This window comes from Bombina bombina, unplaced genomic scaffold (assembly GCF_027579735.1).
Source record: "Bombina bombina isolate aBomBom1 unplaced genomic scaffold, aBomBom1.pri scaffold_1163, whole genome shotgun sequence".
NCBI lineage: Eukaryota > Metazoa > Chordata > Amphibia > Anura > Bombinatoridae > Bombina > Bombina bombina.
Genome location: NW_026512731.1, coordinates 25,874 through 87,550, shown reverse-complemented (window position 1 = coordinate 87,550; position 61,677 = coordinate 25,874). Strand labels below are relative to the sequence as shown.

General features: G+C 41.9%; 1 protein-coding gene across 2 annotated transcripts; it reads left to right on the top strand.

Moving 5' to 3' along the window:
• Nucleotides 1-3,779: 3,779 nt before the first annotated feature.
• On the top strand, nt 3,780-49,026 carry LOC128644516 (lysine-specific demethylase 2A). 2 transcript variants are annotated; one of them, XM_053697099.1, is made up of 6 exons: nt 3,780-4,831; nt 5,005-5,274; nt 5,381-5,512; nt 6,007-6,087; nt 6,207-6,242; nt 48,904-49,026. In XM_053697099.1, the coding sequence occupies exons 2-6, from the start codon at nt 5,053-5,055 to the stop codon at nt 49,009-49,011; spliced, it is 579 nt and encodes a 192-aa protein (XP_053553074.1). In that variant the 5' UTR covers nt 3,780-4,831; nt 5,005-5,052; the 3' UTR covers nt 49,012-49,026. The 2 variants fall into 2 exon arrangements, with proteins under 2 accessions (XP_053553074.1, XP_053553075.1); XM_053697100.1 differs by lacking the exon at nt 48,904-49,026 and adding an exon at nt 31,734-31,840.
• The last annotated feature ends 12,651 nt before the right edge of the window (nt 49,027-61,677 follow it).

Below are 61,677 nucleotides of genomic sequence, written 5' to 3'. Positions count from 1 at the left end.
GCATTGCGCCTGTCACGGCCGCGGCGGCATTCTGGTTTGAGGCCCTGGAAGAGGCCAACCATACAGCTCCATTGACTGAAATTATTGACAAGCTTAGAACACTTAAGCTAGCTAACTCATTTGTTTCTGATGCCATTGTTCATTTGACTAAACTAACGGCTAAGAATTCCGGATTCGCCATCCAAGCGCGTAGGGCGCTATGGCTTAAATCCTGGTCAGCTGACGTGACTTCGAAGTCTAAATTACTCAACATTCCTTTCAAGGGGCAGACCTTATTCGGGCCTGGTTTGAAGGAAATTATTGCTGACATTACTGGAGGTAAGGGAACTTTTGCTCAATCTAAGCAGGCCTGGAAACCTAACAGGTCCTGGAACAAAGGCAAGCAGGCCAGAAAGCCTGCTGCTGCCTCTAAGACAGCATGAAGGAATGGCCCCCTATCCGGCGACGGATCTAGTAGGGGGCAGACTTTCTCTCTTCGCCCAGGCGTGGGCAAGAGATGTTCAGGATCCCTGGGCGTTGGAGATCATATCTCAGGGATATCTTCTGGACTTCAAAGCTTCCCCTCCACAAGGGAGATTTCATCTTTCAAGGTTATCTGCAAATCAGATAAAGAAAGAGGCATTCCTACGCTGTATGCAAGACCTCCTAGTGATCCATCCAGTTCCGCGGATGGAACAAGGACAGGGTTTTTATTCGAATCTGTTTGTGGTTCCCAAAAAAGAGGGAACCTTCAGACCAATTTTGGATCTAAAGATCTTAAACAAATTCCTCAGAGTTCCATCTTTCAAAATGGAAACTATTCGGACCATCCTACCCATGATCCAAGAAGGTCAGTACATGACCACAGTGGACTTAAAGGATGCCTACCTTCACATACCGATTCACAAAGATCATCATCGGTTTCTAAGGTTTGCCTTTCTAGACAGGCATTACCAATTTGTAGCTCTTCCCTTCGGGTTGGCTACAGCCCCGAGAATCTTTACAAAGGTTCTGGGCTCACTTCTGGCGGTTCTAAGACCGCGAGGCATAGCGGTAGCTCCGTATCTAGACGACATCCTGATACAGGCGTCAAGCTTTCAAGTTGCCAAGTCTCATACAGAGATAGTCCTGGCATGTCTGAGGTCGCACGGGTGGAAAGTGAACGAGGAAAAGAGTTCTCTATCCCCACTCACAAGAGTCTCCTTCTTAGGGACTCTTATAGATTCTGTAGAAATGAAAATTTACCTGACGGAGTCCAGGTTATCAAAACTTCTAAATGCTTGCCGTGTTCTTCGCTCCATTCCGCGCCTTTCGGTAGCTCAGTGTATGGAGGTAATCGGCTTAATGATAGCGGCAATGGACATAGTGCCATTTGCGCGCCTTTATCTCAGACCGCTGCAATTATGCATGCTGAGTCAGTGGAATGGGGATTACACAGATTTGTCCCCTCTGCTAAATCTGGATCGAGAGACCAGAGATTCTCTTCTCTGGTGGTTGTCTCGGGTACACCTGTCCAAGATTATGACCTTTCGCAGGCCAGATTGGACAATTGTAACAACAGATGCCAGCCTTCTAGGTTGGGGTGCAGTCTGGAATTCCCTGAAGGCACAGGGATCGTGGACTCAGGAGGAGAAACTCCTTCCAATAAATATTCTGGAGTTAAGAGCGATATTCAATGCTCTTCTGGCTTGGCCTCAGTTAGCAACACTGAGGTTCATCAGATTTCAGTCGGACAACATCACGACTGTGGCTTACATCAACCATCAAGGGGGAACCAGGAGTTCCCTAGCGATGTTAAAAGTCTCAAAAATAATTCGCTGGGCAGAGTACCACTCTTGCCACCTGTCAGCAATCCATATCCCAGGCGTGGAGAACTGGGAGGCGGATTTTCTAAGTCGTCAGACTTTCCATTCAGGGGAGTGGGAACTCCATCCAGAGGTGTTTGCTCAGTTGATTCATAGTTGGGGCAAACCAGAGTTGGATCTCATGGTGTCTCGCCAGAACGCCAAGCTTCCTTGTTACGGATCCAGGTCCAGGGACCCAGAAGCGACACTGATAGATGCTCTAGCAGCGCCTTGGTTCTTCAACCTGGCTTATGTGTTTCCACCGTTTCCTCTGCTCCCTTGACTGATTGCCAAAATCAAACAGGAGAGAGCATCAGTGATTCTGATAGCACCTGCGTGGCCACGCAGGACTTGGTATGCAGACCTAGTGGACATGTCATCCTTTCCACCATGGACTCTGCCTCTAAGACAGGACCTTCTGATACAAGGTCCTTTCAATCATCCAAATCTAATTTCTCTGAGACTGACTGCATGGAGATTGAACGCTTGATTCTATCAAAGCGTGGCTTCTCCGAGTCAGTCATTGATACTTTAATACAGGCACGAAAGCCTGTTACCAGGAAAATCTACCACAAGATATGGAGTAAATATCTTTATTGGTGTGAATCCAAGTATTACTCATGGAGTAAGGTTAGGATTCCTAGAATATTGTCTTTTCTCCAAGAGGGCTTGGACAAAGGATTATCAGCTAGTTCCTTAAAGGGACAGATTTCTGCTCTGTCTATTCTTTTGCACAAGCGTCTGGCAGAGGTTCCAGACGTCCAGGCATTTTGCCAGGCTTTGGTTAGAATTAAGCCTGTGTTTAAACCTGTTGCTCCCCTGTGGAGCTTAAACTTGGTTCTTAAAGTTCTTCAAGGAGTTCCGTTTGAACCCCTTCATTCCATTGATATTAAACTTTTATCTTAAAGTTCTGTTTTTGATGACTATTTCCTCGGCTCGGAGAGTCTCTGAGCTATCTGCCTTACAATGTGATTCTCCTTATCTGATTTTTCATGCAGATAAGGTAGTACCTGCGTACCAAACCTGGGTTTTTACCTAAGGTGGTTTCTAACAAGAATATCAATCAAGAGATTGTTGTTCCATCATTGTGTCCTAATCCTTCTTCAAAGAAGGAACGTCTTTTACATAATCTGGACGTAGTCCGTGCCTTGAAGTTTTACTTACAAGCTACTAAAGATTTTCGTCAAACATCTACCCTGTTTGTTGTTTACTCTGGACAGAGGAGAGGTCAAAAAGCTTCGGCAACCTCTCTTTCCTTTTGGCTTCGGAGCATAATACGCCTAGCCTATGAGACTGCTGGACAGCAGCCCCCTGAAAGGATTACAGCTCATTCTACTAGAGCTGTGGCTTCCACCTGGGCCTTTAAAAATGAGGCCTCTGTTGAACAGATTTGCAAGGCCGCGACTTGGTCTTCGCTTCACACTTTTTCCAAATTTTACAAATTTGATACCTTTGCTTCTTCGGAGGCTGTTTTTGGGAGAAAGGTTCTTCAGGCAGTGGTTCCTTCCACTTAATCCTGCCTTGTCCCTCCCATCATCCGTGTACTTTAGCTTTGGTATTGGTATCCCATAAGTAATGGATGATCCGTGGACTGGATACACTTAACAAGAGAAAACATAATTTATGCTTACCTGATAAATTTATTTCTCTTGTAGTGTATCCAGTCCACGGCCCGCCCTGTCCTTTTAAGGCAGGTCTAAATTTTAATTAAACTACAGTCACCACTGCACCCTATGGTTTCTCCTTTCTCTGTTTGTTTTCGGTCGAATGACTGGATATGACAGTTAGGGGAGGAGCTATGTAGCAGCTCTGCTGTGGGTGATCCTCTTGCAACTTCCTGTTGGGAAGGAGAATATCCCATAAGTAATGGATGATCCGTGGACTGGATACACTACAAGAGAAATAAATTTATCAGGTAAGCATAAATTATGTTTTTTGTTTTGTTTTTTTACTAAAACCTCAGGCACCTCTACACCTTGTGTTGCTTCTTTTCTCCATTTACCTTCGGTCGAATGACTGGGGGTTGTGGGTAGGGAAAGTGATACTTAACAGCTTTGCTGTGGTGCTCTTTGCCTCCTCCTGCTGGCCAGGAGTGATATTCCCATCAGTAATTGATGAAGTCGTGGACTCACCATATCCGGAAAGAGAGAAATTTATCAGGTAAGCATAAATTTAGTTTTTCCCAGGTCTGCTATGACCTCACATTAATGTCAACACTCTGTTTAACAAAAAAAATTCTGTCCGTCTGTTGTCTTCATTAAATCCAAAAATGGAAAACAGCACACTTAAATGTATTAGGCATAAAAAAGACTTGCTAGGTCTTGATAGAAGAACAATATTGACACAATTTCCATCCTCCAAAGAGATTTTTATAAATTGGGTCCATAGGCATAATTAGGTTTCAGGCCTGCAATAGGCTCTTAGTCATATTAGCTGTTTTCTCCAGTTGATGTTGCTAATTGCTATGCACTTATTTTTGTTCATTTATTACTGTATGTAGCAATATTTAATTTATACAGGGGTGGAACAATATCACTATGGTTTACTAGTCAGGGGTTAAAAGCTAATATATATATATATATTGTTTTTTTCAAATTAGCTTATATCACATCATTGAATACACTTTTTAAATTATGCAAACTTTTTAAATTATTACACTACCTTCACCCGGCCACTTTATAATGCTACCCAGCTACTTTATAATGCCACCTGGCAAAATGTTCTGCGGAGAACACTGGGTATAGTGATATAAGATATAGATATAGTGTGCCTATGAAAATGATAGGAATCTTATTGTTCTGCTGCAGTTTCTATGATAGTCTAATATTAGCAACATTAATTGCCTTTTGAAGCTTACCTTCTAACTCTACCCCTCCTGTCTGTCTGTTTTTTTTTTATTTTTTTTCCCAAACGGAGGGTTTCAGAAACTGCTGGAAGAACATGCACATGACCCACCTGAGCTTGCACTAACTGGACTTCCTATTGTTAAGTGGCCGAAGAGAGAACAGGTATATATATATATATATATATATATATATGTCTGTGTGTATACTCCCCCACCCCATTTTAAATGGTATCACTCAATGCATTACTTGACCATCTTCTCAATTTCTGTTGAATATACATACACTTTAATTTTTTTCTACCACTTATTTCACTAATTTAATACTTTTCCTGCCAGTACAAAGTTAACCTGCGGCCCAAAATACAGTTTACCAAACCTCACACCATGAGGCCAGCTTCCCGTCATGTCACAGCCCCTTCTCGGCCTTCTGGAACCCCGTCTGGGCCTTCCGCCTCTTCTGGTGCTCGAAGACGCCGTGTTAGGTGTCGCAAGTGTCAGTCATGTGTTCAACGAGAGTGTGGAACATGCCATTATTGTAAGGATATGAAGAAGTTTGGTGGACCTGGTCGAATGAAGCAGTCCTGTGTGCAGAGGCAGTGTATTGCAGTAAGTATTCTAATATATGTGTAAGCCAAAGGACTAGATCTTCACCATTCATCCTTTCATGTTTCCTCTGCTCCAAGCCCAATTGACTGTTTCCTCTCTTTTTTAGCCCAGATTGCCTCATTCTGTTACTTGTAACATCTGTGGGGAGGTGGATCAAACAAATGACTCCCAAGATTTTGAAAGAAAGTTGATGGAATGTTCGATCTGTAATGAGATTGTGCACCCAGGATGCTTAGAGGTACACAGGAGTTTTCACAATGCTTCTAATATTCTTGCTGCATCCAAACTTTTCATAATCAGCCTTTAGTGCTTAAAGGGGTACTAAACCCAATTTGCAATTTTAAGCAACTTTCTAATTTACTCCTTATATAAAATGTTATTTGTTCTCTATCTTTATTTAAAAAGCAGGAATGTAAAGCTTGCTGGCCCATTTTTGGTTCAGAACCTGGGTTATGCTTGCTTATTGGTGGCTATATGTAGCCACTAATAAGAAAGCACTAACCAGGGTGCTTAACCTAAAATGGGCTGGCTCCTAAGCTTTACATTCCTGCATTTTAAATAAAGATTGAAAGAGAACAAAGAAAAATCGATAATAGGAGTAAATTAAAAAGTTGTTAAAATCGCATGCGCTATCTGAATCATTAAAGAAAAAAATGTGGGTTTAATATCCCTTAAACAATGAGTGAATGCAAGGGGAAATATATTTCTATTTTTTTTCTTCTTGTTTTACAGATGGACGGTGAAGGGTTGATTAGTGATGAGCTTCCCAACTACTGGGAGTGCCCTAAATGTTATGAGGAACAGAAGTACTCGGTGAGAGTGATGTGGTTGTTGGTTTAGAGGCTGTCAAATTGGATTTTAGAATTGTCTAATGGGGGTTATTCAAGAAACCAGTGGTGAATTCATTTTTAATTATATCTGTGTTTTTACAGGTGGGTGCTGAACAGGAACGAGTCTTGCTGCACAATGTGAGTTGGTTGCTCTTAGTTTTTTTAGCAAAGACTCATGATGTGCATGGGGGGGGGGTATTTTTGGAAATTCTACACTTGAAAGTGCAATCAACTGTTCAGATAAATGTATTTCAAAATAAGTTTTAGTTTTTTCATGTATAATTAATTTCTTGGAGAGGAGAAATAGATGGAAAGTATTATGACTAACTTGTAAATATGATTTGATCACAGCCTCCACTTATTTAAGGGACATCTACACCTTAGTCATCTTAAAGTCTTACTTTAGATTAAGCTGCAAATATCCTCCTGCACCCTTTCTATATCATGCAGCAGTAACAGTGAAAAAGTTATTTTAAAATGGCTATTGTTTCTGGTCATTTTTAAATGTCTGCAAAGCTCTGCCCCTGATCACGATCTGGGCTGCATCTATGCTCCCTGTTGAATAGCATTGACAGACTGTTAAATCAAATTAGTGAGTCTTTTGTAACTAGGGAAGCCGTTAATGCAGCCCAGATTGTGATGTCATCAGTGTGCAGAGCTTGGTAGCCATTTTAAAGTGGCTAGAAACAATATTAATTTTAAAATGACCTTAGATGACTAAGGTGTATACTGTCTCTTTAAATAATCTCAGTCTTTAATCGTGTGCACAGTCAGTGCTATAATACAAGGTCTGTAAAGAGCTTATGTGTAGCAAATGTGTCTGCCACCTCCATATTAAATACAAATGGAAAAACTTACTTGCTGCAGATGCTACACACTAGTTTGTGGATCACCTCTGTACATATCTGTTCCCAAACAAAAGATTGCACTCAGAGGTGGAGATTCACAGATAGGTGGCTGTAACTATAGTGGTTGGATCTAAGTATCGGGTATCTAGTATGTAATATACAACACCAACAGTTGGTGCATTATACCATATTCTCCCACTTCCTCTTATCTTATGCAGTCAGCATCTAAACTCTCTCTAGTACAGAGTACCTTTAGGAGTGTGAAAAATCTTTCAGGCCTAACCAGAACCTGTTCAATTAAAGGGATATGAAAACCATTTTCTTACCTAAGATATGGTGAGTCCTCTGAATCGTCAATTACTAGTGGGAATATCACTCCTGTCCAGCAGGAGGAGGCAAATAGCACTACAGCAAAGCTTCTTTATATGTCACTTCCCTTACGCATAACACCCAGTCATTATCTTTGTCTGCGGTGCAAGGCAGAGGTGAAGTTTTGGTGTCTGATCTACAATCAAGATTTTTTTATTTTAAAGCAGAGTAGGTTTTCGCTGATCTTTCTAAAGGGTCTAGCCTTAGCCCATGTCAGTCTCTTCAGTAGGGCAGTGGTTGCTTTTAAGCAATTGGGAACTTGTGGGGTACAATCCTTACTGCGTTTTCCCAAAACATTTTACTGCCCTATTTAGATAGCCTGAGTAAGTTTACTCAGTCTTTCTGTATTTCCACAGGTCCATGTGAGGGATGGCATCCTCTCAAGCCAGGTGAGCTGTCCTACTGCCGGACAGATAAATACTGAGGTAAGTGCCAGTTTTATTTTTCTATGTAGCAGGGAAAAACGTGGCACTTATTAAACTGAAACGCTGCAGGGGGGCGGTTTTTATTATTCCTGTCAGGGTGCAGGTTTTTATGGCAGTTTTTGCAGGCACTGTTAGTGTGAGGAGTTATTTTATTTATGGCTCAGTGAGGATCCGTTTTTAGTAACAGATAATGTACTTTTTGGGGGTTTTTGTTTGTTTTTAAGCCTGTTTTTCAGAAAGTTGCAGGACAGGTAGGGCACCTCAGTAATTCTGCTGAGGTGTAGTGTTGCCTGGTGTATGCCTTCTTGAATTTAAAGAGAACATTTATTTAAGAACGTTTTTTGGTTCTGTAGTATATCCTTTGATAAAAGATTGTTAAATTTTTTATTTGCTTCTTTTTTTTTGTATTATGGATCAGGAGACTGTGCAGAATGTTACCTGTAGCTTATGTTTTGATGCCCAGGTGGAAACCCCAGTACCTTTTTGTTCTTCATGTATTGAAAGAACTTTAGCTTATAGAAATAGACTTTTTTGAGCCATCATTAGCTAAGGCGGATGCTGTTCAGGAGCCTCCTGTTTCAGATGTGATGCAGCTTTCTCCTCAAGCGTCCCAATTCTATTCATCTGCGCATGCAGTGCCCTGTGTTTCCTCTCATGCTCTGTCTGGAGTTACTTTGCAAGATATTGCTGCCCAGGTATATTCTGAGGTGCTGTCTGTTTTTCCCATGCTGCAGGGAAAACGCAAAAGGAAATTTAAAGAAACAGTAAGGTTTCTGATCGTGAGGTGGCTAATCAAAGTATTTCCTCTCAGAAGTCTGAGGATGAAGATTCTTCTGGTGCATCTGAGGGTGAAATTTCGGATTCAGGCAGTATAGTTCCTTCTACTGATGCTGAAGTTGTGTCCTTCAGATTTAAAGTGAAGGTAAATTTTCACTAATTAAGCAATCGATTATTAATCATCAAGTACTTATTACATAAATTGCCAACTTTATTTGTTAATTATGTTATTCCTATATCTAATAAATTTGTATTTTACTTACAGAGCGTTACCGCTTCTTGCTCCTCCCCCGCCATTACTTCCTGTTATTATTCTCATCCCGGCAAGAGAGCTGAACCTCTCCTCTCCACGTCAGAGCATTGGCATGTCAATCACACATGTCAATGACAATTCAATGCTATAGCACTCTCAAGCAAGGATACAAGAGGTAGGGCATGCGCATATGTCTTGAAGGGCGTGTTTGATTAGAGGAGTGTCACTGACTGGCCTGGTCTGTCACTGGTTTAAAAAAAAAAAAGTGACCGGACAAAATCAATGGCGGCCGATGTACGGTAGGGCGATGGTAGTTATAATTTCTGAGATATAATATAAAATATTTTAACAAATATAGCGAATAGGAGAATTTCATGAATTAAACTCAAATTATTTTTTGATTTTATATTACATCGCTAGTTCGCAGTATGCGTAGTTTACCATCTCTTTAAGCTGGAACACCTCCGCTTGTTACTTAAGGAGATTTCTCCTACATTGGTGTGTCCGGTCCACGGCTTCATCCTTACTTGTGGGAATATTCTCTTCCCTAACAGGAAATGGCAAAGAGAGCACAGCAAAAGCTGCCCATATAGCTCCCCCTCTGGCTCCGCCCCCCAGTCATTCTCTTTGCCGCTCTGAACAAGTAGCATCTCCACGGGGATGGTAAAGAGTATGTGGTGTTAGTTGTAGTTTTTTATTTCTTCTATCAAGAGTTTATTTTAAAATAGTGCCGGTTTGTACTATTTACTCTACAACAGAAAGTGATGAAGAGTTCTGTTTAAAGAGGAGTATGATTTTAGCAGCAGTAACTAAAATCCATTGCTGTTCCCACGCAGGACTGTTGAAACCAGAGAACTTCAGTTGGGGGGAACAGTTTGCAGACTTTTCTGCTCCAGGTATGACTAGTCTCTTTTCTAACAAGACATAGTAATGCTAGAAGACTGTCATTTTCCCTTATGGGATCGGTAAGCCATTTTCTTAGACTCATAACAGAATGAAGGCTTATAAATGGGCTATATACTGGTTGACACTATTGTGGGCTAAATCGATTGATTTATATAATTTTTATATGACTTTCTCCAACATAGGTGTGTCCGGTCCACGGCGTCATCCTTACTTGTGGGATATTCTCTTCCCCAACAGGAAATGGCAAAGAGCCCAGCAAAGCTGGTCACATGATCCCTCCTAGGCTCCGCCTACCCCAGTCATTCTCTTTGCCGTTGTACAGGCAACATCTCCACGGAGATGGCTTAGAGTTTTTTAGTGTTTAACTGTAGTTTTTCATTATTCAATCAAGAGTTTGTTATTTTCAAATAGTGCTGGTACGTACTATTTACTCAGAAACAGAAAAGAGATGAAGAATTCTGTTTGTATGAGGAAAATGATTTTAGCAACCGTAACTAAAATCCATGGCTGTTCCACACAGGACTGTTGAGAGCAATTAACTTCAGTTGGGGGAACAGTCTGCAGTCCTTTGCTGCTTGAGGTATGACACATTCTAACAAGACGATGTAATGCTGGAAGCTGTCATTTTCCCTATGGGATCCGGTAAGCCATGTTTATTACGATTGTAAATAAGGGCTTCACAAGGGCTTATTTAGACTGTAGACCTTTTTTTGGGCTAAATCGATTGATATTAACACTTATTTAGCCTTGAGGAATCATTTATTCTGGGTATTTTGATATAATAATATCGGCAGGCACTGTTTTAGACACCTTATTCTTTAGGGGCTTTCCCAAAGCATAGGCAGAGTCTCATTTTCGCGCCGGTGTTGCGCACTTGTTTTTGAGAGGCATGGCATGCAGTCGCATGTGAGAGGAGCTCTGATACTTATAAAAGACTTCTGAAGGCGTCATTTGGTATCGTATTCCCCTTTGGGTTTGGTTGGGTCTCAGCAAAGCAGATACCAGGGACTGTAAAGGGGTTAAAGCTTAAAACGGCTCCGGTTCCGTTATTTTAAGGGTTAAAGCTTCCAAAATTGGTGTGCAATATTTTCAAGGCTTTAAGACACTGTGGTGAAAGTTTGGTGAATTTTGAACAATTCCTTCATGTTTTTTCGCAATTGCAGTAATAAAGTGTGTTCAGTTTAAAATTTAAAGTGACAGTAACGGTTTTATTTCAAAACGTTTTTTGTACTTTCTTATCAAGTTTATGCCTGTTTAACATGTCTGAACTACCAGATAGACTGTGTTCTGAATGTGGGGAAGCCAGAATTCCTATTCATTTAAATAAATGTGATTTATGTGATAATGACAATGATGCCCAAGATGATTCCTCAAGTGAGGGGAGTAAGCATGGTACTGCATCATTCCCTCCTTCGTCTACACGAGTCTTGCCCACTCAGGAGGCCCCTAGTACATCTAGCGTGCCAATACTCCTTACTATGCAACAATTAACGGCTGTAATGGATAATTCTGTCAAAAACATTTTAGCCAAAATGAACCCTTGTCAGCGTAAGCGTGGATGCTCTGTTTTAGTTACTGAAGAGCATGACGACGCTGATATTAATATCTCTGAAGGGCCCCTAACCCAATCTGAGGGGGCCAGGGAGGTTTTGTCTGAGGGAGAAATTACTGATTTAGGGAACATTTCTCAGCAGGCTGAATCTGATGTGATTACTTTTAAATTTAAATTGGAACATCTCCGCATTTTGCTTAAGGAGGTATTATCCACTCTGGATGATTGTGAAAATTTGGTCATCCCAGAGAAACTATGTAAAATGGACAAGTTCCTAGAGGTGCCGGGGCTCCCAGAAGCTTTTCCTATACCCAAGCGGGTGGCGGACATTGTTAATAAAGAATGGGAAAGGCCCGGTATTCCTTTCGTCCCTCCCCCCATATTTAAAAAATTGTTTCCTATGGTCGACCCCAGAAAGGACTTATGGCAGTCAGTCCCCAAGGTCGAGGGAGCGGTTTCTACTTTAAACAAACGCACCACTATTCCCATAGAGGATAGTTGTGCTTTCAAAGATCCTATGGATAAAAAATTAGAAGGTTTGCTTAAAAAGATGTTTGTTCAGCAGGGTTACCTTCTACAACCCATTTCATGCATTGTCCCTGTCACTACAGCCGCATATTTCTGGTTTGATGAACTGATTAAGGTGCTCGATAGTGACTCTCCTCCTTATGAGGAGATTATGGACAGAGTCAATGCTCTCAAATTGGCTAATTCTTTCACTCTAGACGCCTCTTTGCAATTGGCTAAGTTAGCGGCTAAGAATTCTGGGTTTGCTATTGTGGCGCGCAGAGCGCTTTGGTTGAAATCTTGGTCGGCTGATGCGTCTTCCAAGAACAAGCTACTAAACATTCCTTTCAAGGGGAAAACGCTGTTTGGTCCTGACTTGAAAGAGATTATCTCTGATATCACTGGGGGTAAGGGCCATGCCCTTCCTCAGGATCGGCCTTTCAAGGCAAAAAATAGACCTAATTTTCGTCCCTTTCGTAAAAACGGACCAGCCCAAGGTGCTACGTCCTCTAAGCAAGAGGGTAATACTTCTCAGGCCAAGCCAGCTTGGAGACCAATGCAAGGCTGGAACAAGGGAAAGCAGGCCAAGAAACCTGCCACTGCTACCAAGACAGCATGAAATATCGGCCCCCGATCCGGGACCGGATCTGGTGGGGGGCAGACTCTCTCTCTTCGCTCAGGCTTGGGCAAGAGATGTTCTGGATCCTTGGGCGCTAGAAATAGTCTCCCAGGGTTATCTTCTGGAATTCAAGGGACTTCCCCCAAGGGGGAGGTTCCACAGGTCTCAGTTGTCTTCAGACCACATAAAAAGACAGGCGTTCTTACATTGTGTAGAAGACCTGTTAAAAATGGGAGTGATTCATTCTGTTCCATTGAGAGAACAAGGGATGGGGTTCTACTCCAATCTGTTCATAGTTCCCAAAAAAAGAGGGAACGTTCAGACCAATCCTAGATCTCAAGATCTTAAACAAATTTCTCAAGGTCCCATCGTTCAAGATGGAAACCATTCGAACTATCCTTCCTTCCATCCAGGAAGGTCAATTCATGACCACGGTGGATTTAAAGGATGCGTATCTACATATTCCTATCCACAAGGAACATCATCGGTTCCTAAGGTTTGCATTCCTGGACAAACATTACCAGTTCGTGGCGCTTCCTTTCGGATTCGCCACTGCTCCAAGGATTTTCACAAAGGTACTAGGGTCCCTTCTAGCGGTGCTAAGACCAAGGGGCATTGCAGTAGTACCTTACCTGGACGACATTCTGATTCAAGCGTCGTCCCTCCCTCGAGCAAAGGCTCACACAGACATCGTCCTGGCCTTTCTCAGATCGCACGGCTGGAAAGTGAACGTGGAAAAGAGTTCTCTATCCCCGTCAACAAGGGTTCCCTTCTTGGGAACAATTATAGACTCCTCAGAAATGAGGATTTTTCTAACAGAGGCCAGAAAGACAAAACTTCTGGACTCTTGTCGAATACTTCATTCCGTTCCTCTTCCTTCCGTAGCTCAGTGCATGGAAGTGATCGGGTTGATGGTAGCGGCAATGGACATAGTTCCTTTTGCGCGCATTCATCTAAGACCATTACAACTGTGCATGCTCAGTCAGTGGAATGGGGACTATACAGACTTGTCTCCAAAGATACAAGTAAATCAGAGGACCAGAGACTCACTCCGTTGGTGGCTGTCCCTGGACAACCTGTCACGAGGGATGACATTCCGCAGACCAGAGTGGGTCATTGTCACGACCGACGCCAGTCTGATGGGCTGGGGCGCGGTCTGGGGATCCCTGAAAGCTCAGGGTCTTTGGTCTCGGGAAGAATCTCTTCTACCGATAAATATTCTGGAACTGAGAGCGATATTCAATGCTCTCAAGGCTTGGCCTCAGCTAGCGAGGACCAAGTTCATACGGTTTCAATCAGACAACATGACGACTGTTGCGTACATCAACCATCAGGGGGGAACAAGGAGTTCCCTAGCGATGGAAGAAGTGACCAAGATTATTCTATGGGCGGAGTCTCACTCCTGCCACCTGTCTGCTATCCACATCCCGGGAGTGGAAAATTGGGAAGCGGATTTTCTGAGTCGTCAGACATTGCATCCGGGGGAGTGGGAACTCCATCCGGAAATCTTTGCCCAAGTCACTCAACTATGGGGCATTCCAGACATGGATCTGATGGCCTCTCGTCAGAACTTCAAAGTTCCTTGCTACGGGTCCAGATCCAGGGATCCCAAGGCGGCTCTAGTGGATGCACTAGTAGCACCTTGGACCTTCAAACTAGCTTATGTGTTCCCGCCGTTTCCTCTCATCCCCAGGCTGGTAGCCAGGATCAATCAGGAGAGGGCGTCGGTGATCTTGATAGCTCCTGCGTGGCCACGCAGGACTTGGTATGCAGATCTGGTGAATATGTCATCGGCTCCACCTTGGAAGCTACCTTTGAGACGAGACCTTCTTGTTCAGGGTCCGTTCGAACATCCGAATCTGGTTTCACTCCAGCTGACTGCTTGGAGATTGAACGCTTGATTTTATCGAAGCGAGGTTTCTCAGATTCTGTTATCGATACTCTTGTTCAGGCCAGAAAGCCTGTAACTAGAAAGATTTACCACAAAATTTGGAAAAAATATATCTGTTGGTGTGAATCTAAAGGATTCCCTTGGGACAAGGTTAAGATTCCTAGGATTCTATCCTTCCTTCAAGAAGGATTGGGAAAAGGATTATCGGCAAGTTCCCTGAAGGGACAGATTTCTGCCTTGTCGGTGTTACTTCACAAAAAACTGGCAGCTGTGCCAGATGTTCAGGCCTTTGTTCAGGCTCTGGTTAGAATCAAGCCTGTTTACAAACCTTTGACTCCTCCTTGGAGTCTCAATTTAGTTCTTTCAGTTCTTCAGGGGGTTCCGTTTGAACCCTTACATTCCGTTGATATTAAGTTATTATCTTGGAAAGTTTTGTTTTTAGTTGCAATTTCTTCTGCTAGAAGAGTTTCAGAATTATCTGCTCTGCAGTGTTCTCCTCCTTATCTGGTGTTCCATGCAGATAAGGTGGTTTTACGTACTAAACCTGGTTTTCTTCCAAAAGTTGTTTCTAACAAAAACATTAACCAGGAGATTATCGTACCTTCTCTGTGTCCGAAACCAGTTTCAAAGAAGGAACGCTTGTTGCACAATTTGGATGTTGTTCGCGCTCTAAAATTCTATTTAGATGCTACAAAGGATTTTAGACAAACATCTTCCTTGTTTGTTGTTTATTCAGGTAAAAGGAGAGGTCAAAAAGCAACTTCTACCTCTCTCTCTTTTTGGATTAAAAGCATCATCAGATTGGCTTACGAGACTGCCGGACGGCAGCCTCCCGAAAGAATCACAGCTCATTCCACTAGGGCTGTGGCTTCCACATGGGCCTTCAAGAACGAGGCTTCTGTTGATCAGATATGTAGGGCAGCGACTTGGTCTTCACTGCACACTTTTACCAAATTTTACAAGTTTGATACTTTTGCTTCTTCTGAGGCTATTTTTGGGAGAAAGGTTTTGCAAGCCGTGGTGCCTTCCATTTAGGTGACCTGATTTGCTCCCTCCCTTCATCCGTGTCCTAAAGCTTTGGTATTGGTTCCCACAAGTAAGGATGACGCCGTGGACCGGACACACCTATGTTGGAGAAAACAGAATTTATGTTTACCTGATAAATTTCTTTCTCCAACGGTGTGTCCGGTCCACGGCCCGCCCTGGTTTTTTAATCAGGTCTGATAATTTATTTTCTTTAACTACAGTCACCACGGTACCATATGGTTTCTCCTATGCTATTATTCCTCCTTAACGTCGGTCGAATGACTGGGGTAGGCGGAGCCTAGGAGGGATCATGTGACCAGCTTTGCTGGGCTCTTTGCCATTTCCTGTTGGGGAAGAGAATATCCCACAAGTAAGGATGACGCCGTGGACCGGACACACCGTTGGAGAAAGAAATTTATCAGGTAAACATAAATTCTGTTTTTGGAGTGTTTTGGAACTTGGAAACACTTTTGGGAACGTTTTTATTTCGCCTGGCAGTTGTTTAGACACCTAATCTAGTCAGGAAGGCCCCTTCACTCTGGTATGCAGAGGGAGGAGGCCTCATTTTCGCGCCTTAGTTGCGCAGTTACTTCTGGAAGCAGTGCATGCAGCTTCATGTGAGAGGGTCCTGTGGCCATAAAAACGATTCTAGAAGGCTTATTTCTGTGGTGAATATCCCCCAAGGAAAGGTAAAGCCGCAGCAAAGGCTGTGGCAGGGACTGTAGTGGGTTTAAACTGGTAAATTGAACAATTAGCTCTGGTTTGCTCATTTAAGGGGTTACAGACTTGAATTTGGTGTGCAATACTTTCAAAGCATTAAGACACTAGGGTGCAAATTTTGTAAAGATCGGATATTTCCTTCATAGTTTTTAAAACATTCAGAAATAAAGTGTACTCTTTTTATTATTTAAAGAGACAGTAACGGTTTTGTTTAAAAACGGTTTTATTGCATTAATAGCCTGCCTAAGTCTGTCTAACATGTCTGTACCTTCAGATAGAATATGTTCTGTGTGTATGGAGGCCAAGGTGGTTCCCCCTTTAAATGTATGTGCAAATTGTGCCATGGCGTCCAAACAAAGTAAGGACAGTACTGTCACATTTAATAAGGTTGCCCAAGATGATTCTTCAAATGAAGGTAGTGGGGATAGTTCATCATCCTCTCCTTCTGTGTCAACACCAGTTATTCCCACGCAGGCGACACCTAGTACATCTAGCGCACCAATGCTTGTTACTATGCAGCAATTAACGGCAGTAATGAATAATTCTATAGCTAACCTTTTATCCAAACTGCCAGCATTTCCCAGAAAGCGTGATTGCTCAGTTTTAAATACAGAGGATGAGCAAGTGTGCGCTGACGATAATTTATCTGTTATACCCTCACACCAGTCTGAATTGGCAGTGAGGGAGGGTCTGTCTGAGGGAGAAATTTCTGATTCAGGAAAAGTTTCTCAGCAGGCAGAACCTGATATCGTGACGTTTAAATTTAAGTTAGAACATCTCCGCGCCCTGCTTAAAGGGACATTATACACTCATTTTTTCTTTGCATAAATGTTTTGTAGATGATCTATTTATATAGCCCATAAAGTTTTTTTTTTTTTAAATTAATGTATAGTTTTGCTTATTTTTAAATAACATTGCTCTGATTTTCAGACTCCTAACCAAGCCCCAAAGTTTTATGTGAATACGCTCGACTACCTACTCCAGCTTGCTCCTGTTTGTGTAAAGGGTCTTTTCATATGCAAAAGAAGGGGGAGGGGGGGGGGAGTGTCTTATTTGCCACTTGCAGTGGGCTTTCCAGCTACCTTTTCAACAGAGCCAAACTGACAGCTTCTAAGTAAGTTTTTAAACAGTTTTATACTGGATTTTTATATCAGTATCTGTGCATATTATTCTTTATAGTAGTGTCTATTACATGCAGTTATATGAAAATGAGTGTATACTGTCCCTTTAATGAGGTGCTAACTACTCTTGACGATTGCGACCCTTTGGTGATTCCAGAGAAATTGTGCAAAATGGACAAATTCCTTGAGGTCCCTGTGCACGCTGATGCCTTTCCGATACCCAAGAGGGTGGCAGACATAGTGAACAAGGAGTGGGAGAAGCCAGGTATACCTTTTGTCCCACCTCCTATATTTAAGAAAATGTTCCCCATTGTCGACCCCAGAAGGGACGCATGGCAAACAGTCCCTAAGGTTGAGGGGGCAGTTTCTACGTTGGCCAAGCGCACGATTATTCACATTGAGGACAGTTCTGCTTTCAAAGATCCTATGGATAAAAAATTGGAAGGATTGCTTAAAAAGATATTTGTTCAGCAAGGTTTCCTTCTCCAGCCAATTTCGTGCATTATTCCTGTCACAACGGCGGCGTCTTTTTGGTTCGAGGAACTAGAAAATTCGCTCAATAAGGAGACTCCATATGAGGAAGTCATGGACAGAATTCACGCACTAAAGTTGGCTAATTCCTTTATTTTAGATGCCGCTTTGCAATTGGCAAAATTAGCGGCGAAAAATTCAGGTTTTGCAATTGTAGCGCGCAGAGCGCTTTGGCTAAAATCTTGGTCGGCGGATGTGTTGTCCAAGACAAAACTGCTTAATATTCCTTTCAAAGGTAAGACCCTTTTTGGGCCAGAATTGAAGGAGATTATTTCAGACATCACTGGGGGAAAGGGCCATGCCCTCCCACAGGATAGGCCTTTCAAGGCTAAGAACAAATCTAATTTTCGTTCCTTTTGCAATTTCAGGAACGGACCGTCTCCTAACTCTGCAGCCTCTAGACAAGAGGGTAACGCTTCCCAGCCTAAACCAGCATGGAAACCAATGCAAGGCTGGAACAAGGGTAAACAGGCCAAGAAGCCTGCTGCTGCTACCAAGACAGCATGAAGGGGTAGCCCCCGATCCGGGACCAGATCTAGTAGGGGGCAGACTTTCTCTCTTTGCTCAGGCTTGGGCAAGAGATGTTCAGGATCCCTGGGCACTAGAAATAGTCTCTCAGGGTTATCTTCTAGAGTTCAAGGAACTTCCTCCAAGGGGAAGGTTCCACATGTCTCGCTTATCTTCAGACCAGATAAAGAGACAGGCATTCTTACATTGCGTAGGAGACCTATTAAAGATGGGAGTGATACACCCAGTTTCAACAGTGGAACAAGGTCGGGGGTTTTACTCAAACCTGTTCGTAGTTCCCAAAAAAGAAGGAACTTTCAGGCCAATTCTGGATTTAAAAATTCTAAACAAATTCCTCAGAGTTCCATCATTCAAAATGGAAACCATTCGAACGATTTTACCAACAATCCAGGAGGGTCAATACATGACTACCGTGGACTTAAAGGATGCGTACCTACATATTCCTATCCACAAAGATCATCATCAGTTCCTAAGGTTTGCCTTTCTGGACAAACATTACTAGTTTGTGGCTCTTCCATTCGGTTTAGCCACTGCTCCCAGAATTTTCACAAAGGTGCTAGGGTCCCTACTAGCGGTTCTAAGACCGAGGGGCATTGCAGTGACACCTTACTTAGACGACATCCTAATCCAAGCGTCTTCCCTTTCCAGATCAAGGGCTCATACAGACATTGTATTAGCTTTTCTCAGGTCTCACGGGTGGAAGGTGAACGTAGAAAAGAGTTCCCTGTCCCCGTCTACAAGGGTTCGCTTTCTGGGAACACTAATAGATTCTGTAGAAATGAAGATTTTTCTGACAGAGGTCAGAAAATTAAAGCTTCTAAATGCTTGTCAAGTTCTTCAATCTATTCCTCAGCCTTCCATAGCTCAGTGCATGGAGGTAATAGGACTAATGGTTGCAGCAATGGATGTGGTTCCCTTTGCTCGAATTCATCTAAGACCATTGCAACTGCGCATGCTCAAACAGTGGAATGGGGATTATGCAGACTTGTCTCCCCAGATTCAAGTAGACCAGGTAACCAGAGACTCACTCCGCTGGTGGTTGACTCAGAATCACCTGTCTCAGGGAATGAGTTTCCGCAGACCAGAGTGGGTCATCGTCACGACCGACGTCAGTCTCTTAGGCTGGGGCGCGGTCTGGGACTCCCTGAAAGCTCAGGGTCTATGGTCTCGGGAAGAGTCCCTTCTCCCGATAAACATTTTGGAACTGAGAGCGATATTCAATGCGCTCCTGGCCTGGCCTCACTTAGCAAAGGCCAGATTCATAAGATTTCAGTCGGACAACATGACGACTGTAGCGTACATCAATCATCAGGGGGGAACAAAGAGTTCCTTGGCGATGACAGAGGTATCCAAGATCATCAAATGGGCGGAGGATCACTCCTGCCACCTATCTGCAATCCACATCCCAGGGGTAGACAACTGGGAGGCGGATTATTTGAGTCGTCAGACTTTCCATCCGGGGGAGTGGGAACGCCACCTGGAGGTCTTTGCCCAGTTAACTCAACTATGGGGCACTCCGGATATGGATCTGATGGCGTCTCGTCAGAAATTCAAAGTTCCTCGATACAGGTCCAGATCCAAGGATCCCAGGGCGACACTAGTGGATGCATTAGTGGCGCCCTGGTCGTTCAATCTAGCTTATGTGTTTCCACCGTTCCCTCTCCTTCCCAGGCTGGTAGCCAGGATCAAACAGGAGAAGGCTTCGGTGATCCTAATAGCTCCTGCGTTGCCTCGCAGGACTTGGTATGCAGACCTGGTGAATATGTCATCGGCTCCACCATGGAAGCTACCTTTGAGACAGGATCTTCTAGTACAAGGTCCATTCGAACATCCAAATCTAGTCTCTCTGCAACTGACTGCTTGGAAATTGAACGCTTGATTCTATCTAACCGTGGGTGTTCAGATTCAGTTATAGATACTCTGGTTCAAGCCAGAAAGCCTGTGACTAGGAAGATTTACCATAAGATATGGCACAAATATATCCGTTGGTGCGAATCCAAGGGTTTTTCTTGGAGTAAAATCAAAATTCCTAGAATTCTTTCCTTTCTCCAAGAGGGTTTGGAGAAAGGTCTGTCAGCTAGTTCTCTAAAGGGACAGATATCTGCTCTGTCTGTTTTGTTGCACAAACGTCTGGCAGCCGTGCCAGATGTACAAGCGTTTGTACAGGCGTTAGTCAGAATCAAGCCTGTTTACAGACCTATGACTCCTCCATGGAGTCTAAACTTAGTTCTTTCTGTTCTTCAAGGGGTTCCGTTTGAACCTTTGCATTCCATAGATATTAAGTTACTATCTTGGAAAGTTCTGTTTTTAGTTGTGATTTCTTCTGCTAGAAGAGTTTCTGAATTATCTGCTTTGCAGTGTACTTCTCCTTATCTGGTATTTCATGCAGATAAGGTAGTTTTACGTACCAAACCTGGTTTTCTTCCAAAAGTAGTTTCCAACAGGAATATTAACCAGGAAATAGTTGTTCCTTCCCTATGTCCGAATCCAGTTTCAAAGAAGGAACGTTTGTTACACAACCTAGATGTGGTCCGTGCTTTAAAATTCTATTTAGAAGCAACAAAGAATTTCAGACAAACATCATCTTTGTTTGTCGTTTATTCTGGTAAGAGGAGAGGGCAGAAAGCTACTGCTACCTCTTTCTTTTTGGCTGAAAAGCATCATCCGATTGGCTTATGAGACTGCCGGACGGCAGCCTCCTGAACGAATCACAGCTCACTCTACTAGAGCTGTGGCTTCCACATGGGCCTTCAAGAACAAGGCTTCTGTTGATCAGATCTGTAAGGCAGCGACTTGGTCTTCTCTGCATACTTTTGCCAAATTTTACAAATTCGATACTTATGCTTCTTCGGAGGCTGTTTTTGGGAGAAAGGTTTTGCAAGCCGTGGTGCCTTCCGTTTAGGTAACCTGACTTGCTCCCTCCCTTCATCCGTGTCCTAAAGCTTTGGTATTGTTTCCCACAAGTAAGGATGAAGCCGTGGACCGGACACACCAATGTAGGAGAAAACAGAATTTATGTTTACCTGATAAATTTCTTTCTCCTACGGTGTGTCCGGTCCACGGCCCGCCCTGGCTTTTAGTCAGGTTTAAAAAAAATGTATTCCATACACTACAGTCACCACGGCACCCTATAGTTTCTCCTTTTTCTCCTGTCGGTCGAATGACTGGGGGGCGGAGCCAGAGGGGGAGCTATATGGGGGAGCCAGAGGGGGAGCTATATGGGCAGCTTTTGCTGTGCTCTCTTTGCCATTTCCTGTTAGGGAAGAGAATATTCCCACAAGTAAGGATGAAGCCGTGGACTGGACACACCGTAGGAGAAAGAAATTTATCAGGTAAACATAAATTCTGTTTTTCCCTGGGAGTTATAGTTCCAGTTCCTCTGCAGGAACAAGGTCTGGCATTTCATTCAAATCTGTTTGGGGTTCCCAAGAAAGAGGGGACTTTCAGACCTATTTTAGACCTAAAGTGTTTAAATAAGTTCCTCAGTGTACCGTCCTTCAAGATGGAGACTATACGTTCCATTCTTCCTTTGGTTCAAGAGGGTCAGTTTATGACAACCATAGACTTAAAGGATGCTTACCTTCATGTTCCCATTCACCGGGATCATCACAAGTTTCTAAGGTTTGCTTTCTTAGACAATCATTTCCAGTTTGTGGCTCTTCCTTTTGGCCTTGCCACAGCTCCCAGAATTTTCTCAAAGGTCCTGGGGGCTCTTTTGGCAGTGATCCGGTCTGGAGGCATTGCTGTTGCGCCTTATCTGGGCGACATTCTGCTTCAGGCGCCGTCTTTTCAACAAGCAAACTCTCATACAGAGATCTTGTCTTTTCTTCGCTCCCACGGTTGGAAGGTAAATCTGGGAATGAGTTCTCTGATTCCAGCCACAAGAGTAGTGTTTTTAGGGACCATAATAGACTCCCTACTAATGAAGATATTTCTGACAGAGGTCAGAAAAACAAAGATCTTCGACTTTTGTCTTGTCCTTCAGTCCTCTCCTCGGCCGTCAGTGGCTCTATGTATGGAGGTAATTGGTCTGATGGTAGATTCCATGAACATCATTCCATTTGCTCGGTTCCATCTCAGACCTCTGCAGTTATGCATGTTAAGGCAATGGAACGGGTACTATGCTTATCTGTCTCCACAAATAGTTCTGGATCAAGCGACAAGGGACTCTCTTCTGTGGTGGTTGTCTCAGGAACACCTCTCCCAGGGAACTTCCTTTCTCAGACCTTCCTGGGTGATCATCGTGACCACGGATGCCAGCCTTCTAGGTTGGGGAGCAACTTTGGGGTCATTGAAGACTTTAGGGTCTTTGGACTCGGGAGGAGTCAGTTCTCCCTATAAACATTCTAGAACTGAGAGCGATTTGCTCTACTGGCCTGGCCTCAGTTAGCCTTAGGCCAGTTTATCAGGTTTCAGTCGGACAACTTAACTTCGGTGCCGTACATCAACCACCAGGGGGGTTCCTTGACCATGTCAGAGGTGGCCTGGATAATCCAGTAGGCGGAGTCTCACAACTGTTGTCTTTCTGCAATCCACATCCCAGGAGTGGACAATTGGGAGGCGGATTTTCTGAGCCGACAGACCTTTCATCCGGGGAAGTAGGAACTCCATCCGGAAGTATTTTCCAGTTTAATCCTCAATTGGGGGCAGCCAGAACTGGATCTCATGGCTTCTCAGCAGAATGCCAAGATTCTGAGGTGCGGCTCGAGGTCAAGGGATCCACAGGCTTTCTTGATAGATGCTCTGGTGGTTGCTTGGAATTTCAGTCTAGCATACTTATTTCCTCCGTTCACTCTCCTGCCAAGAGTCATTGCGAGAGGGTGTCAGTGATTCTCATAGCGCCGGCGTGGCCTCGCAGGATCTGGTGTGCAGATCTAGTGGAAATGTTTTCCCTACCTCTCTGGAGACTCCCTCTGAGAAAGGACTTTCTACTTCAGGGTCCTTTTCTTCATCCAAATCTTGTTTCTCTGAAGCTGACTGCTTGGAGATTGAACGCTTGATTTTATCTAAGCGTGGGTTTCAGAGTCGGTCATTGAGACCATGATTCATGCTCGTAAGCCTGTGACAAGAAAGATTTACTATAAGATATGGCGTAAATATTTGTATTGGTGTGAATCCGGAGGCTTCTCTTGGAGTAGAGTCAGAATTCCTAGGATTTTGTCTTTTCTCCAGGAGGGTCTGGTGAAGGATTTGTCAGCTAGTACTCCTGAAAGGTCAGATTTTTGCGTTGTCTATTTTGTTGCATAAGAGTTTGGCGGATGCGGCAGACGTGCAATCTTTCTCCTGTTAAGTGTAGTCAGTCCACGGGTCATCATTACTTCTGGGATATTAACTCCTCCCCAACAGGAAGTGCAAGAGGATCACCCAAGCAGAGCTGCTATATAGCTCCTCCCCTCTACGTCACACCCAGTCATTCTCTTGCACCCAACTAATAGATAGGATGTGTGAGAGGACTGTGGTGATTATACTTAGTTTTTATATCTTCAATCAAAAGTTTGTTATTTTAAAACAGCACCGGAGTGTGTTGTTCCTTCTCAGGTAGAATTTGAAGAAGAATCTACCTGAGTTTTTGGATGATTTTAGCCGGCGTAGCTAAGATTCATTTTGCTGTTCTCGGCCATTCTGAGGAGTGAGGTAAACTTCAGATCAGGGGACAGCGGGCAGGTTCACCTGCAAAGAGGTATGTTGCAGTATATTATTTTCTGAAGAATGGAATTGACTGAGAAAATACTGCCAATACCGATATAATGTAAGTTCAGCCTTAAATGCAGTAGTAGCAACTGGTATCAGGCTGTTATGTATATATGTTTACACTTCAGTATTCTGGGGAATGGCACTTCACTGGGATAATACTATATGCATATAACTTTTAGCCTAACTTGCAGTGGGAGCGTCTAGCAACAGGCTGTTTAATGACATTTCATGCTATTTGATTTTAAACGTTTTGCTGGCATGTTAAATCGTTTAATTATCTGAGGTACTGGGTGAAAAATTGTTTTGGGCACTGTTTTTCCACTTGGCTGTCGTTTATTTTAATTTAAGACAGTTTACTGAACTTCCCTCACTGCTGTGTGTGAGGGGGAGGGGCCTATTTTGGCCCTTTTGCTACGCATCAGAAATTCAGTCAAAAGTCTGTTTCTCTCCCTGCATGATCCGGATCGTCTCTACAGAGCTCAAGGGTCTTCAAAAATTATTTTGAGGGAGGTAATCACTCACAGCAGACCTGTGAGATTGTGCTTTGACTGTGATAAAATTTGGTTTTTATAATTTCTCCGGTTCATTGTTATTCAACTGTCATAGTTTTTTTCTGTGCTTCTTAAAGGCACAGTGCGTTTTTCATATTACTTGTAAATTGAGTTGAAAAGTATTTCCAGGCTTGCTAGTTTAATTGCTAGTTTGTTAAACATGTCTGACTCAGAGGAATATCTCTGTGCTATATGTGCAAAAGCCAAGGTGGAGCCCAATAGAAATTTATGTACTAATTGCATTGATGCTACTTTAAATAAAAGTCAATCTGTACAAATTGAACATCATTCACCAAACAACGAGGGGGAAGTTATGCCGACTAACTTGCCTCACGTGTCAGTACCTACATCTCCCGCTCGGGAGGTGCGTGATATTGTAACGCCGAGTACTTCAGGGCGGCCATTACAAATCACACTACAGGACATGGCTAATGTTATGACTGAAGTTTTGTCTAAATTACCAGAACTTAGAGGTAAGCGAGATCACTCTGGGGTGAGAACAGAGTGCGCTGATAATATTAGGGCCATGTCAGATACTGCGTCACAATTTGCAGAACATGAGGACGGAGAGCTTCAATCTGCAGGTGACGGATCTGATCCAAATAGAGTGGATTCAGACATTTCAAACTTTAAGTTTAAACTAGAAAACCTCCGTGTACTGCTAGGGGAGGTATTAGCGGCTCTGAATGATTGTAACACCGTTGCAATCCCAGAGAAATTATGTAGGCTGGATAGATACTATGCAGTACCAGCGAGTACTGACGTATTTCCTATACCTAAGAGGCTTACAGAGATAATTACTAAGGAGTGGGATAGGCCCGGTGTACCCTTTTCCCCCCCTCCTGTATTTAGAAAAATGTTTCCAATAGACGCCACCACACGGGACTTATGGCAGATGGTCCCTAAGGTGGAGGGAGCGGTTTCTACTCTGTCTAAGCGTACCACTATCCCGGTGGAAGATAGCTGTGCCTTTTCAGATCCAATGGATAAAAAATTAGAGGGTTACCTTAAGAAAATGTTTGTTCAACAAGGTTTTATATTGCAACCCCTTGCATGTATTGCGTATGTCACGGCTGCGGCCGCATTTTGGTCCGAGTCTCTGGAAGAGACTCTTGACTCAATAACTATAGATGAGATTTCAAATAAGCTTAAAACCCTTAAGCTAGCTAATTCATTTATTTCAGATGCCGTAGTACATTTAACTAAACTTACGGCTTAGAATTCCGGATTCGCCATTCAGGCACGTAGAGCACTGTGGCTAAAATCCTGGTCAGCTGATGTTACTTCTAAATCTAAATTACTTAACATACCTTTCAAAGGGCAGACCTTATTCGGGCCCGGTTTGAAAGAAATTATCGCTGACATTACAGGAGGTAAAGGCCATGCCCTGCCTCAAGACAGAGCCAAACCTAGGGCTAGACAGTCTAATTTTTGTGCCTTTCGTAACTTCAAGGCAGGAGCAGCATCAACTTCCTCTGCACCAAAACAGGAAGGAGCTGTTGCTCGCTACAGACAAGGCTGGAAACCTAACCAGTCCTGGAACAAGGGCAAGCAGGCCAGAAAACCTGCTGCTGCCCCTAAGACAGCATGAATTGAGGGCCCCCGATCCGGGAACGGATCTAGTGGGGGGCAGACTTTCTCTCTTCGCCCAGGCTTGGGCAAGAGATGTCCAGGATCCCTGGGCGTTAGAGATCATATCTCAGGGATATCTTCTGGACTTCAAAATCTCTCCCCCAAAAGGGAGATTTCATCTTTCAAGGTTGTCAACAAACCAAATAAAGAAAGAGGCGTTTCTACGCTGTGTACAAGATCTGTTGCTAATGGGAGTGATCCACCCGGTTCCGCGGTCGGAGCACGGACAGGGGTTTTACTCAAATCTGTTTGTGGTTCCCAAGAAAGAAGGAACCTTCAGACCAATCTTGGATTTAAAGATCTTAAACAAATTCCTAAGAGTTCCATCGTTCAAAATGGAAACTATTCGGACAATCTTACCCATGATCCAAAAGGGTCAGTACATGACCACAGTGGATTTAAAGGACGCTTACCTTCACATACCGATTCACAAAGATCATTACCGGTATCTAAGGTTTGCCTTCCTAGACAGGCATTACCAGTTTGTAGCTCTTCCATTCGGATTGGCTACGGCTCCAAGAATCTTCACAAAGATTCTGGGCGCTCTTCTGGCGGTACTAAGACCGCGAGGAATTTCGGTGGCTCCGTACCTAGACGACATTCTGACACAAGCGTCAAGCTTTCAAACTGCCAAGTCTCATACAGAGTTAGTACTGGCATTTCTAAGGTCGCATGGGTGGAAGGTGAACGAAGAGAAAAGTTCTCTCTTTCCACTCACAAGAGTTCCCTTCTTGGGGACTCTTATAGATTCTGTAGAAATGAAGATCTACCTGACAGAAGGCAGGTTAACAAAGCTTCAAAATGCTTGCCGTGTCCTTCATTCCATTCAACACCCGTCAGTGGCTCAATGCATGGAGGTAATCGGCTTAATGGTAGCGGCAATGGACATAGTACCCTTTGCACGCCTACATCTCAGACCACTGCAATTGTGCATGCTAAGTCAGTGGAATGGGGATTACTCAGATTTGTCCCCTACTCTGAATCTGGATCAAGAGACCAGAAATTCTCTTCTATGGTGGCTTTCTCGGCCACATCTGTCCAGGGGGATGCCATTCAGCAGACCAGATTGGACAATTGTAACAACAGACGCCAGCATACTAGGTTGGGGCGCTGTCTGGAATTCCCTGAAGGCTCAGGGATCATGGACTCAGGAGGAGAGTCTCCTTCCAATAAACATTCTGGAATTGAGAGCTGTTCTCAATGCCCTTCTGGCTTGGCCTCAGTTAACAATTCGGGGGTTCATCAGGTTTCAGTCGGACAACATCACGACTGTAGCTTACATCAACCATCAAGGAGGGACAAGAAGCTCCCTAGCGATGATGGAAGTATCAAAGATAATTCGCTGGGCAGAGTCTCACTCTTGCCACCTGTCAGCGATCCACATTCCTGGAGTGGAGAACTGGGAGGCGGATTTCCTAAGTCGTCAGACTTTTCATCCGGGGGAGTGGGAACTTCATCCGGAGGTCTTTGCCCAAATACTTCGACTTTGGGGCAAACCAGAGATAGATCTCATGGCGTCTCGCCAGAACGCCAAGCTTCCTTGTTACGGGTCCAGGGACCCGGGAGCGGTCCTGGTAGATGCTTTGACAGCACCTTGGACCTTCGGGATGGCCTATGTGTTTCCACCCTTCCCGATGCTTCCTCGATTGATTGCCAGGATCAAACAGGAGAGAGCATCAGTGATTCTAACAGCGCCTGCGTGGCCACGCAGGACCTGGTATGCAGATCTAGTGGACATGTCATCCTGTCCACCTTGGTCTCTGCCTCTGAGACAGGACCTTCTAATTCAGGGTCCTTTCAAACATCAAAATCTGATTTCTCTGAAGCTGACTGCTTGGAAATTGAACGCTTGATTTTATCAAAGCGTGGATTTTCGGAGTCAGTAATTGATACCTTAATACAGGCTAGGAAACCTGTTACCAGAAAGATTTACCATAAAATATGGCGTAAATACTTACATTGGTGCGAATCCAAGAGTTACTCATGGAGTAAGGTTAGGATTCCTAGGATATTGTCTTTTCTACAAGAGGGTTTAGAAAAGGGTTTATCTGCTAGTTCCTTAAAGGGACAGATCTCAGCTCTGTCCATTCTTTTACACAAACGTCTGTCAGAAGTTCCAGACGTTCAGGCTTTTTGCCAGGCTTTGGCCAGGATTAAGCCTGTGTTTAAAACTGTTGCTCCACCATGGAGCTTAAATTTAGTTCTTAACGTTTTACAGGGTGTTCCGTTTGAACCCCTTCATTCCATTGATATTAAATTGTTATCTTGGAAAGCTCTGTTTTTAATGGCTATTTCCTCGGCTCGTAGAGTCTCTGAGTTATCAGCCTTACATTGTGATTCTCCGTATCTGATTTTTCATTCAGATAAGGTAGTTCTGCGTACTAAACCTGGGTTCTTACCTAAGGTTGTCACTAACAAGAATATCAATCAAGAGATTGTTGTTCCATCATTGTGTCCTAACCCTTCTTCAAAGAAGGAACGACTTCTGCACAATCTAGATGTAGTCCGTGCCCTGAAATTTTATTTACAGGCAACTAAAGATTTTCGCCAAACTTCTTCCCTGTTTGTCTTTTATTCTGGACAGAGGAGAGGTCAAAAAGCTTCTGCTACCTCTCTCTCTTTTTGGCTTCGTAGCATAATACGTTTAGCCTATGAGACTGCTGGACAGCAGCCTCCTGAAAGAATTACAGCTCATTCTACTAGAGCTGTGGCTTCCACTTGGGCCTTTAAGAATGAGGCATCTGTTGAACAGATTTGCAAGGCTGCAACTTGGTCTTCTCTTCATACTTTTTCCAAATTTTACAAATTTGACACTTTTGCTTCTTCGGAGGCTGTTTTTGGGAGAAAGGTTCTTCAGGCAGTGGTCCCTTCCGTATAAAGATCCTGCCTGTCCCTCCCGTCATCCGTGTACTTTAGCTTTGGTATTGGTATCCCAGAAGTAATGATGACCCGTGGACTGACTACACTTAACAGGAGAAAACATAATTTATGCTTACCTGATAAATTCCTTTCTCCTGTAGTGTAGTCAGTCCACGGCCCGCCCTGTTTTTTATGGCAGGTCTAAATTTTTAAATTATACTCCAGTCACCACTGCACCCTATAGTTTCTCCTTTCTCGTTTGGTTCTCGGTCGAATGACTGGGTGTGACGTAGAGGGGAGGAGCTATATAGCAGCTCTGCTTGGGTGATCCTCTTGCACTTCCTGTTGGGGAGGAGTTAATATCCCAGAAGTAATGATGACCCGTGGACTGACTACACTACAGGAGAAAGGAATTTATCAGGTAAGCATAAATTATGTTTTTTGTCAGGCTTTTTTAGGATTGGGCCTGTGTTTAAGCCTGTTACTCCGCCCTGGAGTCTTAACCTTGTTCTTAGAGTTTTACAGTGGGCTCTGTTTGAACCTATGCATTCCTTAGATATCAAGATGTTATCTTGGAAAGTTTTGTTTCTTGTTGCTATATCTTCTGCTCAGAGAGTTTCGGAACTCTCTGCTCTGCAGTTTGATTCTCCTTATCTTATTTTTCATCAGGAGATTGTGGTTCCTTCTTTGTGTTCTAATCCTTCTTCTCCTAAAGAGCGTTTATTGCACAACCTAAATGTTGTGCGTGCATTGAAGTTCTATCTTCAGGCGACTAAGGACTTTCGTCAATCTTCTGCTTTGTTTGTTTTTCTGGGAAGCGCAAGGGTCAGAAAGCTACAACTGCTTCTCTTTCGCTAAGGAGTATTATTCGTTTGGCCTATGAGACTGCTGGACAGCAACCTCCTGAGAAAATCACTGCTCATTCAACGAGGGCTGTTTCTTCTTCCTGAGCATTTAAAAATGAAGCTTTTGTGGAACAGTTTTGCAAGGCTGCAACTTGTTCCTCTTTGCATACTTTTTTTAGTTTAAATTTGACACTTGCCTCAGCTGAGGCTTCTTTTGGGAGAAGGGTTCTTCAAGCGGTGTTGCCTTCTGTTTATGTCTACCTGTCTTGTATCTCCCTTATCTGTGTCCTCTAGCTTGGTTATTGATTCCCACTAGTAATTGATATTTCCGTGGACTCACCATATCTTAGGAAAGAAAACATAATTTATGCTTACCTGATCAATTTTATTTCTTTCCGGATATGGTGACTCCACGGCCCACCCTTTATTTAAGACAGTTATTTTTTCTAAAACCTCAGGCACCTCTACACTTTTGTATTATCATCTTTTTCCATTTTTCCTTCGGCCGAATGACTGGAGGTTATGGGTAAGGGAAGTGACATATATAGCAGCTTTGCTGTAGTGCTCTTTGCCTCCTCCTGCTGGCCAGGAGTGATATTCCCACTAGTAATTGATGATTCCGTGGACCGTATCCGGAAATAAATTTATCAGGTAAGCATAAATTTGTTTTTTTTCTTTCATGGTTCAAATACAGCATGCAATTTTAAGCAAGTTTCTATTTTACGCCTATTATCATTTTTCTTTGTTCTCTTGGTATCTTTATTTGAAAAAGCAGTAATGTAAGCTTAGAAGCCAAACTATTTTTTGTTCAGCACCTGGGTAGCGCTGGATGATTAGCTACATTTAGACATAAAAAATTAAATCCCTGTGCTAAACCCCATTAGGAACATTTATACAATGTTCTTAACACCTTTGCTATCATGAAATTCAATGAATGAGAAAAATTCCCAAATTGGCAGAAATGTTTTAAACATTTTTGCTATCACTCCATTTAAACAGAGCCCTTTTTTGTAGAAAACCCAAGGTATTGATCTAGGCCCATTTTGGTATATTTCATGCCACCATTTCACCACTTTTTCACAAACTTTGGGTTTCTCACTGAAATTTACATACTGCTTGTTTGGTTATAACACAAATGGTTGTAAAAGCTTCTCTTGGGTCCCCTTTGTTTAGAATTAACAGACAAGCAGGGCTTTGCCATTGTTTTTTGATAATTAGAAGGCCAGTAATTGCAGCTACGCGTCACACTTCAGAAATTCTTGGCAGTGATCGATTTAATCAGTTAGCTGACAAAAGTAATATTATTGTAGTGTAGGTGTTACCCTCCCACCTCCCAGATCCCTCCCAATGAATCACAATGGATGTATCTATTGTTTTGTTTTGATATTAAAAATAATGCATATTTTAGATATATTTATGTATTTAAACCTTACACTGTACTTAAAAACAAAAAAATGCCCATTAACCCCTTAATAACAGCCAACATACCCTATACGTCAGCTGTTATGTAAGAGCCGAGTTGAGATAAAGCCATTGCCGAATGTCTCCTTGTTGCTTTCATCGAGACCCACGCTTAAGAACACTCAAGTACAGGGTATGTCTGTGTTGTTAAGGGGTTAAATTGTTTTTTTTGTGTTAATTCACCACTTGTGCACCATCTTTGTTTGTGGAAGTTGGACAAAACAGCCTCACAAATTCCTGAGCTTTATGTACCCTCTTTATGTGAGCTGGTGATTACAATTTGGTTCAGTAGCTGGAGCAGCACACACCAGAATAAAACCAATTCAATACTTTGAGGCCAGTCTGTTGGTCTCATGATTATTTCACGAAGATCCTTTTCTAGATAAGTAAAAATTTAAAAATATTCTCCCACTCTGTTCAAATGCTTGAATTAAATCTAATAGTCTGTTACTATAAGAACCAATGATGTTTTAAAGAAATTCTGTTTACTTATGCAAGTCCTTTCACCCTCAAGTTTGGCATGACTGTACACTGGCAATTGGGGATTGACTGGCAACCTTCAAGAACATCTGTGCTACGTTAATAAATGATTCATGGGTGCTGAGCAAAATCCAAAAGGAGGATGGATCTTGGTGTGCAGTTTTGTACTAGAGTTTGCTTTTTACTATAATTAGATGGCAAAATCAAAGCAATCGGCAACTGTTCTCAAAGAGAGAGAACTGCTGTTCCGGAAGAATCATAGATGGCAGGATAAGAGTGTTTTAGTTCCAAAACAAAATTATGTACCACTGATCTCACTGCCTGTCCAAACATAGATGAATCTTCTAGGGAAATTTAGATAAGATTAGAAGAAAGGTTTTGAAACCCAAAATCTTTCTTTCATGATTCAGATACAGTATACAATTTCCATCTTAATGGGAGGAGAGTCCACTGCTTCATTCATTACTTGTGGGAATTATGAACCTGGCCACCAGGAGGAGGCAAAGACACCCCAGTCAAAGGCTTAAATACCTCCCCCACTCCCCTCATCCCCCAGTCATTCTTTGCCTTTCGTCACAGGTTGTTGGCAGAGAAGTGTCAGAAGATTGGAGTAGTCTCTTATGGAGGGTAGTACTCTTTGAAATGGGACTGGAGTTTTAAGTAACCTTGTCAGCCTCTCAGTGAGAGCATGGGCGAAAGTTAGAGTCCGGAGATGCAGGGAGTGTCGTCTCTGCAAAACCATCCCGACTCATGATTAACAGCTCCTTAAAGGGATAGTAAACCCCAAAATGTTATTTTATAATATAGATAGAACATACAATTTTAAACAACTTTCCAATTTACTTCTATTATAAAATTTGCTTCATTCTCTTATCTTTTGCTGAAAAGACAGCATTGCTCTACTGGCAGCTAGAAAGAACACATCTAGTTAGCCAATCACAAGAGAAAAATGTGTGCAGGCACCAATTAGCAGCAGCTCCCACTAGTGTATATGTGTGTATTCATTTTTAACAAGGGATACTAAGAGAACGAAGCACATTTGAAAATAGAAGTGAATTTAAAAAAATGTCTTAAAATTACATGCTCTATCAGATACATGCAAGTTTAATTTTGACTTTCCTATCCCTTTAAGCAATCAGCGTTGACTAGTTTCGCTGCCTGCTTTCTGCACTCAAGTCCATGTCAGGAGCGATGCTATTAACCTGTCACACTTTAAGGGCCGTGTTCCTGTTATGCGGCATAGATTCTGGTAAGAACGTTTCATTTATACACATATGATAACGCTTAAAGACAGGGTCACAGTGTGTCTCCTTTATCTGTATAGAATCAAGGATTAATATCCCCGGAAGGGGGATTATTGAACGGGGGGGGGGGGAATCACAATATCTTTATTGTGTTTGATGCTACGATATGTGAGATGAGGCTCTAGTAGTGTGTGAACAGTCAAGAATGACGCTACCCCTTTTTGGCGCATTTTTCTCGATAGTGTAGGGGCGGGCCTGCATGGCACTCTGTGACTGGCATTTAGGCCAGGAAACCGGTCACTCATTGCATCTATCATAAGGTGTGGAGGACCTATTTATCCTGGTGTGAGGAACGTGGATATCTCTGGCACAAGATTAGGGTATCCAGGATTCTGGCTTTTCTCCAAGATGGTTTGGATAAGGGCCTTGCCGCCAGTTCCTTTAAAGGGACAGATTTCGGCTCTTTCGGTCCTATTACACAAGAAGCTAGCCGAACTTCCTGATATTCAGTCCTTTGTTCAGGCTCTGTCCAGAATCAGACTGGTGTTCACAAATTCTGCTCCTCCTTGGAGCTTTAACTTGGTTCGTTTGAGCCTATGCATGCGCTTGACACTGAGATTCTTTCCTGGAAGGTTCTTTTTCTTCTGGCTATTGCTTCAGCTCGCAAAGTCTGAGTTACCGGCCTTGAGCCTCCTTTCCTGGTTTTTCACGCTGATAAGGTTGTGCTTCGCAATGGAAGGGGTTTTCTTCCAAACGTGGTATCAGATCGTAACATCAATCAGGAGATAGTAGTTCCTTCTTTGGGTCCTAACCTTTCTTCGTCTAAGGAGCGGTTACTTCATAACTTGGACGTAGTTTGAGCCTAGACGGAATTTATCCGTTTGGCCTATGAGACAGCGGGACGTAAGCCTCCCCAGAGGATTACGGATCACTCAACTAGGGCTGTGGCCTCTTCTTGGGCCTTTAAGAACGAGGCATATGTGGAGCAGGTTTGTAAGGTGGCTACTTGGTCCTCCTTACATACTTTTGCGAAATTTTACAAATTTTATATTTTTGCTTCGGCAGAAGCTGGTTTTGGGAGAGAGGTTTTGCAGGCTGTGGTGCCCTCAGTATAGTGTCCACCCTCTTTTTGACCTCCCGTTTTGTTCATTCAGTGTCCTCTAGATGAAGCAGTGGACTCTCCTCCCATTAAGATGGAAAACATAAATTATGCTTACTTGATCATTTCATTTCCATCTGTGGGAGGAGAGTCCACTGCTTCCACCCGTTTGCTCCGATGGGCGGACCCAAATTTTATATTGTTCTTCTGGAACCTTTATACCCTGATATTTCTCCTCCTGTTCCTTGTTCCCTTGGCAGAATGACTGGGGGATGAGGGGAGTGGGGGAGGTATTTAAGCCTTTGGCTGGGGTGTCTTTGCCTCCTCCTGGTGGCCAGGTTCTTAATTCCCACAAGTAATTTATGAAACAGTGAACTTTCCTCCCACAGATGGAAATGAAATTATCAGGTAAGCATAATTTGTTTTTAAACAACTTTGTAATTTACTTCTATTATACATTTTGCTTCCTTTTGTTGGTATCCTTTATTGAAAAAGCAGCAATACACTAATGGGAGCTAGCTGAACACATCTATAAACCAATAACAAGAGGCATAAATGTGCAGCCACCAATCAGCAGCTAGCTCCCAGCTCCTGAGCCTACTTAGGTTTTCTTTTCAACAAAGGGTACCAAGAGAACAAAGCAAATTAGATAATACAAGTATACCTGAAAGTTGTTTAAAATTGTATGCTGTATCTGAATCATGAAACAACTTTCAGGTTTACTTCTATTATCTAATTTGCTTTGTTCTCTTGGTACCTCAATGCAGTAGAAATACATAATTTGCAAGTTCATAAAAAATTATTTAACACCTACTCTGAATTTCAAATAAGCAGTAGATTTTTTCTAACAAATTAATTTTTTCTCCCATTTTCCGGGCCCCCTGTATCATGTGGCACACATCAGCCAATCACAGACTAGTATATGTATACCCTGTGAGCTTGTGCACATGCTCAGTAGGATCTGTTCCCCAAAAAAGTGTGAAAATAAAGTGTCTTAAAGCTGCATGTTCTTTTTGAATCATAAGTTTTTTTTCTTTCATATAGGTGGCGAGAGTCCACAAGCTAGTTACTGATGGGAATTACATTCCTACCAGGAGGGGCAAAGTTTCCCAAACCTCAAATGCCTATAAATACACCTCACTCATACCTCCGTTTTAAAAACTTTGCATCCTTAGGAGGTGGTGAAGCATGATGTGCTTGATTTTTTTCAGTGAAAGGCGCTTCTAAGCATATTGAAGCCCATTTCCTCTCTAAGTGCAGTGTTTGTCTGAGGAATGTGAAGGGAGTATTGCCTGATGATACCATGTTTTCACCTATGGGAAAGCTTTTTATAAGCAGGGCATATGAATAGACCGGTTCGGTCGCCAATGGCAAGTAAAAATTCTTGCAGGCAAGTAAAATTTTTAAGTTACCAGCCCGGACGGCGACCTGACATTTTAAGTGGGATATAAGAAGCAATAAATAAAAATGTCAAATTGCCTTCCACATATGTGCACACAAACAGGAATGGAGGGAAGAAAGGGGAGGTTCTTTTTGTTAAATGCATTCAAAGACCTCCCCTTATCTCCATGGCTCTTGGTCTCTTCCTTGTCAGTTGCTACTTCCCACCCCTAAGGTTGTCTGCGCGGGAAGACATCCTGCTAGAGCGGTGAGTGTTTCTTCTCTGTGTGTGTATGAATGAAGTATGGCTTAAAGTGATTATATAGTTATGGTAGGCAGCTTGCTCACGTACATTATGCTGAAGTACTCCAGGGTCCTCTGCAGTACTTCAGCACAATGTACACGAGTAAGCTGCCTACCATAACAATATAGAGCAGTGCACAATTTTCCTGAATGCTATTGATGCTCCAGAAACTGACTTTACTAATTCGCAGAGAACATACCATCTCCATGCACCCAGTCAAATCTGCTAGCGTGGCACTGACAGTCGCGGTAGTAGTTGAAAGGCAGCCGGGCAGAAAGGGAAAAAAAAAAGTATTTTTAACATGCTCGTTATGTCACTGTCCAGCTAAATGCAGTACCACTCAAAGAGCTATAGGTTGAAGGGTGGCAAAATTAAATATACTTAGACAATCGTAACGCCACATATGCTGAAGTAAATAAAAAAAAAAGCTCAATTATATATTTTTTTTCCCCTTAGGGGAAAATAAGTCAAGACGGTACATACAGTATTGCAAAGATAATATCCCTGTGTTTTTCTACCTGGTGATAGAAAAATATTTTCTAAAGTTAAAGCCTTTTTATTAATGCTCAAGTCCCAAGTAGTAAGCCGCTTGCAAAGCATTCAATTGGGGACCTCTGTCTGCAATGCATGTGTGATTACAATAACACTATTTATATTGCATTTTTAATAAGATTTATACACACTACATGCAGATATGCACAGGCGACTAAAGTCTCTTGCGGGCTGGTAAGTTTTGTGATTTACTCGCCCGATGGGCGAGTGGAGTTTTTGAGTATTCATAGGCCCTGTATAAGGCTCTCTGTAAATCGGTCGCAGGGATTCATCTGCTGCCTCCCTCTTTAGATCGACAATATACTCTTGTACCATTACCTCTGCTGATATGTTTCAGTACTGGTTTGGCTATCTGCTGTATGTGGATGGGTGTCTTAAAGGTAAGTATGAAACTGTATCTGTTTTAACAAAGACACTCTCAGCTATGGATAAGGCACTTTTTAAGTAAAGTTGTTATATATTGTTTATTTTATATATATATATATATATATATATATATATATATATATATATATATATATATATATATATATATATATATATATATGCTTTGACTCAGTTGTTTAGTGCTCCTTATATATTATAGCTGCACAACAGGTTTGTTTGAGTTTAAAACATATCTTAGTATGTCTTAGCATGTCTTGACATGTTTGGGGATAAAACTCCACCCCCAAATCGCCCTGTGTTTTCATTCTTTTTTTAGAAAGCTAAATGCAGCACTTGTTTTATCACTGCTTATTTCAATGCTTCCTTTTTTATATATATATATATATATTAGCACTGTTTCCCACTCTCTCAAGCCTGCTAAATATAGGAGCATAGATATAAAATTACAAACTATTTATATATTATTATTTATTTATTTTTGCAACTATGTCTCAAACTGAACCTGCCTCAGAAGTTACCATATAAACTAAGCTCCTTAAACACATTTCTATAAAAAGATTGTTAAAGATTGATCTGATTTCTTCAGCTCAGTTGTTTTTGTTACATTCTGACACTATTTCTAGGAGTATAAATACTATCACTGTTAATAATTCCCAGTCTAATGCAGAGGGCATTTCTGCAGCAATAAATATTTTATTGCTACAGCTATAGAGAAGACTGTTTGCTATTCCTCCTTCAAATAAATGTTAAAGGGTTTTGCATTATGTTCTTAAATCTAGTGAATTTTGTACTGACCGACAGCCTACTGACATATCTTCTACTGATGGGGGTTCCTCTGATTCGGAGGATCTTACATCAGAGATTGACAAATCTTCTTCTTTTACCTCTTTTTAAGGATGTGTTATTTACTTTACGGATTGAGGAGCCTAAAATTCCTGATGATAGCCCTAGTAATCGTTTAAATTCTATATTTAAAGGGACAGTCAAGTCCAAAAAAAACTTTTATTTTTCAAATAGGGCATGCAATTTTAAACAACTTTCCAATTTACTTTTATCAACAATTTTGCTTTGTTCTCTTGGTATTCTTAGTTGAAAGCTAGACCTAGGAAGGCTCATATAATTTCTAAGCCCTTGAAGACCTCCTCTAATCACATGCTTTGTATTTGCTTTTCACAGCAGGGGAGAGCTAGTTCAGGTAAACCCTATAGATAACATTGTGAGCATGCCCGTGGATTGTGGCAGACACTGCACTAATTGGCTAAAATGCAAGTCAATAGATAATAACTAAAAGTCATGTGATTAGGGGTGGTCAGAAGATGCTTAGATACAAGATAGTCGCAGCAGTAAAAAGTGTATTAATATAACCGTGTTGGTTATGCAAAACTGGGGAATGGGTAATAAAGGGATTATCTATCTTTTTAAACAACAAAATTTCTGGTGTTGACTGTCCCTTTAAGACTAATGTTATTACTCCTAAAGTATTTCCTATTCCAGACGCTATCTCTAATCTCATTGCTAAAGAATGGTCTAATCCTGGTGGTACTTTTAATCCTTTTTTTTTTTTTGTTTTAAAAATTGTATCCTTTACCTACTGATAATTTAGAACTTTGGGAGTCCCTAAAGTTGATGGGGCTATTATTACTCTTTCCAAAGGTACTACCATTCCTGTAGAAGACAGCACTTCTTTTTAAACCCTTTAGATGGAAAACTTTTTTCTTATCTTAGAAGGGCATATTTGCATACTGGCTATATTCTTAGACCAGTTGTATCTATCACTGATGTTGCTGCTGCCTCTATATTTTGGTTGGACAGTTTAGCTCAGCAGTTGTCTTTAGACCCAGAATTATCTAACAATTATTCACTTACTTCAACGTGCAAATCATTTTATTTGCGATGCTATCTTTTGATGTTGTGAAACTTAACATCAAATCTTTGTCTTTAGCTATTCTTACTAGAAGAGCATTATGTCATAAATCTTGGAATGCTGACATGGTATATAAACAAGATTGCTATCTCTTGCTTTTCATGGTAATCTTATTGGTTCTGAATTGGATTCTATTATTTCCACTATCACTGGGGGGAAGGGAGTTTTTCTCCCCAAGACAAGAATATATAGGTACATTTAAAGCTCCCAATCGTTTTTGTTCCTTTCGTCAGATTAGAGAACAGATACTGTAACTACTCCTTCCCCTAAGGCCTTTGGCTCTAATTGGAGATCATCTCTGAATTGGAATAAATCCAAGCCTTATAAGAAACCAAATCCTGCGCCTAAACTTCCATGAAGGTTTGGGCCTCAAGCCAGTTCTTCTGGTAGGGTGCAGACTAAAGCATTAAAAGAGTTTGGACAGACACTGTCCAAAATCAGTGGATTCAGAATATAATTTCTCAGGGGTATCAAGTAGGATTCATAATAAGACCTCCCTTGGGAAGATTCTTTCTTACCCATGTACCAAAAAAAACCCAGTAAAAGCTCAAGCCTTTCTGAAATATGTTTCAGATCTAGAACTTTCATGGGTAATTGTCCCAGTTCCACAGCAGGAACAAGGATTGGGTTTTTATTCAAATCTATTCATTGTATCAGAGGAAAAATTCTTTCAGACAAATTTTAGATCTGAAAACTTTAAATCATTTTGTAAGAGTCCCAACTTGCAAGATGGTAACTATAATGACTGTTCTGCCTTTTGTTCAGCAAGGTCACTTCATGTCCACAATAGACTTGCAGGACGCTTACCTTTACATTCCGATTCATCCAGATCACTATCTATTTCTGAGATTCTCTTTTCTAAACAAGTATTACCAATTTGTCGCTCTTCCGTTTGGCCTTACAACAGCACAAAGAATATTCTCAAGAGTTCTAGGTGCCCTTTTATCTGTAATCAGAGAGCAGGGTATTGCAGTGTTTCCTAATTTGGATGATATCTTAGTACTAACTCTTTTCATTTAGCAGAATCTCACACGACATGGTTGGCGGATCATGCCTGTAGAGTGACAGGCATCACCGGGGCTTCACGTGATGCACGGTGACGTCACGCGCAATGACGTGATGACGTCGCCGCGCAACTTTATTTATACTTAATGTTAAGTATAGGAGGAGGGGGCATGCTGCATAGAAGCCTGTATCTCAGGCATCTAAGCCGCTACAGACCCCCAAGACCCACTGTTGGAAGGTAATCGCCTAACCTTTCCAACAGTGTAAGTCTTGGGGGTCTGTAAAAAAAAAAAAAGATTGAAAATATTTTTAAAAAATAAAAAAAAAACTTAGAAAATATTAGCACCCAGTTGGGAAAGTGCTTAGCACTCAAAGGGTTAAATCCCAACACTCAACTCTCTCTCTCTCTCTGACTTGGTGGTTAAACCATCACCATATTGTTCAAGGGGCGCCTCCTTTGTTCGTCCTACCTGGACTGTGATCACATCAGATGCAAGTTTCAAAGGTCGGGAAACTGTTTGGGGGTCTCTGACAGCACAAGGAGTTTGGAATTCTCAAGAGGCGAGTTTACCAATCAATATCTTAGATCTATTTTCAGAGCTCTTCAGGCTTCGCCTCTATTAAAGAGAGAATTGTATATTCGGTTTTAAACGGACAATGTCACAACAGTGGCATATGTCAATCATCGAGGGTACTCGCAGTCCCATAGCAATTAAAGAAGTATCTCTAATACTTTCTTGGGCGGAATCCAACTCTTGTTTATTCCATGCGATTCATATACCAGGTGTAGACAATTGGGAAGCTGATTATCTCAGCCATCAGACTCTACATCCGGGGGAGTGGTCTCTCCATCTAGATTTGTTCTATAAGATTGTGCAGATGTGGGGTCTTCCAGACATAGATCTGATGGCCTCATCTAAACTTCCCAGATACCTTTCCAGGTCCAGCGATTCTCAGGCGGAATTGATGGATGCTCTAGCAGTTACATGGTTTTACCAACCTGCTTACATTTTTCCCCCTCCTGATTCTTCTTCCAAGAGTGATCTCAAAGATCATAATGAAACTATCTTATGTGTGTTCTGATAGCACCAGCATGGCCTCGCAGGTTCTGGTATGCGGACCTTGTCCGAATGTCCAGTTGCCAACCTTGCTCACTTCCTCTAAGACCAGACCTTGTATCTCAAGGCCCGTTTTTCCATCCGGATTGCAAATCTCTAAATTTGAAGGCATGGAAATTGAACGCTTAGTTACTCTGCGATTAACACTATGATACAGGCTAGTAAGCCTATTTCAAGGACAATATATCACAAGGTTTAGAAACCCCTATTTTCTTCATAAATGGAAAGAGTCTACAGCTGCATTCTTTACTTTTGAGAATTCAGAACTTGGCCACCGGGAGGAGGCAAAGACACCCCAGCCAAAGGCTTAAATACCTCTCCCACTTCCCTCATCCCTCAGGCATTCTTTGCCTTTCGTCCCAGGAGGTTGGCAGAGAAGTGTCAGAAGTTTTCGCTAGTCTCTTATGGAGGGTAGTACTCTTCGGCATGGGACTGGAGTGAGAGCATGGATGAAAGTTGAAGTCCGGAGATGCAGAGAGAGCCTTTCTGTGAAACCATCCCGGCTCATTTTAACAGCTCCAGAAGCAATCAGCGTTGACAAGTTTCGTTGCCTGCTTTCTTCTCTCAAGTTCATGGCAGAGACGATGCTACTATCTGTCACACTTGAAGGGCCGTATTTCTGTTCCACGGCGTAGATTCCAGTAAGATAGTTTCATTTTACTTTTGTTATGATTGTCTGTATTACAAATGTTTTCCCGAGAGGCTACGACCTTGTGGGACTAACTTTAATTTAGAGTCTCAGTGAGGCTCCTTTTGCATCTTGGAATTGAGGGTTAATATCTCCTGAGGGGGGTTATTGAACAGGGTTTTTTTAATCATGTTTATGTGATTCAACCTGCTTATGTGTAGTATTACTTAGGCTCTTGGCTATGAAACATAACGGCCTTTGGAAGTGATGCAGCCTTTACGGTTGAGCGCGCTTTTTGGACCACACGGTGCACCTGGTGACCAGGCGTGGTCACGTTTTGACTCTCCATTTCCGCATTCCTGACAGTGTGGCGACGGAAAATTTCGGGTCCACTGGTATCTGGATCCTATGAGGTGGTGAGTGCGCCAGCCATTGTGGGGGTCAGGTGCTGTTTACAGTTTATTTTTTTGGTCTGTTTTTTGTATTCAGTATCCCAGTTACGGAGGATTCTGATATTGTGGAGACGAACGTCTCTGAATCAGATTCTTTTTCTCTTGTGGAATACAAATTGGCCCGGGTGATACATGCCCTTCAGTTATGTTCAGAATGCCGTCTCAGAGTGCTCAATTCCTTGGGATCAGGGAATCAAGGGGCCGCTGAGCCATCAGTCTCGGGGAGGGGGGGTCCGTTCCCAGAGTGGCGAGTTCCCTACCAACAATGCTTACTACACATGCAGGTAACCCAGATTTTGCTTATTCTTCTCTGGAAGGTGGCTTGTTCCCCCAGAGGTGTGCTTGCGATATTGTACGTGTTCTGTTGACCAGGGCTCTTCAGGCATGGGATGGCCTGCTCAGCTCTCTGGGGAACCACTGTCTTAAGCTTCAGGGGGTCAGCCTTCGGGGTCGTCTTCTGCTCCGGCGAAGGTATGCAGTGCCTTTCGTTAGACTGGCGCGCCTTCGTGTCCATTTGAGACACATTCTGGCGTTGTTGGAGGATCCCATTCTTAACAGATGTGGGAATTCTCAGTCTTCTACTTCGAGCGGCTTGCAGCATTAGCTATATGAAGATGAAGTAATCTTCCTATAGCTTTGTTTCTTGAGTATCCTTTCCAGTCCTGAGCTGGGAGAACAGGATCCCGGTCCTACGGGTGTGTCTGTTCTTCTTGGGCGATAACCAATGGGTTGCCTTATTTTTATTTTAATCCGGTTAGGATGATTTTTTATTTGAGCTCATGTTTATGTATTTCCTTCGGGAATGTTTCTGAAATCGATGGTCGCGATTTTTGATTGCTCAGTTTACTTGGTGTGAGGACATGTTAGTCCTATGTTTGTCTGATTCTCTGGGGATGTCTATCTGCGGCCTTGACAGTATCGACCCTGAGTTTAAGGCTGGTCCTGATTGGGTTAGGACCCTTCTGTCTTGCGGCCTATTTCAGACACGTGGCGCCTGTTCTGCCTGACTGGTCCGTTTTGGGCGCCAAGTGTTTCACATTATTATTTGTTATTCCTTGTTTTTCTTTTTCAAGTTCAGCTAAGCATTTGAAAAGACCTGAGGGTCTGCGAGGCATGGAGTATTGGTTCAGTCTTTGCTAGCCTTTCTAGCTGGTCGACTGGGACTCTGTAAGGTTCTGCTGCGACACACTCTGTTGTTTCCGTTACTTCATCGGGACTTGGTGTTTCCTTCCCGTGTGGGTTGGAAATTTGGAGGACTTAGGGCCTCCTTGCAGCCGGTTCCTGGCGGTTTTGCATTCAGGGGCTCCTTGGAATTTCCTTTTCCTGGACTTGTTCATTTTGAGATTCTCTTCCTTCGGGTTGGGATTTCTGGACTTGTCTGTTCCCCTTAGCGGTTTGGCTGCCTTATGGGTGATACAAGGTAGCCTTGTGGTTTCAGAAAGACCCATCTGGTGATTATTCTCTCTTTAAGGAGGGCCGTGTCGCTTTTCTTGCTTTCGGGGAGTTTGTGGTCACCCTATCAGGGGCGATAGACTGGGTTGTCTCCTTCCCCAAGCTTCGCTTAGGGGTTTTTCTCTACCGGGAGATTGGGATGCTCTGCATTCTTTTCCTGGGTGTGGTCCTCTGGTTATGTACTCTGAGGAGATATGGATACTAGTCTTGTGCTACTCACTCTTTGGGTGACTTTGTCCCTGATATTCTCCCTTGGTCTCTAAAGTCTTGGCACGCCTCTGTTGTGCCCTAGCTCTTTTGTGGGGTGTTGGACTCCTGTCAGAGGGGTTCTCTTCCTTTTTAGGCCGAGATTTGAGTGAGTTTTGTCCCTGTTTCCGGGTTAGTCCGGTTATTCCCCTGTGATGTCTGATTTTTTTTTAGACGAGTTATTAGTGTTCCCTTGGGCGTTTGTTGGTTTTCAACAATTCTGGGGCTCAGGTCTTTAGCTTTGTTTGGGATCTTTCTGGATGTCCAGAAGCTTATGATCCTGTGGCTGGTCCGGGGTGATCCAGTTTTTTCCAGGGAACATAGGCTATGGCCTAAGTACTGGCTTGTTGAGCCTGCCTAGTAGCTTGGCCAGGTTTTCTGTGCGCTTGTGGATACATTCCTATGGCTTGCCTTTTCTTTGAACAAAGTATACTCCCCTTCCGGGGGAGTTCTTTCTGTGTTCATCAGGTCGTCTGGATGTTTTTCATTCGGCTTTTGGTTTCATCAGTCTCTGGCTCATGTCTTGTGAGCATATGTGCTGTTTTTATTTGTGCCCTTCCCTTTGGGGGTGGAGGGTTGTTTGTCCTTAAGAGGGGGGGTTCCTTTCTTTGGAGGGTTGTTGTCCTGTCTTGTATACAGGAGGTTGGGACATGTGGTTTTAGCCTGTAAGGGTGAGCAGTTTATCCCTCTGGGGGTTGTTCTGTTCCATCTGGGGAGATTGGAATCTCCATGTTGAGACTGTCAGTATGCTAAGTCTTCATTGAGGTCTACTGCATTTTGCTATGTTCATCTCCTTGTGGTTCTCTTTGAGAGTACCTCTTGGAGGAGTTCTTGGGTTAGCATCCAAGTTCTGTTGGGGGGGCTGAGTCCTCTCCATTCCGTCCTTCCCTAGGGGTTGGTGATTGGGGTCTTTTCTGTTCCCCTGGTTTTCAGATCTGCCTGTCGCTTGGGCTGTCCCGGTGTGGAGCAGGATCTGAAATCTGTTGTCCGTCCTCTGGTCACTTGACGTTCGGTGAGCCTCCTTGAGGTTCTGTGTTTCTCCATGTTCCAGATATTTGAGTATGTCTGGCGGGTTTTAGATAGCCTGCGAGGTGCCCACTATTTAGTGGATGTTTAGCAGTTTGACGATTGGGGTTTATCTCTTTCAGCTGCTCTCCTTACTTACAAGTGTTCTATTAGAGTCATCCTAGTATGACTGTGGCGTGTAATGTTGACTCAGGTGTTCGCTTATCTGGGTTTTCTGCTCGTGTTGATCTCTATTTCTGTATTCTGAGTCATCTTGTGTCTTGACAACTCTGTCTTCAGTTGTCTTTCAGGCCTGTATTGCACTGTATTTCGACGTTTTTCTTCTTGGTTTCAGATTCCCGGTTTTAACCTTGTGGATTCTGTACTTCCGGGGTCTGGGCGTTGCCTGCCTTGATCTTAAGAACAGTTCGGGTCTCTCTGGGCTTGGCTTGGGCTCGGGGTTTCTTATTTTCTTCTACAAGATACGACAAGTCCACGGATTCATCCTTTACTTGTGGGATATTATCCTCCTGCTAACAGTAAGTATCCCACAAGTAAAGGATGAATCCGTGGACTCATCGTATCGTAGAAGAAATCAATTTATCAGGTAAGCATAAATTTCCTTTTTTATTTTTGAACTGGTTGCACCCTATTTAGGGGCCTTTCGGTAATCCTTAATTTTTCTTTTACGTCTTCTCCTTTTTTTGGGCATTGTCGGTGTTGCTCCCTTTCTCTAGTAGGGGGTGTGTTGTTGGGGACCGACTGCTGGGCGGCGGTGTCTCCTGGAGGCGTGTTGGCTCAGTCGAGTCTCTCTCTGCGGTCTCTAGCTAGGCTTATGGACTATCTGTGGGTCAGTGTCCTTGGGCTTCCTTTTCAAAGTTTTCTCGGCTTCTAACAAAGCGTGGGGTTTTTTGGGGGTAAAGTTTGCAGGCCTGGTGCCTTCATAATGGGCCGCCTTTTGTACCCTCCCGTTTTTGCATTCAGTGTCCGCTGTAGCTTTGGTATTGTTTTCCCAAAAGTAATGAATGCAGCTGTGGACTCTTTCCATTTATGAAGAAAAACATAAATTATACTTACCTGATAATTTTCTTTTCTTCAGATGGAAAGAGTCCACAGCTCCCCGCCCGTGTTCTTTTCTGTAGGGCGTCTGTTATTTTTATTCTTCTGGCACCTTTTCACCCTGATATTTCTTCTACTGTTCCTTGTTCCTCGGCAGAATGACTGGGGGATGAGGGAAGTGGGAGAGGTATTTAAGCATTTGGCTGGGGTGTCTTTGCCTCCTCCTGGTGGCCAGGTTCTGAATTCCCAAAAGTACTGAATGCAGAGGTGGACTCTTTCCATCTGAAGAAAAGAAAATTATCAGGTAAGCATAATTTGTTATTCCATGATGTTCCACTCATGATTATTCTTGGCATTCTTTTAGAATTCCTAGGATTCTACAGTTTCTTCAGGATGGTTTGGATAAAGGTTTGTCTGCCAATACTTTGAAAGGACAAATCTCTGCTCTTTCTGTTTTATTTCACAGAAAGATTGCTAATCTTTCTGATGTTCACTGTTTTGTACAGGCTTTGGCTCGTATCAAACCTGTTATTAAATCTATCTTTCCTCATTGGAGTCTAACTTTGGTATTAAAGAGTTTGCAGGCTCCTCCTTTTATGCCTATGCATTCTTTGGACATTAAATTACTTTCTTGGAAAGTGTTATTTCTCTTAGCTATCTCTTCTGCTAGAAGAGTTTCTGAATGGTCTGCTCTCTCTTGCGAGTCTCCTTATCTGATTTTCCATCAAGATAAAGCTGTTTTGCGAACTTTGTTTACATTTTTCCCAAAAGTTGTTAATTCTAACTTCAACAGGGAAATTGTTCCATCCTTGTCCTAATCCTAAGAATACTCTTGAAAGGTCTTTACATTATTTGGATGTGGTAAGAGCTTTGAAATATTATGTTGAGGCTACTAAAGATTTCAGAAAGACTTCTAGTCTAGCTGTTTTTATTTTATTCCTCCCTCTATAGTTACTTGTGGACTTCCACATCTTGGGTATTATATCCCTTCAGTAACTAGCTCGTGGACTCTCACCACCTATAAAAAAGAAAACCTAATTTATGTAAGAATCTACCTGATTAATTTCTTTCATGTTGGCGAGAGTCCACAAGACCCACCCATTCTTTTGTGGTTATGATTTTTTTGTATAAAGCACATCATTTATCCTGTTCCTCTTTTTTTTTTTTATTCTCTTACTCCTTATACACATCACTAACTTGACTATACGTTAAACTGAGGTATGAGTGAGTTGGGAGGTGTATTTATAGGCATTTGAGGTTTGGGAAACTTTGCCCCTTCTTGGTAGAAATGTATATCCCATCAATAACTAGCTTGTGGACTCTCGCCACCATGAAAGAAATGAATTTATCAGGTAAGTTCTTACATACATTATACAAAAATAGGACAGTTCCCCAAATATATAAATATATATTTCAAGTGCAGGGTAAATAAATAAAATCACAACTGGATCATAGCGTGTCTAGAGATAATGGGCGTGCAGTTTTCACTGTGCCTGACTCACCACTCCAAGGAAGCCTGCAGGACTAAAGCCGGCGGGGGACCGTGGCAAGTTGTAAACCCTACCACTTACGCTCCGGTGTATTTGGGTCCTGCTGCGATCTTTGTGTTCCTCCACAAACAGCGTTGTACCCGTCAACACGCGTAATCGTCGCTTCCGGTTGACGTCATCTACCAGGCGCTGGTTGGCTAACAGTGACAAGTACGCCTACTCCATACGGCTTCACGCTTAATACTTTCCACAGATCCAGGAAAAGGACATATACCCACGACTGGTACACACGTGGTGTAAAGGATAGGAGGGCTCCTCTCCCTCCTACATAATGTAACAAAAATAATCCACAGCAAACCACCTCATCGAAGATAATATAAAACCAAGTATATAATATGTCAGATTAAAATGTACATGGGTACCAAGGCATAGTAGGGAAAGAGTGTAGAAACGGTCTTACGTTTTTCTGCAAAACGTAGCCGTAATATGATTACGGCTACGTTTTGCCAAAACGCGTAAGAGCGTTTTTACTCTTTCCCTACTATACCTTGGTACCCATGTACATTTTAATCTGACATATTATATACTTAGTTTTATATTATCTTCGATGAGGTGGTTTGCGGTGTTTTATTTTTGTTTTCTTACATACATTTTTATTTTGACTTGAGTGTCCCTTTAAAATACCTCCATTTCATAAAAGTAAAAGCAATAGAATTATTGCCCAGGCAATTAGCACATCTAGGCAAATATCCCTGCTTGCCTTTCCCCAGAAGTATTTCAATGGCTATAATGATTTGCAGTTACTTCCGCTAAACGTTTTAGATATAAAGTTGTTCCAAGGATTGCCACTTAGATAAAATAATGTTCTTCTTTATATGTCTATGCAGAATCTGTTGGCGCTCTACAAATACCTGATGATGATAATAATAATATAGTATGAACCAAAGATTGGAGAAAGTCAGTTTGTGTATTATGTCTCAGGGTCATAGGAAGGGCTACACTCAACCCTTATTAGTTAAGGTATGCTAGAATGAGCCAAGATAATTGGAATGTGGCACAAAACACACAAACGCACGTGTATATATATATAATATATAAAATGGGTTTATCACTGAATTAGATTCTCCAAGCTGCCTATCTTTCTACCAATATTGGATTTTTTTTTTAAATTAACTAAAGGTGAGGAGAGAGTCAAAGGTTCCAATTTAAATTAGGTAAAAGGTTGTATTTCCTTCCAGTATCCCCAGACTAGTGGGTGGTTCATATACATATATCTATCTTTTTTGTATTGATATCGCTAGTTGAAAAGCATACCTAGGTAGACTCCAAAGCTGCTGATTGGTGTCTGCACATATATGCCTCATGTTATTGGCTCACCCACGTGCATTGCTGTTTCTTCAACAATGGATATCAAGAGAATGGAGCAAATTAGATAACAGAACTAAATTGGAAATGTGTTCAAAATTGTTTTCTCTAATTGAATTTTGACAAGAATAAGAAAAAAAAACAGATTTCTTCCTTTTCTAAGTTTTTATTGGGGCAGTTATTTTTGTTTCCTGGCTGGGCTCACCTGATATTGGAAGGAAGGGGAGGGTATGTGTGCAGGGGAAGAAAATGGCCTACATCTATTTCTGGGCAATATCTACCTAACTCAAACTGGCATGAAGTTACTTGTCATAAAGCATATACTTCTGCTTGGTATATAAGAATATAGATTTATAGTTAGTGAGTTTTGTAAAAAAAAATTGTAACCGTACATCCCCTTTTTTAAAAAAAAATAAAAATAATGCACAGTATTTGATTCCAACCTTATGATGTTCAGAACATATTGTATTTAACATGGTTATTACGCAATACAGGACAGACTATTAGACATCGAGGGAACAATACCGAGACGGAAATCTAGAGGAAAGAGATCTTGCTTGGTGAGCTTAGTATGTATGCTTCACTGGTATCCACTATGGTAATTACTCCTAAAGCTTTATATACAGTTTTTATAATTTGCACCTCCTTTCCATGTATGTCTCTCTTTTTTTTTTGTTTTGTTTTAAAAACAAAACAAAAAAATATGAGAAAGGTTTTAGTATTTTTATGAGAGTGATTCATTTTACTTTGGTCTATCAATCTGGTGAGATTACACTTGGGAGTTGGTTTATGGCTTTTTCTTTTTTCTAATATCAAATTTTTCTGATTTTGGGGGTTTCTGTGCACTACAGATTCTTTTCTCAATGTGCTTCTATCAACTTTCAATATTTATGATATTGTCAATTTAAAGGGACATATGTGAATTTGAAAAGAATAGAAGTTTATTTCAAACTTAGAAGCATTTGCGCTTGGCAAGTGGTGTGTACAATAAAGGTAATCACTGAACCTGCAATATACGTGGTGCTTGCAAAAATGCTTCTAAGTAAATTTTACTTTTATGTTCCTTCAAGAACAGAACATACTTTCACTGGAAACTACAAAGACATGGTTTATACATTCTGAAAGCTTTTTCTGAAAGCTGCTTAATGGGTGAGGCATAAATCTTTGATCGTACTTCTGAGATATGTCAATAGGCTTTGCAGCTTCTGCTAGTGTTGCTTAGTGATTTAATATCTTAATACTTTCACAATTTTCCCTGCAGTAGTGCCTTTCATCAACCCCTAGGGTTCAGATAAATGTAACGTTTACTTTATTAACATTTGGGAATGTTTATGGGGTTAAAGTGTTTCCTCATTGTCACCGACCAGGAGGTGGGCAAAGTTAATCTTGCAAAGGGCTAGTTCTAGATATATATGAAAGAGCAAATTTCCAGTTTACAACAGCATAATATTCATGGTTCTTTCACTGCAGATAGTTTTGTAACCGACTTCAAACATTTTTACATTCTAGGTAGTTTTTTTATTTGTGGCACTTGTAAGAAAAGTACTAAGATGAGGGTTAAATTTATTCAAAGATGCAGCACGAATACCTTTTCAGATGGGCTTATGTGCCCCCACAATGGGAGTTGGATTTCTGATACTGCCTTTTCTCTTGTAAGTTATATTGAGTCCACGGATTCATCCTTACTTGTGGGATATTCTCCTTCCCTACAGGAAGTGGCAGAGAGAGCACCCACAGCAGAGCTGTCTATATAGCTCCTCTCTTAGCTCCACCCCCCAGTCATTCTCTCTGCCTGCTTAACTGCTAGGAAGGGCAAAGAGCTGTGTGGTGACAAAAATGTTAGTTTTTTATTTCTCAAGCAAAAGTTTATTATTTTAAATGTTACCGGTGTGTATTATTTACTCTCTGGCAGAAAAGGGATGAAGATTTCTGCAAGGAGGATGATGATCTTAGCACTTTGTAACTAAGATCCGCTGCTGTTCTCACAAGGGCTGAAGAGTACTGGAAAACTTCAGTTGGGAGAACGGTTTGCAGGCTAAGCTGCATATGAGGTATGTTCAGTCTATATTTTTCTAGACAGACTGTGTTAATTCTAGAAAAGGCTGGCAATATCCCCATGAGGGAAGGGTAAGCTGTATTCAGACACTTTGATAGGAATTTCAGCTTGCTTGAAGGGCTCATTAGTTACTGGTGACACTGTTAGGAAAAAACGTTTTTTATTCAGTGAAAGATGCAATTATAACGTTTTTTTGAAGGGACTAAAGGGGTCATTGTGGCTTGTTTTTGAGTTTTGTAACTCACATGGTTAATTAAGAGACACTCTGGTGTTTCTCTAATAGGCCTCAAAACATCGAGTGAGGTGGGAGGGGCCTATTTTCGCGCCTCAGTTGCGCAGTTTCTTTTCCTCTGAGATATCTAACTGCTTCTTCTGAGGTTCTTGCTGTGTTTGAGGGCTGTAAAAGAAGTTTTCTTCCCCACAAATCGTTCTGAAGGGCAGGTAGGAGCCACAGTAGAGCTGTGGCAAGGTGCTGAAAGTCTTGTTTACCGGTTTTGATGTTTTTTTTCAATCCGGTTTTGCCATTAAGGGGTTAATTGTTTATTTGATAGCTGTGCAAAGTCACTAAGTCTTTATGATGCTACTGTAAAAATTTTGTTAAGTTTACTGCTTTTTTACACTGTTTTGCAGAATTTGTGCAGCTTTTTTTTCTCTTAAAGGCACAGTACCGTTTTATTTCAAAGTGTTATTTACTTTGATTACAGTGTTTTCCAAGCTTGCTTGTTACATTACTAGCCTGTTTAACATGTCTGACACCAAGGAAAATCCTTGTTCAATATGTTTGGAAGCCATTGTGGAAACCCCTCTTAGAATGTGTCCCAATTGTACTGATATGTCTATAAACTATAAAGAACATATATTAGCACTTAAAAATAGAGCAATTGATGATTCTCAATCAGAAGTAAATGAGGGTTCGCCATCTAGCTCTCCCCAAGTGTCACAACCAGTAACGCCCGCACAAGTGATGCCAAGTACCTCTAGTGCGTCAAATTCTTTTACTTTACAAGACATGGCCACAGTTATGAATACAACCCTCACTGAGGTTTTATCTAAACTGCCTGGTTTACAAGGAAAGCGGGACAGCTCTGGGTTTAGGAAAAATGCTGAGCCGTCTGACGCTTTAGTAGCCGTATCTGATATGCCCTCACAATGCTCTGAAGTAGGGGTGAGGGATTTGTTATCTGAGGGAGAAATTTCTGATTCAGGAAAGACACTTCCTCAGACAGATTCTGATATGACGGCCTTTAAATTTAAGCTTGAACACCTCCGCTTATTGCTCAGGGAGGTATTAGCGACTCTAGATGATTGTGACCCTATAGTGGTTCCAGAGAAATTGTGTAAAATGGATAAATACTTAGAGGTTCCTGTTTACACTGATGTTTTTCCAGTCCCTAAGAGGATTGTGAATATTATTACTAAGGAGTGGGATAGACCAGGTATTCCGTTCTCTCCCCCTCCTGTTTTTAAGAAAATGTTTCCCATATCTGACACCATGCGGGACTCGTGGCAGACAGTTCCTAAGGTGGAGGGAGCTATTTCTACTCTGTCTAAGCGTACAACTATACCTATCGAAGACAGTTGTGCTTTCAAAGATCCTATGGATAAAAAATTAGAGGGTCTCCTGAAGAAAATTTTTGTTCATCAGGGTTTTTCTCTCCAACCTATTGCGTGCATTGTTCCTGTAATTACTGCAGCTGCTTTCTGGTTTGAGGCTCTAGAAGAGGCTCTTCAGATGGAGACTCCATTAGAGGAGATTATGGACAGAATCAAGGCCCTTAAGTTGGCTAATTCTTTTATTACAGATGCCGCATTTCAACTGGCTAAATTAGCGGCAAAGAATTCAGGTTTTGCCATTTTAGCACGCAGGGTGTTATGGCTTAAGTCCTGGTCTGCTGATGTGTCATCTAAATCTAAACTTTTGAACATCCCTTTCAAAAGAAAGACCCTATTCGGGCCTGAACTGAAAGAGATTATTTCAGACATCACTGGAGGGAAAGGTCATGCCCTTCCTCAGGATAGATCAAATAAGATGAGGGCCAAACAAAATAATTTTCGTTCCTTTCAGAACTTTAAGAGTGGTTCCGTTTCAGCTTCCTCTGCTGCAAACCAAGATGGGAATTTTGTCCAATCCAAGTCAGTCTGAAGACCTAACCAGGCTTGGAACAATGGTAAACAGGCCAAGAAGCCTGCAGCTGCCTCTAAGACAGCATGAAGGGGTAGCCCCCAATCCGGGACCGGATCTAGTAGGGGGCAGACTCTCTCTCTTCGCTCAGGCTTGGGCAAGAGATGTTCACGATCCCTGGGCTTTAGAAATTGTGTCCCAGGGATATCTTCTGGAATTCAAAGACTCCCTTCCAATGGGGAGATTTCATATTTCTCGATTGTCTGTAAACCAGACAAAGAGAGAGGCGTTCTTACGCTGTGTAGAAGATCTACATACCATGGGGGTGATCCGCCCAGTCCCAAAAGAGGAACAGGGGCTAGGGTTCTACTCAAACCTGTTTGTGGTTCCCAAAAAAGAGGGAACTTTCAGACGAATCTTGGATTTCAAAATTCTAAACAAGTTCCTCAAAGTTCCATCATTCAAGATGGAGACCATTCGGACTATTCTGCCTCTGATCCAGGAGGGTCAATATATGACTACCGTGGACTTAAAGGATGCGTATCTACACGTCCCTATTCACAGAAATCATCAATTTCTCAGATTTGCCTTTCTAAACAGGCATTACCAGTTTGTGGCTCTTCCCTTCGGGTTGGCCACGGCTCCAAGAATTTTCACAAAGGTGCTAGGGTCCCTTCTGGCGGTTCTACGACCTCGGGGCATAGCAGTGGCGCCTTATCTAGACGACATCTTAATTCAGGTGTCGACTTTTCAGCTAGCCAAGTCTCACACGGACATTGTGTTGGCTTTTCTGAGATCTCACGGGTGGAAGGTGAACATAAAAAAAGAGTTCTCTCTTCCCACTTACAAGAGTTTCCTTCCTAGGGACTCTGATAGATTCGGTAGAAATGAAAATATTTCTGACGGAGGTCAGAAAATCAAAACTCTTAACCACTTGCCGAACTCTTCATTCCATTCCTCGGCCATCAGTGGCTCAGTGTATGGAGGTAATCGGACTCATGGTAGTGGCAATGGACAATAGTTCCTTTTGCCCGCCTACATCTCAGACCTTTGCAACTATGCATGCTCAAACAGTGGAATGGGGATTATGCAGATTTATCTCCTCAACTGCATCAGGACCAGGAGACCAGAGATTCTCTTCTCTGGTGGTTGTCTCAGGACCACCTGTCTCAGGGAATGTACTTCCACAGGCCAGAGTGGCTCATTGTAACGACAGATGCCAGCCTGCTAGGCTGGGGTGCAGTCTGGAACTCCCTGAAAGCACAGGGCTTATGGTCTCGGGAGGAATCTCTTCTTCCGATAAACATTCTAGAACTGAGAGCGATATTCAATGCGCTTCAGGCATGGCCTCAGCTTGCTGCAGCCAAATTCATCAGGTTTCAGTCGGACAACATCACGACTGTAGCTTATATCAATCATCAAGGAGGAACAAGGAGTTCTCTAGCGATGATGGAGGTAACCAAAATAATCCGATGGGCAGAGGATCACACTTGCCATCTCTCAGCAATCCACATCCCAGGAGTAGAGAACTGGGAGGCGGATTTTCTAAGTCGTCAGACTTTTCATCCGGGGGAGTGGGAACTCCATCCGGAGGTATTTGCTCAGCTGATTCAGCTATGGGGCATACCAGAATTGAATCTGATGGCGTCTCGTCAGAAAACCAAACTTCCTTGTTACAGGTCCAGGTCCCGGGATCCCAAGGCGGTACTGATAGATGCTCTAGCAGTGCCTTGGTCCTTCAATCTGGCCTACGTATTTCCACCGTTTCCTCTCCTCCCACGTCTGGTTGCCAGAATCAAGCAGAAGAGAGCTTCGGTGATTCTGATAGCACCTGCGTGGCATGTCCTCGGTTCCACCGTGGACCCTGCCAATGAGGCGGGACCTTCTAATCCAAGGTCCGTTCACGCATCCAAATCTAGTTTCTCTGCGCCTGACTGCTTGGAGATTGAACGCCTGATTCTATCAAAGCGTGGGTTCTCTGAGTCGGTCATTGATACCCTGATTCAGGCTAGAAAACCTGTCACCAGGAAGATCTATCATAAGATTTGGCGCAAATATATTTATTTGTGTGAATCCAAAGGTTACTCGTGGAGTAAGAATAGGATTCCTAGAATATTATTTATCTTTTCTCCAAGAAGGTTTGGAGAAGGGATTATCAGCTAAATGCAGATGTCCCAGACGTTCAAGCATTTAGTCAGGCTTTGGTCAGAATTAAAGGGCCATTATGCACTCAAAATTTCTATATCAATTAGTTTAACTAACTAATTTAATATCAATTAGTTAATATGTCCCAATGTAATCAAAAACAGATCATTAAAAAGCGGTAAATTTAAAATTTAGACTTGCACAATCACCCTCTATTCGTCGCCGTACTGCTCCTCCTTCATAGAAGGGCAGAGCTAACAAACAGTATACTAACGCCTGCATATCGTCTATTGACCAATAAGATCGCATATGCTAATTGTCAGATGAAGTTTCCCCTTTCAATATGCGCATGCGCCAGCCCTTACGTGCACAGCTCGCCCGTGCAGGACATTGTTTGCCGCATGCGCATTGAATCCCAGATTGACTCACTGACATACAATGAACGATACATGTCCCATACAATGATGGCAATACAATTTGGGTGTATGTCTTTGCAGCTCTTATTTTTTGAAGCTGATACTGATTGAATCCCAGATTGACTGACCCGCTGTGACAGAAGCTGTTTAGCGTAATGCATGTGAATGAAGTGCAGTTTTTTCATATGTACACCTACTTTTCATATGCAGAGTGTGTACATATGAAAAAGCTGCACTTCATTTACATGCATTACGCTAAACAGCTTCTGTCACAGCGGGTCAGTCAATCTGGGATTCAATCAGTATCAGCTTCAAAAAATAAGAGCTGCAAAGACATACACCCAAATTGTATTGCCATCATTGTATGGGACATGTATCGTTCGTTGTATGTCAGTGAGTCAATCTGGGTTGGGAAACAGCATCTGGTGCTTGGCTTGTATTCAAAGCCAGTTGACAGAGTCAGGTCCCACAATCAGTGCAGCGCAAAAATGAGGAATTATACACAGCAGCGCTTATGGACGCCGTGCACAGTGCTTCAGGTGAGCTGACGTCACCGCCATTTAGCATGCGCTCTTCATTAACGGGTCTCGGTCGCGTGCATATGGAAGTGCGGCCGAACGTATTCCTGTAAAAAGCAAGGGCTTGGAAAGTAACCCCAAAACAGTAAAGATCGGATTAATATAAACTATACTAGCCTTTATTTTTCATAGATAGAAACAGCTACACTATATGATCGGTACATGCCCCATACAATGCTGCAAAGAATATATGGGTGTATAATGTCCCTTTAAGCCTGTTGCTCTGCCTTAGAGCCTAAACTTAGTCCTTAGAGTTCTTCAAGGGGTTCCGTTTGAACCTATGCATTCCATAGATATTAAGCTTCTATCTTGGAAAGTTTTTTGTTTTTAGTTGCTATCTCTTCGGCTCGAAGAGTTTCTGAGCTATCAGCTTTACAGTGTGATTCCCCTTATCTTATTTTCCATGCAGATAAGGTGGTTTTGCGTACCAAACCTGGGTTTCTTCCTAAGGTTGTTTCTAATAAGAATATCAATCAAGAGATTGTTGTTCCTTCACTGTGTTCTAATCCTTCATCAAAGAAGGAACGTCTGTTGCACAATCTCAATGTGGTTCGTGCTTTAAAGTTCTACTTACAAGCAACCAAAGATTTCCATCAAACATCTTCATTGTTTGTTGTTTATTCTGGTAAGTGGAGAGGTCAAAAGGCTACGGCTACCTCTCTGAAAAGCATCATCCATTTGGCCTATGAGACTGCTGGACAGCAGCCTCCTGAAATAATTTCTGCTCATTCTACTAGAGCTGTGGCTTCCACATGGGCTTTTAAAAATGAGGCTTCTGTTGAACAGATTTGTAAGGCGGCGACTTGGTCTTCGCTTCATACCTTTTCCAAATTTTACAAATTCGATACTTTTGCTTCTTCGGAGGCTATTTTTGGGAGAAAGGTTCTACAAGCAGTGGTGCCTTCCGTTTAAGGTCCCTGTCTTGTCCCTCCCTTCATCCGTGTCCTAAAGCTTTGGTATTGGTATCCCACAAGTAAGGATGAATCCGTGGACTCTATACATCTTACAATAGAAAACATAATTTATGCTTACATGATAAATTTATTTCTCTTGTGATGTATCGAGTCCATGGCCCGCCCTGTTTATTAAGACAGGCATATATATATATTTTTTTTTTAAACTTTCAGTCACCACTGCATCCTATAGTTTCTCCTTTTTCTTCCTAGCCTTCGGTCGAATGACTGGGGGGTGGAGCTAAGGGAGGAGCTATATAGACAGCTCTGCTGTGGGTGCTCTCTCTGCCACTTCCTGTAGGGAAGGAGAATATCCCACAAGTAAGGATGAATCCGTGGACTCGATACATCACAAGAGAAATACATTTATCAGGTAAGCATAAATTATGTTTTTTACATAGTTATTCTAGTGCCAATATTGCAGTATTAAAATGTCAGTGACGGTAGGCAAAACAGCTATTTTAGATAACAAGATGAAGGTAAAGGAGGTACCTGTTTTAAACACTCCAACAGATAAAATGGAATATTATAAACACACTAAAGGAGAGAACATTTTGCAGTATGTGGTATAAGCAAAGCCCTTTTAGTCCTTTGTGATTCTTGCAGGAATTTAGGTTTTAGAACTCCTGGTAGACGTCTACCACTCGCTAAAAAACAAGACAAAGGAACAAAATATATTTAAGAAGTACAGGTAGCCCTCAGTTTACGCCGGGCTTAGGTTCCAGAAGGAATGGTTGTAAATCGAAACCTAATACATTATTATAAAAGCTTTGAAATGAAGACTTTATATGCTAGACAGCATTATAAACCTAATAAAATAATCACACAACACAGAATATATAATTAAACTAAGTTAAATGAACAAAAACATTTGCTAAACAGCATTGTAAACCTAATAAAATAATCACACAACACAGACTTCACTTGCATTTTTCTGTAAACAGTTATTTCTATGCATTCCAATCTGGACTGAGTTATAGACAGTAAGATCTTGTTCCTTTGAAATATGCTCGATAGCTCAGGTCTGGTTAAACTGATTAATTTCAGCTTGCTTGGCTTTGCTGCAACACAAGCGGACAGCTCCACCTTCTGGCTATTTTAATCAATGCACTTCTCAGTGCTTTTCAATAGCAGTCACATGACTGGAAAAAAAGGTTGTTATTCTGAAACTGTGTAAATTGAACCGTTGTAAAACGAGGGCCACCTTTATATACTTGTGCAGTTCAGAGTAGTCTTTTATACCTTTTTGATCATATAGAGGTCTTAAGTCTGATTTATATTTTTCTTTTACGAAAATATAAAGTCCGTAGTGTTGACTAAATATAAATTTGTCAGTGTATTTCCTAAGGAATTAGAGGCTTTTTTTTTTTTTCTTTTTGGACTAATGCTATAGATCATCAGACTGAATCTGCTTTTTATAAAGTCCTTCAGTTTGTTAGATATAACTTTGGTCCTTCTTTTATTAGGGCTGCATGCATGCATGTTTTAATTCTAATATTTTTGTTTAGCCAGCCACTTTGATTAAGGTTTTTGTGGCACTGGCTGCTGCAGATTTTTTTTTTCTGCTATGAGCTTTTGGATATACTTTGCTTTCTTGCATATCTAGGGTGCATTTTATAGCACATATTTCTACCTTATGATGGCCTGGCCAAATGTTACGGAATATCTTTGTATGCTCATTTTTTCCCAAGTGTTCCTAGTCTGGTGTTCTCATTCATTTTGTTGTTCCAAGGAATTTGAATACTTCTGGTTTATAATGGTGCCTCTGTTTCATCATTGCTTTGTAAACAAGTCATTTTATTTCTTCAATAGATCCGAACATAGAAACATAGAATCTGATGTCTATGTCTAGATATGTGGCCCAAGAGAAGTTGGTTTTGTACCCAATACTCTTAGAGGTCCTGTAATATCAATTTCTTCAAGTTCCCAATCATTCTAAGATTAGTTTCTCTCTGCCAAGGCTTAGAATTAGCCCTAATGGCTTTGGTTCTGAAGAGTCAAGGTTTTCTAAACAGGTTGTTGGTACTTTAACATATTTTTTTCTGCTTTCTTAAAGAGATAGAAAAATCCAAATTAAACTTGCATGAATCAGATAGTGCATTTAATTTTAAGACACTTTTAAATTCACTTCTTTTTTTAAATGTGCTTCATTCTCTTGATATCCCTTGCTGAGAAAGAATGCACACACATCCTACTCTAGTGGGAACTTGGTGCTGATTAGTGCCTGCACACATTTGTGTCTTTTGATTGGCTAACTGCACTGCTGCCAGCAGTGCAATGCTGTTCCCTCAACAAAGAATAAAAAGATAATTTAACAAATGTTATTATAGAAGTAAATTGGAAAGTTGTTTAAAATTGTATGTTTTATCTGAATCATGAAAGAAGATTTTGGGGTTTCCTGTTCCTTTATGTCTTGGTATGATAGGGAGGCTGTTTTTGATAGTTCTAATTGTTTCTTTCTTTTATAAAATGATTATGGTCCACAGTCCTCCATAACATATGGGATATATTTCCTGCCACTAGGAGGTCAAGAACCCATATCAGAGCTTAAATTCCCTCCCACCTCCCTTCTCTCTCTTATTTTTGTTCTTGGCCTTGTAGGATATGGTTGAGAATAGAGGTTGTTCCAGCTACTTGCTTATGGATTACAAATTGGGAGCTCAGACCTATGTGAGACCAAGAGTCCCTGGGGAGTGTCATTTACAAAGAAGAAAGAAAAGACTCTTCAAAGCAGCTGAATGATACAGGGACATAGGAATACCCTGTTATGTGCACAGCATTTGCCTAACTGGATTTCAGCCATAGCTACCCTCAGGCGTTGTGGAGACTCATCCCTATCCTCCCCCTGAGGGACACAGGTATTTCCTACTGCAATCCTCTGCGGTACTCGATACCTGCACTGAATTGGCTCTCTACTGGATGCTGTTGCAGCAACAATGACATGACTGGTAAGCCAGTGCAGGGGTGCTGTGTATGGTAAGTGACTTTACACAGCACACACATAGCCCAGAGGCTATTTGTAAGTACTCTGACAACAAGTACAGCATAGCCAGGGGACTTAGCTTTCTCTCCTCATGACAAACTTTTTTTTCTTTTTTTCAATTCCCTTCCTACCCTATTCTTATCCGTTACATAGCCAAGTAACACTGTTGCACTTCACAGCCCTCTGGCAGCTCTGGGGAAATATTTATGGCACTTTGTCTTAAAAGACCAGGCACCTATTTTCTAAAACCATTATCTGCTTAGTGCAGTTAGCTGGTCAATAGAGGAAACTCTGGTTATACAGGGGAGCATGTTACGAGGGAAGAGTATTTATTATGCTTTGTGCACATTTATATAATTTTCTTACACTCAAAATGGCTTTCAAGCTTTCTCTGAGGTAAACTGGCTTCTCTAGCCCGCCCCCTCAGTTTCCCAGGCATTACTATCTACTCAGGAGCTTTTACTAGGCAGAAATCAGCTCAGGAAATTATAGGGCTGTATTTTCTAAAATCTCAAAAGAAAAAGAAAAAAAAGAGGCGCCAAATGGCCTAGTACCTTCAGGTAACCAATGAAATATAATAACAAATGGCTACTCACAAATGAGAAGCACCTTGATGGTGCTGATAGGGCAGGCTGGTACTTCAGTCATCCAGCTAACTGATATTAGGACACACTGCTTAAGAGAGTGATCTAGAGAGGCCACCGGTTAGGATTCCTATAAGAGATGGAAATAAAGTAACCACAATAGCCCAGCACAGTTTGACTGTTGTAAGTATAATAATACAAGATGCACTTTCATCAAACAGAGTACCTCCAGTTGCTATTCAAACAGGCTGGAGCTTCTCAGCCGTCCAGCTGACTGATCTCCGGTTAAGCATAGGGGACACTTATTCAGCATATGCTACAGGAACAAAAGCAGTCCAGAAAACCAGCAAGTGTATAATATAAAAATCCAAAAGTGTATTTAAAAGCATACAAAGTCTCTGCTTATTCTGGACATGAATTTACAAGTATCTACTGTGTACCTGTTGTTCTATATGTGGTTCTTCTCTTGTCCGTAAGGCCACATGATAGGCTAAATATGTGTGTATGCTAACTTATATACATATATACTACATACTTATGTATATGTCATGTACAGATTAATAACTTTGTATAAACTTATGTATAAGTTTATATATTTTAAGATTCACACAAAAAAAAAATCTGATTTTCTTTAATACAATGGTCGGAGAATAAATGTACCGAAAAGCCTATTATATCCTGCTATAAGAGTAGTATTTATAGGAGTCATAATACACTCAATTCTTATGCATCTAGTTCCTGACAGAATTTAGCAAAGTAAATATTAAGTGGGCGTGTCTTTCCCTAGAAAAGGCTCAATTTCCTTCAGTAATTCAGTGCATGGAGATGGTGGTTCTTATAGTAACTGCTCCAGATGCAGTTTATTTTGCCCCTTTTCACAGGAGACCTCTTAATTCGTTGACCACTGAAGTAGCATAGACAAATAATCTTAATTTGCAATAACAGATTGCTTTGAATCCCTTAGTGATCAAATGAATTTACAGAACATAAATCTGATGGCCTCTCACTTAAATCACAAGTTCCCAATTTATTGTACGGCATCAAAAGACCCAAAACCTCACATGATAGACACCTTGGCATATCCATGGTTTTCATCCAGCATACCTTTTCTTCTGTTTTGTTCTTCAATCAAGAGTCATTGCTCGAATCAGACAGGAGTCGGCATCCGTTATCTTAATTGCTCCAGCCTGGCCCTGCAGTACATGGTATGCGGGTCTAGTGTAGATGTCCTCATCTCTTTCATGGATTCTTCCTCTAAGACCAGACCTATTGTCGCAAGGTCCTCTTTTCCATCAGGATCTCCAACCTCCACGCCGTTAATTTAACAGATTTAACGCCTAGTTTTGAGACAGAGATTTCCCTTTAATACAAGCTATAAAGCCTGTGACACAAAAGATTTATCACAAAATTTGGAAGGCATGTTTTAGTGGT

Bases quoted from the DNA above. Each gene is read 5' to 3' on its own strand.
- LOC128644516 (XM_053697099.1), top strand. From the start codon at position 5,053: ATGAGGCCAGCTTCCCGTCATGTCACAGCCCCTTCTCGGCCTTCTGGA. The intron at 5,513-6,006 runs GTACACAGGAGT...CTTGTTTTACAG, and splicing joins TGCACCCAGGATGCTTAGAG to ATGGACGGTGAAGGGTTGAT. The intron at 6,243-48,903 runs GTGAGTTGGTTG...TACGCAATACAG, and splicing joins AACGAGTCTTGCTGCACAAT to GACAGACTATTAGACATCGA.